Source organism: Diuraphis noxia, unplaced genomic scaffold (assembly GCF_037042655.1).
Source record: "Diuraphis noxia isolate RWA-SAM2 unplaced genomic scaffold, SU_Dnox_SAM2 contig0001, whole genome shotgun sequence".
NCBI lineage: Eukaryota > Metazoa > Arthropoda > Insecta > Hemiptera > Aphididae > Diuraphis > Diuraphis noxia.
The window spans coordinates 67,573,894-67,636,782 of NW_028301711.1; the positions used below are offsets into that span (position 1 = coordinate 67,573,894).

The window sequence follows — 62,889 nt, forward strand, 5'->3', positions numbered from 1 at the left end:
CTTATATTATCATAGATATACATATGTCGGGTTTGAGGATAAATCGTTATCATTACGCGATTTCATAAAAATTTAAAACTCGAACGCTCAAAACATTTTTCCTATAATGACGCTTCAAATTTTCTCTATAGCTATTTGAAGCAAAACTTATGGAAAACTTAGGGCCGTATTTATAATCGATTCTTAAGAATAAGTATTGCTTATGACTTAAATGAGATTCATAAATAGTACTCGAGCTTAAGAAAATGAAAAGTATGACTTATTCAGAAGATTTTAAAAAGACTGGTCTTGACCATGCTTAAGAAATTCTTTTAATAATAATGATATTGTATACGAGGTACGTTCATGATTTTTTTTTGTTTTTGATCATATCACATTGATTAGTTTTATAAAAATTGAAAATATGGATATAATACACTTTGTAGAATTAGTTAATTTTTACAACCGTGCTGAAGAAAATAATGAACGTGTTCCTAAACGATATATTAGAGACATGCAAAATCCAATTGATTTTTATGACGATAAAGAATTTTTTAACAGATTCAGGTAAGTGAAATAATTTTCAATAGAAATCACAATATTATATGGTCATATGGAGGTCATTTATTTTATTTTTATTTATGCCTAAAGCCTAAGTTAAAATAAAAATATTCCAAATGGTAATTTATTATCATGTGAGTAAATTTATTATAAATAAATAAAAATCAAATGATAACCTACCTAGGTATTAATAAAACAATATTTTTTTTTAATATTCACTTTTTACAGTTTAATTTGTTGAACACATTTTATTAATACGAAAATATTCATAGTATGAAAAAAAAATTGTAGAGTAATAAAGTGCTTATCCTAACTACCACATAAGCATGCTTATGAATAGCATATATTATAATATAATATCCAAAAAATAATTAAAATGCATTTATACAGACCGATTATTTTTAGCTATGGACATAATTCTACCTATATAAATTAAAATATTTACAACAGAAATTATAATTCATAATTTCATCTCACTAAAATGCAATTTAAATTTAAATTTAATAGATTTTCTAAAACTACAGTATTGCAAAGTTTAATGCTCCTCGTATTTAATGACATTGAAGCCGAATTCAATGACTATTCAATGAGAGGCCTTCCAATTCCACCATTATTGAAACTACTTGCAGTGTTACGGTATTATGGAACTGGAAATTTCCAAGTGAGTAGGTAAATTGAGTGAGTAATGATAGTGATCTACTCTATTTTTCATTACAGATAGTTACTGGTGATTTGGTTGGTATTAGCCAACCAACTATAAGTAGATGTGTAAAAGATATTTCAAGAATAATAGCAAGTAAGTTACCGACTTTTGTAAAGTTTCCTGCTACCCTAGAAGGAAAAATACATAATCAAGTGTTATTTTCAAATATTGCTGGTAATTTCAAAATAATTTGTTTATTATGCTTTAAATAAGTATATACACAGTTGAAAAATTATTTTTATTCAGGATTTGTTGGTGTTGATGGTGCAATAGACTGTACCCATATACCAATACTAAATCCTGGAGGTGACCAAGGGGAAAATTTCAGGAACAGAAAAGGGATATTTTCAATAAATGTACAGATTGTGAGTGGACCTAGATGTGAAATACTGGATATTGTAGCTAGGTGGCCAGGATCTGTTCATGATAGTCGTATTTTTAGGTACAAACATGTTTTGTTATAATAATTCTGGGTATATTTTTTTAACTCTAGACTTTTTTAGAATAAAGAATGTATTTAAGTTGTAAAAACTGAAATACTCAAAATATATAAAATATATTCCTTAAGTAATCACATATTATATGTTGTTTATTTATAGCAACAGTAATATCAATATAATTTATGAACAAAAACAATTACCAGGACGTCTCTTAGGTGATGGTGGTTATCCACAATTGGGATATTTGTTTACTCCTGTGCGCAATCCACAAAATAGAGCTGAAGAAAGATACAATAAAGCTCATATAGCCACAAGAAATACCGTAGAACGACTAAATGGAATAATCAAAAGAAGATTTAGTTGTTTATCGAGGAAGTTAGCTACTAAACTAAGTACAACATTGTTAATAATATCAGCATGTGCAGTGTTACACAACATTGCAATATTTAGATATGAAAACCTACCACACATAGATGAAGTTTTGAATAACAACCAAATGTTTCATCAAGAATATAATGGACCACCTAATTTGTATGGAAATATAGTTAGATCAGAATTCATAAATATGCATTTTTCTTAGAATATTATTTAATGATATAATTTGTGAAAATCAACAGAAATACAGCTAATAAACAAATTATAAAACTTATTGAACAAGTATTATATTATATATCAGTCTCATAAAAAAGTATATTAAAAAAAAATGGTTACCTTTTAAAAAATTGACTGAAAAGCTTAAAAAATAATTATATAATAATAGTCATAACTAATGCTAAAATACAATTTAATATAGTATCATAACTTTTGATACTAGAGAAAACAAATTTTAACAATTGACTGTAAAGCATAACAAATATGAAATATTTATATAATAATAGTCATACCTAATTAATAAAATATAATTTATACTTTATACTTTATAGTATCATAACTTTTGATAATAGAGAAAACAAATTTTAACAAATTAAATATTTAAAAATTGATTGTAAAGCACAACAAATATTTATGTAATAATAGTCATACCTAATTAATAAAATACAATTTAATACAGTATCATAACTTTTGTTACTAGAGAAAACAAATTTTAACAAATTAAACAATCTTATCAAGTTTAACAATATACAAAATATATTAGGTATATATTATTTTTAATAGTTCTTTTTAATAATTCCATTTCTGTTAAATGTTTCTCTTTACGAAAAATTAAATCATTAGAAGCGACTTCAGTTTCAATTTTTCTTCGTTTCAGAAGTTCTCTCTCATTTTCTATTTTTAAAAGTAATTCTTCCTTTAACAAGTTATGTATCTCTTCATCATTAATTTTTTGAATCTCAACTCGTTCAACACGGCTTGTCGCTTCAGCTGACAAGTTTGATCTTTTGTTTTTTAAATACTGCCTTGGTAATTCCACTTGTTTTTCTATAGATTTACTTGGGACAGCATTTGTAAAATTTGCATCAGTATCATTAATATTTGAATCTATAAAATAATTTTGTTTTTGAATTTTTACATCTAATTTTAACATTAATTTTGTTATTACCAGATAAATTATCATCACTAGGTTGGATATTAAACTCCAAATATCCATCAGATGTAGTTACACATGTAATATTGTGACTAGCGATTGTATCACTGTCAATGGCCCCAGGAATTTCACATGCTATGTTAGCAAATTCATCGATCAATGGATTCTCTACTAATTTTTCAACTGCTGGTCCACCTCCAGTTCTCAAAACCGCTTGTTTATGAGAAGTTATTTCAGATTTTCTTTTTGTTTTGATGTTGTGCCAGCATTTTTTAACTTGACTTACAGTTCTCTATAAAATTAGTAAATAGTAAAAAAATTGAAAATATGCTAATTTTACTATAGTAGACTACTAACATATAAAATGTAACAAAAATGTTGGAAGTTCCTAAAATAATGTATTATTTGTATATGCAGTTTGCAAGATTGATTCCAAAAAAATTATAAATAAATAATAAATTGTTAAAATCAAATAAATTAATAATATAATTGTTTTAAAATAATGATGGGGTGTGAAATTAATTTTAACAAATTGTTCGTATCACTAATAGAAAACTACCATGGTTTACCATATTATATTATATAAATAATTGGTAACAAATTAATCTTAGAAGTAGATACAACAATTATATAATACCATCAATAGGAACTTAGCAAGCTGACTAAATATTATTTTTGATAATCAAAATAGGTATAGTCCCTATCTAATACACGTCTTCTACTTCAGAATACTAAAAACGTTAAACAATGATTAAACATAAAATATAATATTTAAAATTCAACTCACTTTTGGATGATCACCACTCGCATTGAAAGTTTTGGTAATACTTTCCCATGCTTTGTTTTTATCGTGAATGCTAAATGCATCGGTTTTCTTATTTTCCACCACTTTATTTAATTGTATCAATTCAATAATTAAAGATTTTTCGGATGCTGAATAGGCAAGTCCTTTACCCATTTTGACTAGTCGTATTTAAAAAAATGATATTTTTTTGAAAATGTATTTACATAAAAACGAATATCGTATAATAATATACAATTCGTGAGTGATAACAGTGATAATGAGTGATAACAATCTATAACCATGTGTGACCATGACTTTGGTTATCAAAATAAGAATAAGAATTACTTTTGCTTATAACTTTTAAAAGTATGACTTAAGCCTGTTTATGAATACTTATGATTAAGCATTACTTTTAAAAGTAAAAGATAAGAATAGACTTGGGAATTGATTATAAATACGGCCCTTAGTGTTGTATTTTTAATCTTTAGTTATAAACACAAATATTTTTATGATTTTATATTTTAATTATTTTTTTTCGCCGTGCTGGCTTAAAATTTTATCTACATTCTACAACCGGTTATTAGGTACGTTGTTTCCTTAGAAACACAGTTACATTCATATTTACGTATTTACATATATAATATTACCAAAATAAATATTAACACGTTGACTGCCACGAGCCCGCCGGCGTCCTAACACGGATATGTATAAAGAATAAAGATTACACTGTTTATTTTTTATTTATAATAATCAGGGATCGAAACCGGTTTTTCAAAAACCGGTTAAAACTGGTTAGAACCGTGGTTTGTTCATTATTGAACACCGGAACCGAAACCGACACCAAAAGCTTTAAAACACCGGTTAAAAAACCAAAACCATAACATATAATATAACATAAAATAATATAATGTTGGAATTTATTAATAAAAATCCCGATGCTCTTAGGTAATCACTAACCAGTATTACGAAATATTAATATCTATTTGTAATACGAATATTGTTCTATTTATATTTTATGTTATTCCTATACTTATTGTATTGGTTCTAAATTAAAATATAATACAACTACTATTATTTTGTCCGCCTCTATGCGGTTAAACATGTTTGTAATCACTAATCAGTAATCTGTATTGTTGTTATATTATATTAATTGTAATGTTATTATTTATTGCCTATTGAGTATTGGTAATAAAAACGACAAATGTTATTAAAAAATAGAAATATGTAAATTTCTAACAATCTCTTGGATTAAAAATGTGTGTTAAACGTGTATTATACCTTTTTAAATAACAGAATTGTCAATACTCCAATAACCTTTTTTAGCAACTATCCATTTAAATTTAAATTTAATATTTTGTTCAAATATCATAAGCATAACATGAGATGAGATTTAACATGACATATCATGAGATTTATTATACTGTAGTCTGTAATATAATGCAATATTATTGTAAATTACAATTCAATATTAATGTAATGTAATCGAATAATGATCTCTATAATATTATGTTGTATGCAAAAGCAGGTAGGTACCTACTACCTGGGTCCATTTCTACGGCCCCCCCGATTTGGAATTTTTGAATTCTGTTTTGACAGATCGTTTGTGCATCGTTTGTGCACGAAGTCCCGTCGTTTGTGCACAAATACAGGGGGGATTATCCCTAAATCAAATTCGGGGGGCCGTAGAAACGACAGCCCCCCCGATTTGGAATTTCGAAATTCTGTTTGGACAGATCGTTTGTGCATCGTTTGTGCACGAATGTGCACGAAGTCCGGTCGTTTGTGCACAATTATTCCTGGAGATATCACAAAAACAAAATCGGGGGGCCGTAGAAACGAGAGCCCCCCGATTTGGAATTTTGAAATTCTGTTTGGACAGATTGTTTGTGCATCGTTTGTGCACGAATGTGCACCAAGTCCCGTCGTTTGTGCACAAATACAGGGGGGATTATCCCTAAATCAAATTCGGGAGGCCGTAGAAACGGCAGCCCCCCCGATTTAGAATTTTTGAATTCTGTTTGGACAGATCGTTTGTGCATCGTTTGTGCACGAATTTGCATGAAGTCCGGTCGTTTGTGCACAATTATTCCCGGAGATATCGCAAAAACAAAATCCGGGGGGGGGGCATAGAAACGGCAGCCCCCTGATTCAGCAGATTGCTCAGTGGCAGCGCAATTTGTGAATATCCAGGTATAAACCTTCGGAAGTACCCGGTAAGACCTAAGAAGCTCTGTACGGCTTTGGCAGTTCTTGGTAGCGGGAACTTCTGTACTGCGATGGTCTTTGCCTCTGATGGACTCACTTCATTGTGCCGGATACGATAGCCTAAGTAGTCTATTGAGTCCTTTAGAAATTGACATTTGGACCATTTAATGTCCAATCCATTTTCAGCTGCAACCTGCAACACAGCCCTTAATCGCACCATGCCTTCCTCCACATTTGCCGCTACAATAATCAGGTCGTCCATGTAGGCCAACAAGTGACCAAGTCGGATGAAGTCACGAAAAATGAAATTCACATATCTCTGAAACACAGGTGGTGATATACATAATCCAAATGGTGTGCGTAGGAACTCATACTGACCGTTGGGTACCACGAACGACGTATACTTGACGCTAGCTTCATCTACTGGAACATGGAAAAATCCATTTCTCAAATCTAGTGTTGAGAAAATCACTGCGCCTCGTAGCCTTTCAATCTGGTCGTCAATTAATGGCAATGGATAACGGTCCCTCACAATTTTTTTATTTAGCTCGCGGAAATCAATACAGAGTCTGAGTGTGTCATCTTTTTTCTTCACCAACACGACGGGACTGGCATACTCCGAGCAACTGGCCCGAATGATACCTTCGGACAACCATTCCTGAATTTGCTTATCCACTGCTATCCTCTCACGCGGTGCCAGCCTCCTAGGTCGCTGGAATACTGGAGTCTCATCAAATAGAACAATGGCTGTTTTCATTGGCGCTGTAACACCTTGGACTGGACAGTATGTATCGACCAATTCCTGCACCATGACTGACTGGGCTCTCACGCCTATATCCAATTCGTTGACATTGGTATTGATGTTCATTAACTGCTGGGCGGTATTGACATGGGTAATGGTCACAGACTGAGGACTTACTCTAAGCACAGCGTTAGTTTGGAATAATGGCCGACCTAGAATAACGTCATACCCTATGGCGCCATCGGGCACAGAGTGAACCTCAACATGGTAGCTTTCCCCATCTACAGTTAGCTTACATTCGAAACGACAATTGGTTTGAAAGCACGTGTTGGCTGGTCCATTCAACTGCGTACGGCTTGGGATGCTATGCATGCCACTCAACTTTTTCAAAAACGATTCACGGCACAGATGTATATCACATCCGGTGTCAACAAGGGCCAACGCCTCCTGGCCCAGAATATATACAGGTTTTACAATTCTACCATCAGCGTTGTAGGTGTTGACCTGGTAGACATTGGCAGGTCCACCCGAGCGGCCAGTCGCACCAGCATGCTGGTTCTCCGACTTAGTTGGACAAGCAAACGATTTATGCCCATACGCGCGACAAGCAAAGCATTTGGGTCCTTTACCCGCGTCGGGACACTCCCGCGACTGGTGTCCTCGATCACCACAATTGTAGCACCTTATTTCTACCGGCCCATTACGCGCGGGCGCGGGGGGCGCATTCCTGGATTCGGCATTCCGCCTTTCACACATCCTGTCATACAACTCCAACTTTATTTTAAATTCAGGGATGGACGTTGCACCATATAGTATACTTTTGTTGGTAACCGCATCTGGAATTCCACAAATGATGTAGTCCATCAGCGAGTCATCAGGGACACCTCCTTGCATAGCCAATTCACGCATGCGATAGAGGTATTGCAACAACGTTTCATTTTGCTGCTTAAAATCGGTGGAAAGCAATCGGTGAACATCTGCTGTTGTTAGCCGACTACGGAACTCACTGAGCAGCCGAGCGCGTAACACACTCCATGAGTTCAAGCCATCTTCCGACCTAACAAAAGCCTGTGCCGTTCCCAACAGCAAGCGTTTGCAGTAAACAAACTTGTGTAGGTCTGACCAAGCGCACAACAACGCCATTTCTTCGAAGTCATTGAGCCATTTCACTACCGAACAATGACCATCGCCCGTGAAGGGTGACAACGCGTCCTGGACATCATGGAATTTCATCGCACTTGTAGCTTCAGTCTCGACATGAACACTACTGATGCTCGGCGACTGCTTCCTAGTCGCTGATTTCCGTTTACGAGGAGGCATTATGCGCACTCAACTCTCACACAACAATTAACCGTAATCACGGTTCACGCTCTATCAATGATAACAGCCCACAACAACTCACGCAATCACGTCGGCTGATGCAAATACCAAAGTAGGTAAGTTAATAACCACGGTACTGATACCATAAACTTCGTCGCTGATAAGCGGCAATTTGAGGTTATGTAAACGGCGATGTCCAACAACACAATACGTTTTTCCCGCGTGAAACAACAAAGGCGTACGGTGTACAGTGTACACGTATACGTCGTACGACAGTTTAAGACACGGGTAACCACTAAACGGCGAATTTCGAATAACGCACAATTACATAAACGAACAATAACTCGCAAACGGAACAATCGGTACAGGTTTCTCCGCACAGGCTACACAATTCGGAATAACAGTTTCCGATTACGATCCCGGACAGGCCCCCAAAATGTGGGATCGGTAGGAATAATGTTAAACGAATAACTATAATGACTCGATATATTACAACGTAGCAACAAATTACAAAGTACAACAAACAAATAAGGAAAACAACAACGGTACGACACTATGACTCGTCGGGCGTCACAACATCACTGGTCTCTTCAGGCAGGCCCTCACACTGCTTTGGCTCGACTTGGTCGACACCAGTGTTACCATCCCATATATTATATATATATAATTTATATGTTTTAATTATTAAAAAAATAATTAAAAATGTATGCGGCCCGCAAATAATTTTCAAAAATTACATTTGGCCCATTCCACAATCCTAGCGAGGACCACTGGTATAAACTATAAATTTCTATGAATTGTTGGTTATAACTTTTAAAAGATTCATCAAAAAATAAATGTTTATAAGTAGATGCAGCTTTTCTTTGAACACTACTTGAAAATGCAATAATTCTTTCTTCGTCCTCATCGTCAAATAATAAACATTGGCAATTGGTAAAATGTGATCGCGTAGGTTTAATTCTTCTTTTGGATTTTTATCTAATGTACCTATTACCGTGTAGTTTTTTTTTTATCAAATTTAAAGTTGTTTTTGTAAAAGCGTATGTCAGAATATTAGTAACGAAGCCATTGTCTTTATTATGTGAAACCAGTTCATAGGAATAAAAAAATGAGTGACCGCAAGTGCCACCAAAAAATAAAGCGGGTAAGTCGTGTATGTCGCTCTGCAGTACAGTAGGTTACAAGTGGGTTACTGTAATGGATGGAATTAAATTTGAATCCAATGATATTATATCATTGTATACAAAAAACGACTCTGAGCGAAGATGGTTTATCTGCCTAGGATATATTATAGATTATTAAAAATTTTCAAATCTTAGATTTAAAAAGGAAAATTTTTATGAATTTCTACTTTGAAATAATTTGCGAATTTTCGTGATTTTTACATATGTTGTCAAAATTCAAACTTTGAATGCTTGTATAAAAAAAATTGTGACTACGCATTTCTTTTATTTTTCTATTTTTATTGTAAAAATATATTATGAGCCTTGTATTAAATTTTCAAATCTTAGAATTAAAAAGGAAAACTTTTATGAATTTCTATCTAAGATCATTTGAACATTGCCGTAATTTTTATGTATTTAGTCAAAATTTGAACTTTAAATGCTTATAAAAAAAAATTGTGACTATATATTTCTTTTATTTTTCAATTGCTATTGTAAAAATATATAATGAGCCTTGTATTAAATTTTCAAATCTTAGATATAAAAGAAAAAATTTTTATGAATTTCTAGCATAAAATAATTTACGAATTTTCCTGATTTTTACATAATATGTTGTAAAAATTAAAAATTTGAATGCTTATAAAAAAAAATTGTGACTATGTATTTCTTTTATTTTTCAACTTCTATTGTAAAAATATGTTAGGAGCCTTGTATTAAATTTTCAAATCTTAGAATTAAAAAGAAAAACTTTTATGAATTTCTATCTAAGATAATTTGAACATTGCCGTAATTTTTACGTATTTAGTCAAAATTTGAACTTTAAATGCTTATAAAAAATAATCGTGCCTACGAATTTTTAATATTTTTTAACTTCTATTGTTACAATGTGTTAGAAGCCTTGTATTATATTTTCAAGCTTTTCTACCGAACAAATAAATTTTTATCGATATTTATAGAAAAAAAAACTAAAAAAGTTGAAAAATTAAAATTCAGTAAACAGCTCAAAACAAATCTAAATATTTTGAAAATTTTATCAAATATATAAAACGCCTATATAAACATTCAGTCAAAATTTCAAGTATCTGCGGTAATTTGTTTTAGAGTTACACCAAAATAAGGAAATCGCTAAAAGTGAAAATCCAATGTTGTAAAAATTTAAATTTCAAATGCTCATAAAAATTTAATTTGAATTTCCGGTGGAATTTTTATTTGTGATAAAGATTGAAAAACATGTAAGGAATCTTGTATTAAATTTTTAAATCTTAGATTTAAAAAGAAAATTTTTTATGAATTTCTACCTTAAAATAATTTGTGAATTTTCGTGATTTTTACGTATTTTGTCAAAATTCAAACTTTGAATGCTTATAAAAAAAAATTGTGACTATGAATTTCTTTTATTTTTCAACTGCTATTGTAACAATATGTTAAGAGCCTTGTATAAAATTTTCAAGCTTTTCTGCCAAACAAATAAATTTTTATCGATAGTAATTTAAAAAAAACTAATAATGATCGAAAATTTGATATGCCTATGAATAGTTCAACTTAAGTCGAAATTTTTTGAAAATTGCATGGTGGATAGAATATACTTATATAAACATTAGGTGAAAATTTCATGTATTTATGGTCATTTGTTTAGTTACATCAAAAACCAAAATCGATTTTGTCGAAAAATGAGTGTGCGTAAAATTTCCCGTTTATCCCTTAATTTTTAGTTTGTTTTTCTCAATTATTTAGAAAAGTATTAAAGAATTTTTTACTTTTGACCCCCCAAAGTACCAACTAGATTCACTTTCTGATCGAACGAGGTACTGAAGTCAAAAATCGAAGCATTTTTACAGCCCCAAAACGTGATGACAGACACAAAAAAAAAAAAAAAAACACACATCATGGTAAAATCAATACATTCATCGCTCCGCTCAGAATCTAAAAATGACTGTCACTGTGCTGATACCTTTTGGTTATAAATAATAAGCCGTATAAATAAATTATAAATAGGTGAGTAGGTATAGTTTTAAACGTATTTAATACTTATGAACTATTATTTATAACCAAAAGGTATCGGCACAGTGGCAGTCATTTCTTTGGCTGTAACACGATTGCGCTCCATGAAATATTAGTCTACACTATTTAAAATACAGTCGAAATGGTAAACTTAAAATTATAATTTGTAACTTTATTGAGTTTTTTTTAATGTATATTTGGACGAATGATATTAGTATATAAAAAAAAAAATTAAATGGTTTTCGTAATTTTATTGAGTTTCTTTTATATAATACCTAAATGTATTGTGTCTTAATTTTTAATCGTGTAATTGTATTAAAGTATTAATAGTGATACTAATGTGTACGTATGTATTTTATTATATAAATGTAAATTAAACTTTTAACTTCAACAATGAGTTTTTGAACAATGTATACCTATATTTCATGGAGCGCAATCGTGTTGCGTTTTTTTAATATAAAAAAGTAGGACGGGCGCAATCGTGTTTCGCCGATTTATATATTTATATTTTGTTGAAGTATTGTATTTTTTTTTTTTATGAAGTATAAATTAGAATCTATAACATTTCCATTGGTTATAAAATTATTTTTTAAATCTAGTAATGTAGTAGGTATAGCTATTGTTTTATATACCTACCTAAAACTATAGATGCCTACAGCTACGCAAAACTACAATAATATTATGGCATACTATTATAGAATACGCTCTATTGCTATGTATAAAGATTTTAGATTCTCAGCGGGTTTATGAATTTATAGATTTATGTTTTTTTAGTCTATAAATACTTTTAAAAATTATAATTATATGTGTAGGTGTCTAAAATATGCGTGTATTTTATATTTGTAGAACCTTAAAAATGCCGAGAAAAATGAAAGTCCCGTTTGTTGAAATTGTTGAGGCCATAAAAAAGTATGAGGAGACAATTTTCCAGGGACCTAACATAGTCGGTCCTACACATCCAATCTGGAGTGAAGTTCAAAACAATTCGAATGGAGAAATATCCGCTAAATCTCTATACACAATAGTGAAATGTGACAGAAATGATATTTTAAGCAAATTAAATATTAATAACCCACGTGGACCTAGTTCAGAAGAAGTAGACGGTGATAATATTACAGACAATGAATGTTCTCACAGCGAAAACATTGAAAATATAGAATTTAAGATAACTTTGAGTAAAGAAGAGTGGAATTCATTGGAATGTGAAAAAAAAGTATTACGAACAAAACTCTCAATACTTAACGCGATTCTACAAAGTACTAAGTCCTGGTAGTTGGACTGACATAGTTCACAGTCATTTTTGGGAACAGACGAAAATTGCTTGTCCAGTTACCTACAAAAGAGCAAAGATTTATGAATCTGGGATAAATTATTGTGAATTTTACGGAAAATGCAAATCATGCCATAGTAAACTTAAAGGTATACTCCAGGAAAAACCTTCAAATAATAGTAGAGCGATTTTTCATTGTACCTATAGTGGCAATTTTCGACAATGCGTTGATAAAACAAAACGTAAAACAACGTTTGAAAAAAAACAATATTATGTCGAAAAATTAGTAAATGAAAAGATGTCTGCAAGTATGTTAAGGAAGACTGAAGCTAATGATTTGATGGATTTTGATGATCTAGAACCAAGTAATTTGCCAACAGCAAACTCACTAAGAATAATAAAATGTAGAGCTCTAAAAGATCAAAGAGAAGAGGACGACCCAATATTATCAATTTGCAAAATGAAATATTTGCATCCATATATTAACGTAATTAAAGATATTGGATATGACAGATTTTATGTCCACTATTGGAGTGCTTCTGAAATGAATGTTTACAGAAAATATGTACAGCATAATAACATTTCAACATTATGCATAGATGCAACTGGTAGTTTAGTTAAAAAACCAACTTTAATATCCAAGAAGAAAACAAGAAATATTCTGCTCTATGAAATCGCTATATATGACAAAACCATTAAGGCTCAATATTCAATAAGTCACATGTTATCTGAGAAACATGATAATAATTCAATTTACAATTGGTTAATAGAATGGATTAGAGACGGAGCTCCAAATCCAAAACAAGTTATTACAGACATGTCGTTAGCATTATTAGCTGCTGTCGTAAGAGCGTTTACACAGTATAATAATTTAACTAATTACTTAAGTGCTTGTTTTCAATTGTTATCTGGTTCGCAACAAGATCCTCCGACATGTTTTGTTAGATGTGATGTAGCCCATATTATAAAGCTGGTGACTACATGGAAGCCACTCCAGTCAGTTGATAAAAGAGTTAAAGATTTTATTATTCGTTCAATAGCTCAAATGATCTTATCAGACGATATAGACGATATAAAACAATTATTAAGAAGTTTCTTTTGGCTAATTTATAGTAAAACTGACGGTTATTTGGAAAATGGTCATAAAACCTTCAGTGAAAATGGAAGACATTTCTTAAAACAAAGGATTGCCACTGGAGTGATGGAATCAAATTTAAATGAAAATAATGGAGAAATTAATAGTGAAGAGCTGGAGGGTTTTGAAGACATAAATTTAACAAACACGAGAGGACCATTTTATGAAATGTCTAAAAACATCGCTGAACAATGTCAAATTGAAGTAAACGATCAAGTGGGAGATCATGATAATATGTATTTTATTCCAAATATTGCGAATCTGGTATTAAACTTGTGTACATACATGCCTTTGTGGTCTGGAATCATGTGTAAGGCATTCAAATATGGCGACATTCCTGCATCAAGTGCTTCAATTGAGAGCCAGTTCAATGATCTAAAAAATCGGGTCCTTAAACACGTCAATAGTATGCCAATGAGAGTCGACGATTTCTTAAAAATACACATTCAATCTATCAACGGTACAATGAAATTAATGAATGCTAAAATCAATCAAATTCCAATTAAAGTCAGCGAAGTCAACCAATCTCCTCATAATTGTACACCTCCATCAATAAATGACGAAGTAATAAACTATGAAGCAATAAATGAAATAGACACCATTAGAATAAATGACGATTTGAGCAATCTTAACGAAATTTTAGATTTCAATACTCCATTGATAGAAAAAGTACCAAATCAATATATAATGTGTAACAAACCAGTACGTACAATAACATCATCTGATATACATACAATACCACTACTAGAAGCCGAGGATACAGCCGAAGAGAATTGGGGTAATATATTAAATAATCCAAGAAAAAAGAAACCAATATATTTGACACCAAATCGTGAAATTTTACTGAGAAATTTAGATTCAAGAGCAAAGACAAAAATTATCGGACTTATAAAAAATGGCAATGATTCGAGATTTAAGTCCATACAACTCGATGGTGAAAGCATTGTGATTTCAAATACTTGTGCTTTTGATTCGGTTATACAAATTTTAGCAGTAGCATATTGTGATAGTAATGAATATACATCATTTGTAATGAAACGAAAAGATGAAAGTACACTATGGCATCTAATGTATGCGTTACTTCGAGATGGTGTAACTATACAAACATATAAAAAACGAGCCAACATTTTAAAACAGTTTTATCCAGGAGAGCCGATGGCAAATAATATAACGTTCTTATCAGTCGAACAAGCTGTAGACAGTATGCTCATAAAATTATTAAAAGATGATGAAACTGTAAAAATCATAGGAAAATGTGGTTCGTGTATTCATGAAAGAGTGGAAAAAAAACCATTTATCACTGTTTGTGTATCGGAGAAGAATCCAACAAAAAGGCAAATAGAAAAAATTTTAAATTTTGAAATTAAATCGCTCTATCATTCTGACCGTTGTAAATCATGTTTAAAAATGTTCGACTTAATACCTACATTTGGTCATCACATATTTTTTAATATGTTAAACTTGAATAATAGCATGGATGCACCGTTTACAGACACCAACTTACAGCTAAGCCACATTCCGAAATATCTCTCAATATCAGATACCAAATATTATTTCAGAGGATCGGTAACAACACCTGATAATCAGCAGCAAGTAATATCACATGATATGTTAGGCCATTACCATGCCCATGTATATAGACACCCAATCGATGTGTGGCAAATGTATGATGACACCAAAGAAAACGTATTCACAGTAAGTGAAGGTAGAAAAGTAAATGTACAAATTTTAATATTTTCTAAGTAGTGTTTAAAATTGATAATTAGATAGATGCATGCATATAAATTAATTAATAAAAAAATAAAAAATTTTATTTTATGACAAGTTATTGAATTCTCTCTTCACATAAATATTTATTATAAGTTAATTATGATTTAAAATGTATTGTACATAATGCATGTTTTTAGTTTTGTAGTAATTACATGAATTTTGGTTATAATAATTTTTATATAAGTATATTATGATTATTTTAAATTATTTTTATTCACAATATTTGTATACGTTATACGATCGTTTGCTATTATTTATATTTACTATATTTATATTACCTATTGTTATTAATGATTATATATATATATATATATATATTTCAAATATTTTGTTCAAACATTTTACCTTTATAATATTGCATTTTTGTTTTTTTTTTTATTTTTTAAATGTTTTTAAATTTTTAATACATTTACATTAGTTTTGTACTAACGAGGTATATCAATTTTATTTTTGGAGTAGTTATTAAATATTTATAGTTTATTAAACAATATGGTTTATTATTACTTTAATTAAAAAATTTTCATGGCTTAATAGCTACATCATCGAAAAGTTGTTTATGACGAAGCATGAAAGATATATATATAAAATATTTTGTTTTGGGTTCTTGAATAAATTATTCATAAATGAACATATCATTATATCAATAGTATGGAAAATTTGAGGTTTCCTAAAATAAAAATTTATTTTTATTTATCATTAGCTATTGACAACTAAAAACAAAATATATTTTATTCAAATAATGTTATTTGAAATATTGTACACATATCCACAACAAGAAGATTGTTTCTGTTGGCCATATAGTGAGTAAAAGTGGCATGTGCAAATTTAGTCATTATTTTTTATTGGATTCCAATAAATTTTCCACACATCACATTCGAAGTCATAATAATAGATATATGTTATTCAATATTAATGAACAACTGGCCCAAAATTTGTATAATATTATAATTTTATTCTGTTATCTGTTTAAAAGTATGATATTGTCGGTTTAATATTTTTAGATGGCTATTTATTGTAAAATTATTTATTTTAGAGGGGGTTGGTGGGTTAGCACTCTCCGATCTCCGCCTATGTGATTAATCGTTGTTGATTTCACAGTTATGTGAGTTACGAGATAGGTATACTTACTATTCATTTGAAACCAAGAAAGAACTTTTATTTATCAAAATATAATAGTGAAAAAATAAATAATTATAATAAAAAAGTTAAGTGGGTAAATGAATAAAGTTTTGCACAGTAAGTGAATAGGTAGTAAAAAAATATGTTTAATAAAAGTTTTTATTAGGCATCATATACTATTATAGAATAACACAAAAATGTACCTACAACAGATATTTAAATATTTTAAATGTTTTAGTACTAAAAAATAAGTTAACACAAAAAAAAAACAATCAGCCAATAAATAATTTCAAAAATTTTTTTGGGATAAGTTATAGAGTTATACCTACCTCTTATATAGCAAACTTTGTTTTTGAGATGTATCCGGAAATAATTGTGCACAAACGACCGGACTTCGTGCACATTCGTGCACAAACGATGCACAAACGATCTGTCCAAACAGAATTTCAAAATTCCAAATCGGGGGGCTCTCGTTTCTACGGCCCCCCGATTTTGTTTTTGTGATATCTCCGGGAATAATTGTGCACAAACGACCGGACTTCGTGCACATTCGTGCACAAACGATGCACAAACGATCTGCCCAAACAGAATTCAAAAATTCCAAATCGGGGGGGCTGCCGTTTCTACGGCCCCCCGAATTTGATTTAGGGATAATCCCCCCTGTATTTGTGCACAAACGACGGGACTTCGTGCACATTCGTGCACAAACGATCTGTCCAAACAGAATTCAAAAATTCCAAATCGGGGGGGCTGCCGTTTCTACGGCCCCCCGAATTTGATTTAGGGATAATCCCCCCTGTATTTGTGCACAAACGACGGGACTTCGTGCACATTCGTGCACAAACGATGCACAAACGATCTGTCAAAACAGAATTCAAAAATTCCAAATCGGGGGGGCCGTAGAAATGTACCCCTACTACCTACGTTGTTGAGAACACGAAATTAGTTCTGTTGGTCATAACTTAGCATATTGTATGTACATTCTACACAAAGTGTACAAATCGGATACCTATATTTTAATTTTTAGGGCTTTAGGCTCAGCCCTTAATAGTTAATAGATAGATAATAAAAATTGGGTCAACGGTTTTTAGATGTAGGAAAATATAATAACAATTTAAAACACCGTTCCAAAAACCAAAACCAAACATTTTCAAAAACCGTCCTTGAAACCGATAAATTTTTTTAAAAACCTTTTTTGAAACCGAAACCAAAACAACCAAAAAGTTTGAAAAACCGATCTTAAAACCTAAACCAAAACCAGAAAATTTAGAAAACCGTTCTCAAAAACCGAAACCGAAACCGTTAGAATATGAAACGGTTTCGATCCCTGATAATAATTCATTTAACATTTTTAAATTGTATGTAAACATCGTAAATATTTGATTTATAATCAATTTGAAAAATAATTATTAAAATCAAGAAGTTACAAATTTCAGTAAAATAATTACACGACAAATGTACATAGAGGTACACTTAGGGTCCCAACTCACTGCGGTATATTCGCCGTCGGGTCGAAACAACCGTTCGCGGATTTTACGACCCGCACCGCACTGAGTTTTTTTGTGGCTGATACAATTGGTGTTAACACTCGATTTTTGCGCCTAAACTGGTTAAACATTAATTTCTAATTTAAAAAATATTGACAATTGTATAAATTGTTAGTAAAGTTGTTGGTTAACTACAATTACTATGGTCTGTGATCTCATTTGATCTACTGTATTTACTATATTTCACTGTATCTAATACTGTAAATTTAAATTTTCTATAACTACCTAGGTACGCACCACGATTTTTTACACAAACATCTAAATACATGTAAGTAAATTATAAATTAAATTAATAGTTAATTTAATGCATATGCGTACTTATTAAATTACATTTAATTTATTTAGGACGGAGTTAAATGATTATGACAATTTAACTTAAAGTGATTGCTGTCGCCGAAGCATTTGGTGAATTGAATCCACCAAAACCAATAGTAAAATATTGGGTTCATCCAATTAACCACGATAGAGAAGAATTGAACCAATTTGATACTTTTTATACAAATTTGAGATTGTACAGTGATAAGTTTTTTGAGTATTATAGGATGTCTATAACATCTTTTGATGAATTATTAGAGAAGTTATGCCCTTACATAACAAAAGAAAATACCCAGTTTCGTAACTCTATTAGTGCTGAACAAAGACTAACAATTACATTAAGGTAATATATTAACTTGATTAAAAAAAAAACTACTGGTAGGTATTGTAAATTATAGCTATTTTATAATATCAAGTGATTTGAAAACTTAGTAGAGTTTAAATTGGTTAGTCACCAAGTTAAAACTAGATGAATTAAAACCAAAAATCATACCTACTAAGTTTAAACAATTTTGTAATTTTAAAATAAAAATAAAACAATAGGTATGTATTTAACCACCTTTTTGATAGTAAAACTTGTTTATGTAATAAATTTAAATATAAAATAAAATAACTTATAACCATTTGTCAAATTTAATAACTTAATTATAACCAGAAAAATGTATAAGTATAACATTAATTATAAAATAAAACAAAACAAAATAGGTACCTATGAATTAAAAAAAAGAAAAATTATAAAATAAAATCAGCCTTTTGATAGTAACTTGTTAAGGGGATTCGATATCAATATAAATATTAACTCAAAAGCAGAATAACACTTTAGAAGTTAGGAAAGTCTGATTTAAATTCTGAAAAAAATTTTGAAATCGTCAAGTTGTCTACTAGGAATCGATAGAAGTGATTTTTTGTGAATACATTATTTACCAAGTAATTAAACATTACAAACCTGTAATTTTAAACGTTAATAATAAATTGGTTTTGAATAATTTAAAAAAAGTATACGATCATTCCCTTGTAGACAGACCGGAAAATTCGAATCTTTTTACAGGTTTTAAATATGATTTTTCAAAGTCCAACAATTGTATGCTGCTTATGAGCCTTTTGAGACGGAAACAATAATTAATTTATAAAAAACACCGCTTTCTTGGCGTTGCGGCCGACATTGAAACTATATACAATTCATGCGATGCCGTTTCCCGCTGCTCACCACCACTCCCCACGTTATTCGCAATCGCAATACTAAATATTATACTGTAGCGACGCGGCAGCGGTATCGATAAGAGAATATTTTTAGAATCGTAATAATAATAATAATATTAAACAAACGATATTATCGTCTGTCAGTTGTCACTTGTCACCCACAATATTGCACGCTATAATTATTATAGGCATATCGTTGTTATTGTAATAAATAATAATATAATATACATATATTAGATACCTATTATTATTCTGCATTTCTGTCATTACTCCTTACCAATCGAGGTGTGAGACATCGACTGTGTTTCGGATTTTTATTATTATTATATGTATATTATTCTAATGAGTAATGGATAATTCAGCTAATTGGAGAAAAAGTAAAAAACATAAGGTTCTTTTATCTAGGCGTAAAAACACCCTGGAAATATATCTGCGTTGATGAAAACTACAGGAAAAGTAAGAAAGTTGAACAAAATCAAAGTATAAGGCCTTCTTCACACGAGGCAATTCCCTAACGACGCGACGGCTACTCGAGTATTGTCTGTTAGTCTGTTTGTCTTGAGTTGCTTGTTAGTAAGATACCCATAAGCAACGCATTGCCACACACTGAGCTACTCTGAAGTTACTGCAAAGCGACGATATCTTTCAGTCTACCTCTAGCCACCAATCGCTTATAACCTTGTTGCTGAGTTTTTAATTAAAAAAATTTAATTATGTCATCAAATGAAGATTCGTCAAGTGATGATGATGTAATAGTCGCCTATTATTACAACTATTATAGACATAGGAAAATCAAAAGAATGTGGTGTCATGCTTATATTGAAAAGAACATTCACTGTCGTTTATTTGTTGCTGCTAAAGAGCTAGAAAAGTCTGATTATAAGTTTATAGCATTTTACCGCATGTCAAAAGAATCATACCAACTTTTGATCAACATAGTTTCTCCATTTATACGACAGAGGGATACAGTAATGCGGGAATGTGTTAGTGCGGTAGGAAGGATTTTGATAACTTTGAGGTAAGTAATTTTATTTATAAATTTAGTATTATATTTAATAACTATTTAAAAGTTTAAGATCAAAACAAAAAATTAACATTACATAGGTACAAGATAAAACATGTTGATTTCATCTCTATTTCATCATCTATCTTCTTCTGTAGCCATAGATACCAACTGTGGGTAACTAACTATTTGATTCGCTTGTGGAATTACTTCTGTCTTCGATGTTCGTAGGCGTTTCCATTTGATGCAGCGTGATAGGAGACATAGGAGAAAATGATGAGTTTGAAAAATCGTATGACAAAATACTCGTTGTTTGAGGTGTTGGTTGATATATTTCATCTATGAGTTGAAATATTTTACGCCTGAATGTTTTGAGTTGTTGGTCGGTCAATGGCTCCAATTCTGGGACCAAACTGTCAAGAAACGATTTTATCGATGCAGTTTTTGGATTATCTCTTTCTTTTGGTGTACTCAATCTGGTCGTTTTTCCCTGAAGAAAATCCATAAACTTAGTATCAACGTCAGTGTTTGAAATTCCACGTTTAAAACCTTATTTCTTTTTATTCATATCAGAGGCTTTTGGGGGTCTCGTTGGTGATTGAGATAGTGGTGACTGCTGGGCATCGATTGATAGTGGTTGAAATGAATCCTTTCGGGGAGCCGGTTGTGATATTTGAGTTAGAGACAAAAGTGGTACTTCAGCAGAAAAGCCCCGAGATGGCCCTGAATTTTCTTGCATGTCACCGTAATTTTGGTCGATTAGAGACTGAGAATCACATTGTTCGTTAACTGGTGGCATATTTCCAGGAGCAGTAGGCATGTTGGTCTTCACAAACGACAGGGCAAACTGCATCGCTTGCATTAGGTAATATGGTTTCTTTTTTTTTGAGCTTGAGCCACTAGGGGGAGGTTTCAAGTTCCGAACAAAAACTGACCTCAAATTTTTCCAACGTTCTTTACATTCGGATGCTGCGAAAAAAAAAGAAAAACTAACTTAAAAAACAAAAAAAACTATAATTATAATAATATTAATAATAGTTAAAACTCCCATAACTATCATACTTTTATTAAATTTCTAATCTTAATAATAATGATCTTAATAAATAATATAAAAATTATTTTATTTCAGATATTTGGCAACTGGGTGTACATTTGTCTCACTTTCATTCTACTTTGCTAGAGGTGAGAGCACCATTGGGTATGTCGTGTACGAGACTACTAAGATATTCTGTGATGTGCTTAGAGAATCTTACATTCCAATACCAACCAAACAAGAATGGAAGCAAATTGCTGAACGATTTTATTCTTTGTGGAATATCCCGAATTGTATAGGAGCAGTTGATGGCAAACATGTGCGCATTGAAAAGTTTCCGAACAGTGGTTCGAGTAACTTCAACTACAAAGGTTACCATTCTATCGTATTAATGGCTTGTTGTGACGCGGACGGGTTGTTTACAATGATTGAATGTGGATATGCAGGAAGAAACAGCGATGGTGGTATATTTCGTGCTTCAGCAATTAAATATTGGTTGACGCACAGTGGACTTGATATTCCGTCACCTGCTTGGCTTCCGAATGACATAAATGAATCCCTTTGTCCTTTCTACTTAGTTGGAGATGAAGCCTTCCCATTATCCCCTTATTTAATGAGACCATATTCGAAAAGAATTCTTGATAATACAAAAAGAATTTTCAATTATCGCTTAAGTCGTGGTCGAAAAACTATAGAGTGCGCGTTTGGAATGATGTGCGAGAAATTCCAGGTACTAAATAGTCCAATCCGTTGCCGAGATATAGAGAAAATTAATAATATAATAAAAAGTGTTTGTGTTCTTCACAATTTCGTTAGAAAAAGAGAAGGTATACAATACCGCATTTCACAACATGACGAAAATGTCACAGGCGGAGTCGCAGTCTTACCTTTACAAAACGATAATAATATTCCAAATATCGTAATAAATAGTTGTTCTTCCGCAAGCGATATAAGAAATTATTTAGCATCCTACTTTATCACCCCTCAAGCGTCTCTTCCTTGGCAGTGGAAATATTGTATTTGATATTGTATAATAATATATTTTATTGATGATTTATAATATTTTACATTACTTATTATTATTATTATTTTTTTTTTTATAATAAATTGTTTTTGTTATTACACGCTTTTTTTTAAATATAGAATAAGTATGATACAATAAAATAGTTCGTATCGTTCAGATGTACCAAATACGAATAATAATAGAACGATAAGGGCAATTCACAAATGTCATTTTGAAATACGACTATTTTTATAATGGTTCATGATAGTATAATATTGTAGATAATTTATAACTTGAAAAAAATAAACACGCGTTTAAATTAAATTATTAATATGAATCGTATAGAATTAAATAATTGAACTAAAAATAAAAATAATAGATTAGCCCGAATTAAACATTTGAATATAGTCTATAGCAGGTATTATATAATAATTAAAAATAATAATTAATATTAATATAATATACATAATATGTAATTATATAACCATTATCAACTATATTTTCATTCAATTAAACATTTTTTTTTACCTGGCAAGTTCATTTCCTTCCCGACTTCCATCCAGCCCTTCTCCGCAACATTTTTACGGGAATATTGAGGCAAAGTGTAATTATAAAGTTCTGGCCTTTTTTCAACTTCACCCACAAACTTTATGTTGAAAGCGTGTTCAGCCATAGTTGTTTGATTCAAAAACTGGTAAACACTCGAAAACACTTGTATATTAATATAATATTCGGGAGACGCAGGCGGCGCAGACGACGGGCGACCTTCCTTGCAAGTCGCGAGAGACTGGTAGAATACGCGTAGGATACGCGTCGCTTGGGAGTAGCGTCGTTTGTGCCTTTCAAGTACTAAATATAGGAAGTGATTTACAAGATACTCGAGTATCCGTCGCGTCGTCTAGGAATTGCCTCGTGTGAAGAAGACCTTAATGGTATTAAGTAGTTAACATTTTTTTTAATACTTCTATAATTTATAGAATGATTCGTCTTCTGTCGATACAGCGATTAGTGAAAATGAAAAGCAAGTGTAAAAATTATTTATTTATTTTTTTAGATTCCAAACGTAGCAAGGAATTATTGATTTTAGACTTTAGTGTAAAGGCTCAAGTTAAAATTTTGACAAAATTCGTGAAAATCAAGAAAATATGCAAATTATTTTTTGAATTAGAAAATCATAAAAAAATAGTCTGTCTGTATCTAGGATTTGAAAATTTAATACAAGATTCCTCAAAAGTTTTTTTTATCTTTATACGCGTAAGAAAAAATCTATTGGGAAGTCAAACTAATTTTTGATAAGAATTTAAATTTTAAATTTTTTAGATATTCCAAGATTTCTTATGGAACGTTTTTATTATTTTGAATGTAAACCAAAAACTTAACCTTTGATATTTGAAGTTTTAACATATTTTGAGCAATTTATAGACATTTTCAATTGTGATGGATTAATCATATAATTTACATAAAACATTACTAAAACGAAGTCCAGGTATAAAAAATCCATCATCAATTCTTGAAATGCGTCGACTGATGGAACGTATTCGTCAAAATGAATTAAGATCTAATTCTTATAGGAAAAAAATAAAATTTCAAAGCCATAATATCGACCCGGCATATGGTGTCAAATCTCAAAAACCAGACATGAATGATGAACAATATTACGAAGAAAAAGATAGAATATTAAAATCAATTCAGGATATGGCAGTTGATCGAAAACAAATAGAAAAAGAAACTTCCGAACAAAGTGCATCTAGAAAATGGTTTGAATGTAGAAGGAATATTATAACGACGTCAAATTTCGGTCGTATAATTTGTTTACGTGAAGATACTGAATGTGAGGGAGTTTTGAAAAGTATGCTATATTCGCCTGACTTTGACACAAAATCAGTGGCGTATTTAAGGGTTTTCCGCCTATAGGCACTTTCCAATTTGCCGCCTCCCCCCTCCATCATTCCTAAAATTATTTATAAAACATATTTAAATATACAATTTATTATATTATAATATTATATTAAAAAATATACATTGTTAATGAACATTAAATTACAAATATTAGAACTTAAAATTTTTTCTTCTACTTTTTGCCTCGGCAAATGCATCAATTAAATCATCGCAATTTAAAGTCGACAGTAAATCCGCTTCGATATTCAATATAGCCAAACTATTGAGTTTTTCACTGCCCATAGTCGATCTTAAATAATTTTTGATTCGTTTAAGACATGAAAAAGAACGCTCAGTAGTACAGTTAGAAATTGGAGTACAAACATATATTCTAAGTGCTATATCTATATTAGGATACACGTCCGTAAGAGAATCTTCTCGTAATAATTTACACATTTGTAGAGGAGAAATGCAATTAATTTGTTTATTTGAAGATTCCAAATAGGATTTAAAATGTATACATTCTGTTGAAAATGCTTTTTCAATATCACCTTTGTAACATTCTTGTAACTTATTGGCAAATTCTATTATTTCCGAAACACTTAAAGAAATAAGCTTGTGGAGTACGATAAATTTTGTGTAGTAAAAATCATAAGCCTGTCGCCGTTTTTCTAATTCACTTGCTATTCGATCAATAACCACATAAAATGTAAATATTTTAAACTTTTCACGGCCATTCATTGATGTATCAGTATCGCTTTTTTCATCATAAAATACTTTCCTTTTTTTTAGACGGGACTTTACATCTTGATATAATTCAATTCCTGACATAGTTTTTGCTTGTTCTTCAAAATAGTCAAATCTATCCCGAGTTTCTTGAATAAGATTAATAAGCGATGTATATAACTTTGAAGCAGTACCAATATCAATTGCAGTACCTTGTAAAGTTTTGTTAGTTATATTAAACTGTTCTAATACATATGTCCAAAACACGGTCAAAAATGCGGTTTCCAAAGATTGTAAACTTTTAAAAAGACCTTTGGCTTCGTTTCTGGTAATGCATTTTTCGTTTTCATTATTCTTAATAAGTGATAATGAGTTTATTATTTCTGACCATGATGCATTTAAAGCTCTACATGCATCCGCGCGAGCCGACCAACTAGTTATTGATAAGGATTTAAGTGTGTATGAATTTTGCTTCATATTGTCGTGTAAAATATTCCATCTATGAGTAGATGCTGTGAAAAAATTGTAAAGTTGTTGAATAAGTCAAAAAAATGAAGATGCATCACTACAACATTCTGCGGCAGATGTTCCTACTAGATTTAAAGAGTGTGCAGCGCATGGTACAAAATAAGCTAAGGGGTTTAATACTTTTATTCGGACCTGCAAACCTGTATAAATGCCGGACATATTGCTGGCGTTATCGTATGCCTGTCTTCGACAATTAGCAATATCAATGTTATGAACCTTTAAAATATTTAAAATAGCATCTACTAATTGTTCAGCTTTGTGTCCTGTATTAGGAGTGAAACATAAAAAACGTTCAATAGGTTCGCCGTTATGCTGTACATATCTCACCATAAAAGAAAGTTGGTCGACATGAGAGATATCTGGGGTAGAATCTACGCTTATTGAAAAGTATTTAGATTTCATTAACTCTTGTATTATAGTATTTTTCTTTTTTTTCGTAATTAATTGTATAAACTCATCACAAATACCGTGTGATAAATAAGAAGTTGTACCGCTTCCTATATTACTAAAACGTGCAATATTATCTGCTAAAAATGAATCGAATTGAGCTAATAATTCTAAAGACATCATATAGTTTCCATTGTGATTAGAACCAAAAATAGAATTATGACCACGTAACGGTAATCCACGACAAGTTAGTGATTTTATTGTAACAACTACCCTTTTCAAAACATTTCTCCAGTATATAGTCTCTTCCTGTAGTTGTAGTACTAAACTGTTATCAATTTTTCCGAGTTCTCTACCTCGCAATTTTAATGTTATAATTGAATTTTTATGTTCTTGACTATTTTCATGCCAATTGAAACGCTGATTGGCATTTTTCCAGTCATTATAACCCACTCTGTTACAAGTTGAATTTTGTTTAAACTTTTTTCAAATAAACGACAAGACCCACAAAATACTACACCTTTACTTTTAGAATATACAAGCCATGAACGTAATGCAAGTTCACCATTTAACATTTTCCTCTGAAATAACTGTTTTGTTAAATACCGTGTTTTGTCATTATATTTTCGACCGGAATAAGAAAAATCATCGGTTAGATTTTGATTTAAGCCATGTTTTGCTACATAGTTACGAAAAGATTCATTAATTAACCATTTATCGGGATCGGTTTCAAAAAAAATTGGAAGTAAATGTTCGGATTTATTGAAATTTTTTTCTGTGTCTACATTTTTTTCAGAATTATTATCAATAATTGTATTTATTTAAACTTGTTGGGTTTCTACTTCTATGCTTTCACCACTATTTGAATCAGGATTTTTTTTAAAATACGTATGTAATTGAGTTTTATTTAAAATATTTTTATTTTTTTGTTTTTTAATTTCGACAATCTTTTGTACTCATGTCCACTTAATCTTTTCCTACCATCAGCCATTGTTACAACTTATAACCTAGTTTAATTAAAATAAAATCTCTAAGAAAATTTACGTACAAAATAATTTTATAATAATTAAGTTATAAATTCACAAATTACCTGTCGTCAAGATTTAAAAATTATACTGCCCGTGTATCGTCCGTGTGTACCGTGTGTCCACTGTCAAACAATTCAGTAATGACTCAGCGTTGCCAGAAACCTTCGTTGCAATGTCGCCACTAGAAAGCACTTAATATCGCCCAAATCGCTTTTCCCTTTTGAATGTTCAAAATCGCCTTTTTCGCGTTATCATAATATAACATCCATAGATAACAGATAAATTTTATATTATAATTAAATATTAGAAAATGTCGATTCTAAATTAAATTAAAATGTAGTAATTATTATATTCTGTGGTAGTATGTTAGATAATTAATTGTAGTGACATCCTTCAGGCTTGATGCAGGCGAATAGGTGATATATTTTTGATTTATAAATTGTAACACTGAGGTTTTCCATATCCTGATATGACACATTTTACGAATTTGACTTAATCATCATTTTCATAGGCCTAAATAATAAGTGTTCAAGATTTTTATTTTAACATTTTTGTGAGGACTTTGTGCCTATATATTATAAAATAAAAAAACAATAAAATACATTATAAAAACATTTATATTAACAAAACATTAAAAAAAAACAAGTTATCTGTTTAACAACAAATAAAAAATAAAATGTTTAACTAAGACTTTTTAGATCAAACAAAAGGAACATATACTATTACAAAATAATATTAATAGTCACTCATCTTCTTCAACTGAATTTAAAATTGTAATGGTTGTAAACAGATCATCAGAATCATCAAAGTTGGCAATTTTCAGTGATTTGTCAGAATCATACATTTTTGAATCAAATAAATTTAACATTTGCTTTGACGGAATAAACGAAGTACAACATTGTTTTTTTACACTGTTATGTACTTTTATTCTAATCAATGCTACCAACATTGATTGGCTCATCCTATTCCTAACTTTGGTTTTTGTAGCATTCATTACACTAAATATTCTCTCAACCACTGCATTTGAAATTGGTAATGACAATAATCGTAATGCAAACTCACTAAGTTCTTTAAAAGTATGATCTCCTGCAGCATTACCTGTACTTGGGATAACGTAGCCCAACAGTTAATTAGTGTAATATCATGAACCGATTTGCCTGGAAATATATCATTAAAACTGATTGATCCTAACGTCCTCCATTGAATTTCCAACAGATCTTTATCAACATTAACTTCTATTAACAAAAAAAAAAAATAATACATTTTAATATTGCATATACTATGTACTGGTATTTACATATTTATATACCTGCCAAGTTTGGGAAAAAATCCTTAAATGTTACTATTGGTTGTAAACCAAAATCAAAACAAAATGAAGGTGATAAGTACTTAAGTTTTTCTATAACTTTTAAATTTTGTGGAAGTCTTTCTACTATTTCATGACACAAACGTAACAGAAATCTTGCTGCTCTTTCCATGATTAAATTTAACTTTAGTTGATCTATGGACTGTTTTTGTAAACTTATTTTTGACTGTTCTTTAAACTGATGACCAAAATCAACAGAATTACATGGTAAATGTGTTTCAGGTAACCTTAAACTATTCTGTAAAACTTCAATATCAATTACATTAATAATATTTTTATTTGAAATGTCATCAAATATTTTTTTCATATAGTATGGTTTCAGTATACGTTTTAAAAGTGATATAAGCAGTATTTTTAAGTCATTATAAGCCTTGTAAATATCAACGTTGGTTCCTTGAAAAACTATGTTGACTTGAGTAACTTCATATAATACTGGTTTAAGAAATAGTAAGTACAGTAAATGTGTATCATCATTTATCATATCTGATAAAGTACGAGAAGTATAACACCCTTCTTTACTTTTAGAAATCAAATTAAAGTGCGTTTTTAAAAGTAGCCATTGGTCTAGGACAGATTTTATACAACCATACCATGCCAACCAACGAGTGGTTGACAGTTGAACAATACGAGGTGGTTGTTTTCCTTCATATAATGTTTGAAACAAATCCCTATACCTTAACTGTCTTAATGAACTATGCGAAAACCAACTTCTAATTTCTCTGACCAAAAATTCCAAACTACTTGGTAATTCATCACACGCATTTGAAGCACATATGTTTAGTGAATGACAGACGCATTTAATTAACTGAAGATGTGGAATTATTTCTTTTAATAGTGTAAATAATGATTTATTTTTACGGCATAAATTACTGGCACCATCTGTTCCAATACCTATTAGATTTTGTATGTTCAACTTTGATTTTTCTAAAAATTCTAGAAAAATAGTCTTTAAAATTTCAGAAGTTGCCTTTTCAATTTCAACAAACCCTAGGAAGTCTGTAATTATATCTAATTATGAACAGCTATAATACCGCACACAAAAGGCCATATATTTATTTGTGCCGATATCTGAGGATTCATCAAGAATGATAGAATATGAACTGGTACCTATATCTTCTATCAGTTCATTTAAAAATTTGATTGGGGCTTTAAGGTGTGCGAGAAAAAATGTTCATCAAATTTGGGATAATTCTAGAGGTAGTGGAGTTGAAGCATGTTATTTAGCAATGAGTGAAAAACGTTACAGATTTTTAGTTAGATGCATCCGTTTTGATGACATAAATAATAGAAATGAAAGAAGAGAAATCGACAAATTAGCACCTATAAGAGAAGTATTTGAATATTTTATTGCGAATTTTCAAAATAATTTTATAGCAAGTGAATATCTAACAGTTGATGAACAATTATTAGCGTTTCGAGGTCGTTGTTCATTCAAACAATACATTCCTAGCAAACCGGCCAAGTATGGATTAAAAATGTTTGCGTTAGTTAATGCCAAAACAGCTTATACATTTAATCTTGAAGCTTATGTAGGTACTCAACCTGAAGGGCCATATAAATGTAAAAATTCTGGTGAAGATATTGTTTTTAGACTTGTACAACCAGTAGAAGGAAGTAACAGAAATATTACAGCTGATAACTGGTTCACAAGTTTTCCACTAATCCACTTTCTTTAAATACAACCATAACATGTGTAAATAACACAAGTACTTTTAAAGAATCTGTTGTGAGTGAAGTAAGTAAAACGTCATCTCATATTAGATTTTATAATAATGTATGCTAATCATATAGTTTTTTGCTAGGTATCTAAAGCTTATTCGGATAATGTTTCATTAAATAGTACCACAGCATGTGTAAATAATACAGGTACTTTTAAAGAATCTGTTGTGAGTGAAGTAAGTAAAACATCATCTCCTTCTTCCCTTTGGCCTTTTCTCGGCGATAAGATCTTAATAGACTTAATGCTTTTTTTTTAACTTCTTCGGGATTTTTGTTGAGCTTTTTACCTATTTCTTCCCACGCATCTTATTTTTTCGTTTTAGAGAAATATAATGCATGTTTTGGATTCCTCAATACTTCTTCTTGTTGATACTCTTGGATCAACTGAATGCAGTCTACGTTGCACCACTCCATTTCAATTATTTTGTTTAAAAATGTAATTAAATTATCTCTCAGAAGGGGACAAGTAATATTATCATCGTGGCATAAACACAATATCTATTTTTGTCATGAGTCAAATTATTATTATTTTTAAAACATCTTATTTACGTTCAACGTTGTTATTAATTTACTTTGTTTTCCTACGATATTCGTACAAAATATATTATACTATGTCTAAAAGAACATGTTACATGGTTAATTTGGCTAATAGCAGTTAGTAGGTATGATGTAAAAATTAATAGCTTATTATCTATATTAATACAATCACATAAAAAATAAGACAATAATATGAAGTAGGTAAAAAGTATACAATAAAACCATTATTGATTTCCATTTCCATTTTAATTTAGATACAAATACAAAAGAAAGTACCATACCTGCAGTCATGAGAAAACTGCTCTTTACAGTAGATAATAAGAAAAATGTAAATACTGTAAAACAACATGTACAGGGGTCACTCGGGTCGCTGAGGTGATTAAAATCAAAAATGATCTATTTTCGTTATCAGTCGCTGTGGAGGTAAATATTGATGTTGTGGCGTTAGTGGAGGAAAAACCGTCTCTCACTAACGACCAACTTTTATTACTCTGTTCAGAAGGTAAGACAAATAAAAACATTGAACAACGTGCGCGTGGTTCACTTTAAGGCGTTGAATCGCCGGTATATTTATAAAAAAATAAAACACAAAACGGTGATTAAATGTACGGCGTCGCGTAAGGTTAGGTGCGGCGTAGCGATCGGCGATCGTGCGCGTAGACCGTAGGGAAAAAGACTGTGTCGCGAGCGATTGTCGCGAGACGTACCAGAGCGTTGTTAGCCGCCGTCGAAATGCGCGCGAGCGGTGGGGTGCGGTACCCACGCGCGAAATAATTGCACGGGTGAAAACATAATACAATAAAAATGGGTACGGTATAAATGGTACAAGTTTACAATAAATACAAATAAGACACAATAAATACAATAAGCATATTATAATATTACTACAAACAGTACGGTAGAACCGTGACCGCGGTCAACACGCGACGGGCGCGCTATGCTGGTGATAGAACCGTATCACTACATTACTCCCCCTCGGCGAAAAGAAAAAACAACCGAGCGTTGTTTTTTATACGGAATTACGCGAGTAGGAATGGACGGCGATCGGATCCTCGCGTAAGACAAATGCTGGCTTGAGACGTTCGATGGAAATCCAGGTCGTCGATGATTGCCCGCGCTGCACCTTGAATATTTTTTCGCGGCGTTCCAAAACTGCGGACGGTCCCTCGTAACGTGGCTGGAGCGGCGACTTGGCGGCATCTATCCTGATGAAAACGTGGCTCGTACGGTTGAGGTCGTCTGGTACGAAGTGGGTGCGTCGGGTTTCGTGGTTAGCACCGGGCGTGAAACATAGTTGTCCCATCGATTGACGTAAGGCAGCTACCAGCTCAGGCGGTTGTAGCTCGGGTGGCGCGTGGTGAAAGTATTCGCCTGGTAGTCGGAGCGTGGTGCAGTATACCAACTCGGCTGGAGTATGATCGACGTCTGCTTTCACGGTGCTGCGTAGTGCGAGTAAAACGATCGGTAGCTTGACCGACCACTGCGGCGTTTCGTGCGCGGTAAGCGCGGATTTAAAGGCGCGTCCACACGAGAGCACGTACAAGCTGAGCATGTCAAGCTAACGCGATCCGATTGTTGTCGGTAAATTGTGATTGCTCAAAGACATAATTGCCCGACGCACTGCTCCGTTTGGACGCGTACGTAGAAAAAGTTAACTTGCTCATGCGTGCTACTGTGCTAGCTACTTAACTCTTTAGTTTTTTAATTGCATTTTTAAACTAAATAATTGAAATGGAGTGGTGCAACGTAGACTGAATTCAGCTGATCCAAGAGTATCAACAAGAAGAAGTATTGTGGAATCCAAAACATGCATTATATTTCTCTAAAACGAAAAAACAAGATGCGTGGGAAGAAATAGGTAAAAAGCTCAACAAAAATCCCGAAGAACTTAAAAAAAAGCATTAAGTCTATTAGGATCTTATTGCCGAGAAAAGGCCAAAGGGAAGAAGACCATGGGGACTGGTACAGGTACGTTAAATCATATATATTAATATTGTATGGTAATAATTCCATTGATTATAAACACTGCATTAGCATATAAGTAAAGTATATTAGTATGATAATTAATGATATTATAAATTAAAATATACTTAATATATAATGGGCGTCAAAAGAAGAGATAAATAAGTAGTTTTTTTACCTTTTAACAAGGACTTTTTATTTCTTTACTGTATATAAATAAATTTTTAACAGCCCAAGTTATGAAAAACCCTAAAATTAAATTTTTAAAATAACAAATTAATAAAGGAATATAAATAATTTAATTGTCCTGTATTAATAGCTTATAATACAAAAAAAAAAAAATAACAGAAATGACTAATGACTGACAAGTGGTTAACTATTCTATATTTTATATTATTGAAAACAATACAAACTATTTGTTACATATTAGTATTATATTAGTTTAATATTATAATATAAAGAAAATATAAGGGAACTGGATCATCGTATAAACATTGTACTTACCTATATACGTGTAGAATTATTTACAATTTTAAATAGAATTTACAATTTACAAAGTGGTAAAATATAAATTAATTGATTATTATTTAGGACGAAAAGACGTTTATGTTTCCAAGTGGTTTGCCTTTGAGGCTTTTCAGTTTTTGCTAGATCGAGATGATCCTCGACCATAGTTATGGCTATAGCATAGTTATTTTGCCAAGGCAGTGCTCCGTTTTCACTAAAATATGTTGCAAACTCGTTTCTTATTTCATGTGCAGTAGTTTTTGATTAACGGGGAATATTTCGAAGGGGTTGTAATGGTTGATCATTTTGTCTACAATGTCCTTCGTCCTCTCTATCAAAACAACCGGGAGGAGTATAAGTGTTTCGAGAGAAACTACTTCACCTTAAAAAATTATGCAAATAAACAATAGTCATCATAACAATTTCTGCTTTTTCTGGCTCTAACAATAACGGTTTACGTAAAACACGAAAAATTGAGGAACAAATTCCAAAGACATTTTCAACTACTCTCCTACATCTGCTTAAACGGTAGTTAAAAACACGCTCTTTTGAATTCGTAGGGTGGGTGCCAGAAAAAGGTTTCATTATTATTTCGGTTAGTGGGAATGCTTCGTCAGCTACAAAAACAAATGGTATATGTATACTTCTTTGAGGTTGTGGCAGTGCTTTTGGTACATTTAAACTATTAGTTTCTATTTTTTTGTTAAGATCACAATTTTTGAAAACACCCCATCGGAAATTCTACCTTAGCAACCTACATTTGCATAAATAAAATTATAATTCGCGTCGACCAGTGCGAACAGAACGATACTAAAAAATGATTTGTAATTATAATAATCACTACCACTTTTAATCGGGCTTTGCAAAGTTATGTGTTTCCCGTCCATTGACCCTAAACAATGAGGGAAATTCCATTGCTTATCAAATTGATCCGCTACATCAGTCCATTCTTTGGGAGAGGAAGGCATCTAAATAAAAAATAAATATATTGAAATACTTTATATTTTTTAAAAAATATTTATAAAAATGATAAATTATTTAAAATATGCATCTAAAAATATAAAATAGAAGAAATATGTATTAATATGCAAAATAAAATTTCAAAACTAGCTTTGTGAAAGCATGCAACGTATTTGGTTTCGTACTCTGCTATTTTTGTGATAGTGCTAAACAAGTATGCATATGCTACAGGTTCTCTGCTCTACAGTCATAATTCTTAAGTTCTTACTTTTATAAAAAAATAAGTAGCGGAAAGTTTCATTGATTCGTATGTTTGTTTGATGTTATGAATAATCTAAATTTGTCTTATTTATATAACATATTTTATTTTAGGAAGATGTTTTAAACGAGTCGGGAGATGTGCATGACGGTGACGACTTACCAGAATGTGAGTTAACTCAACAAGAACAAGAAATTAACCCTGAATCGTTCTCTATTCCTGAACAACTAACAAGAAAAAAAAAAGACTCAAATATCGGATAAATGCACAGAGGATGCTATTGAGATTTTAAAACGACCTTATCCAACTCTCTCTACACCTGATGATTGGTCAGTTTATGGACAGCATCTTGCGAATAAACTTCGCAAATATACCTCCACGCTAGTTGCATTGTCCAACATTATTTTAATAATATATTATTTGAAGCCGACATGGGAAAATTTGATCTACCTAATAGCCATGTACTTCAACAACCTCAATATCCAAATTTCAACGCCTATTCAACACCATCTGCAACATTTTCTCAAAGCTCTCCATTGTCATCCACGGCCTCTCCTTATCACTATACGCCCGTCACTTCATTGTCTCCAAATGAACCACTTCACGAGTTTCTTTCACCAGTACTTCAAACGGCTCAAACTCATGACTTAGGACTGTACAACCATACTGAAACTCAGCCAAACTCATTTGATAATTTTTTTATTTTATTTTATTTTAAAAGTATTATGAAAAAGATTTTCATAAATTTTGTTAAATTTTTTGTTAAACGCGATATTATAAAGGTTTAATATGTTTTTTATCTTAGTTATTTGTTTCTCTATTTGACAAAAGAATGTCATTTTAATTTTTATGCAATAAAATACTTTTTTTGCTGTACTTATTGTCTGTTTTTATTTAGAATTTCCTCATTATTTTAGTTTTTATATTACCTTAATATATTGCTTCAGAACTTCAACAATAGCTTGACAAACTTCCGGTACTATGAGTGATATAAGTTGTTTTGATATCAAAAACGTATACTGGAGACTAGTGTAAAAGTCTGCTGTAGCAAGGAATCTCAATGTAATTGCTAACCTTTTGTCAACTGGAACTGCGTTTCTCATGTTAATGTCATTTTTCATAATTTTTGGTCCAATTTTGCACAGCGAAAATTCATAGTCTTCTGATTCCATTCGAATAAAGTTTTTAAACTGCCAGTAGTTTTGTCAAATTTTAAATGATCCAATAAATTTGTCCCAGTTTATCGTGGTCCACCATCTTCTATTTCGTCGACTCGTCTTTTTTTTGTTTTTTAAAACAGAATGTAACACTATTAACGCGGCATTTTTAACTTAAAGCTCATGTTCCAGCAAAACTAAATTATTTTCATGAAGAGACATGATTAATTATTATTTTAATAATACAGGGTGGGGCACTGAAACGGCCGATTTTAAAAATAGATTTTCTCAGTAGTAATTAAGATAAGAATTCTCACTAAATATTATTAGTTCAAAGACAACATGCCATTTAGTAAACATGGAACAGTGGAGTGGTAATCAACGTGCTTATGCGATAAAATCGTTTTACAAAAATAATAACAGTTACGAACAGCGTGAATTTCGTCTTCATTTTAATATTAAACGGCATGATTCGGTACCATCGGCTAAGGCTATTAAAATATGGATAACCAACTTTGAAGAAACGGGTTCAGCATTAAAAAAGAAGCCTGTACGACAAAAAACCATTCGCACACCTGAAAACGTCGTTGCTGTCAGAGCCGCTCTCATAAAGAGTCCGAGACGTTCTGCACGAAAACATGCGTTATCGTTTAATTTATCCAGTAGAAGAGATGGCCATCATCTTGAGGACATAATTTTTAAAAAATAAATGGCATGTTATAAACTTCATTATAATAAATAATAATTAATTTTTATTTGGTTTTTTTATTTTATAATTTATCTATAGTTCCGTTGCGGCAGCCGTCCGATACACACGTATGTTATCAACGTCGTCGTGCCTCGCCTGCCAATTAGTGCTTAATTAAACAACGCGTTTAATATTTAAATATTAACGTAATATAGCAATTTCTTTAATGTCTCTCGTACATATAAATAAACAAAAATAACCTATTTTTTATTATTTATTATTTTGTTTTACCACGCATTCGTACAGTCGTACGAATGAATATTATTTTATACAGTTTTAAAATAATTATATTCATAAATAGTCCAACTGCTGTTCTATTACGTAACACACCGATCGGCGTTTCCTTATCTGCGGACCGTCTTCGACGGATCGGTTAATCTAATTAATTAATCACCTCCGCATCGACCACAATGTCAACAACTACGAACAAAAACAACAAAGCTGATACGCCTCCAATCAACAAACTCGCAAAACCAAAATTCAATGTAAATACAAATCTAAATGATTCAAATCACAAGGCTTCTTCGTCTAACATCACACCAACGAGTGACTGGTCAACTCAAAAGAAAAGGAATCACTCCAATTCCTCTTATTCTAATCCGGAATCACCAACCTCTCCACAAATACGCCGTTCTAAAACTAAAAAAAAATTATTCATTACGAATAATCGTTACGAAGTTCTCAGTTCATTGGAACAATCGGTAGAACCTCCTGATGAAGACTCGCAGGATACAAATTTTGAACCAGACGTTCCCTCATCTATCAAACCTCCCCCTCCTATATTCATAAAACACGTTCGCGATTTCCCTGAATTATGCACCGTACTCTGCGAGTTAATTGGTGTTGATAATTTACAGTGTAAGTCAACGCCAGATCAACTAAAAATCCAAACAACAAATCCTGAAGCATACAGAACGCTAGTCAAATTCTTAAGAAATGAAAAAGCACTATTTCACACGTTTCAATTAAAAGAGGATAAACCAACTCGCGTGGTGATCCGTAATTTACATCCTACCACACCAACTAGTTTAGTAAAAAGTGAACTGGAAACACGTCTTTTTGAAGTCCGTCAAGTCTCTCAGGTACTCCACAGACTAAACAAAAAACAGCTCCCACTGTTCTTTGTAGATTTAGAACCAACGACCCACTCAAATGAAATTTTCGAACTCAATTCTCTTCTTCATACAAAAGTAAAGGTTGAAGAACCCCACAAATTCAAAACGATCGCCCAATGTACTAATTGTCAGGACTATGGACACACAAAGGCGTATTGTGGTCACCCACCTCGCTGCGCCCGCTGCGGAAAAGATCACCACTCTTCTTCCTGCCCGAAATCTCGAGATGAACCTCCTTGCTGTGCACTCTGTCACGGAAACCACTCGGCGAGCTACAAGGGTTGTTCTACAAACAAAGAGCTCCAACACCGTAAGAAATCAAACTCCAATAATAACAAATTCTTTTTCGATACTAAAGATACTAATTTTAAGTCTAATTTTGTACAAGATAATCACCCTTTAGGTCCCACTCCTACTAATTCTCCCAAGGGGCAAAACCAATCCTACGCAGAGGCAGTAGCCAATCAGACAGCTCGGCATACATTACCACCTTCAACACCTCCTTCAGAAACCAATATCACACTCTTAATGACAAGTTTCCTGAATGATTTCAAAACCTTAATAATCCTCTAATCTCTCTACTAACAAAAGTAATCTCAAGTTTATTAGATAAAAAAAATGAATAACAATGCCACAAATAACTCACTCCTAATCCTCCTCTTCAATGCCAACGGTCTCAAAAATCATATCAATGAATTACAAACAGTTTTATATAATAAACGGGTAGACATAGCACTAATAACAGAAACCCATTTCACAAAATACTCCTTTATAAATATCCCAGGTTACTTTTCATTAAAATCGAACCACCCAGACAATACCGCACACGGTGGTGTAGCAATTCTAGTTAAAATTTCCTTATTTTATCAACCACTTCATAACTATAGTTTTGATCATATACAATCCTGCTCTATCCAAATCAAATTAAACAACATACCACTTACTATTGGCGCATTTTACTCTCCCCCTCGTCACAACATCACTAAATAAATACTTTCAAATTACTTTAATACAATAAAAAATAATTTTATTGTCGGCGGTGATTACAACGCCAAGCGCCAGAGTTGGGGTTGTCGTGCCAACAACCCTCGCGGCACCGTACTTTACAACTTAGCCAACGAAAGACATTTCCAAATTTTATCACCACCTGGACCTACTTATTGGCCTACCTCTCCTAAAAAAAGCCCAGATATATTAGATATCTTCTCAGCTAAAATTCCGGGCAACTTATATTGCTCTACCTATAATATTTTAGACTTAAACTCAGACCACTCCTCCGTATTACTTTCGATTTCTGCAACACCGTCAGTTCGCATAGTGCCTCCTAAACTATTCTCCCCCTTGACTAATCGTAAACAATTCCACGATCTAATTAATGATAAAATAAACTTAAATATTAAACTTAAGTCCAACACAGATATAGATGTAGCAGTCTATAATCTAACAAATCTCATTCAATCGACAGCATGGTCAACCATCAAGCCCGACAATAATAGAAACTTAAAACCCAAGCCACACCTTTTCCCAGAAGAAATCCGTAATCTGATTGTCGAAAAACGCAGGGCAAGAGCAAGGTACCAGGCCTCCCATCTCCCATCGCATAAAATAAAATATAATAAACTTGCAAATTCATTAAAAAAAGTTCTTGCAAAACATAAATCAAATACTTTCGAACAGAAATTACACAGATTGTCGGCTGCAGATGGCAGTCTCTGGCGAGAAACCAAAAGGTTACTAAATTATAAATCTATCTCAACCCCTCTCAGAAAACAAGATAACTCCTTAGCTATTAGTGACCCAGAAAAAGCTGCAGTGTTTCAATCACACCTTTCAAATATTTTCCAACCCCATGCTGATATTGTTGATAACCTACACATGAGTAACGTTAAAAAATTTTTAGATTCCCCCTTATCAATAGGACCTCCTACAAAATACTACACTCCTAACGAGGTGAAAAACATAATTTTAAAATACTCTAACAAAAAATCTCCTGGCTTCGACCTAATAACCGCAGAAGTCGTTAAGTGTCTACCGAAAAAAGCAATCATACTATTAACGTACATTTACAACGCAATTCTAAGACTCTCTTACTTCCCCTTACTATGGAAATTCTTCCACATCGTTATGTTCTCCAAACCCAATAAACCACCTGACTCTCCTGGTTCCTACAGGCCTATAAGCCTTTTACCGTTCCTTTCAAAAATTTGTGAAAGACTCATACTTCAGCGCATTTCCCCATATATTATCACCAATAACATCCTTCCTCCATCTCAGTTTGGCTTCCGTACTAACCATAGTACAATCCATCATACACATCGACTAGTTGATGCTATTTCAACAACTCTCGAACGCAAACAATACTGTACCTGTGCATTCCTAGACATATCCCAGGCATTCGATCGTGTCTGGCATGATGGCCTTTTATTCAAGCTTCGTAATTTTCTCCCCTCGTCACTTTTTCTTCTTATTAAATCGTACTTAACAGATAGATATTTCCAAATTCGCCTCGGGTCTTGCACTTCTGATTTAGCCCCAATCGATGCAGGAGTACCCCAAGGAGCCATTTTATCGCCTATTCTTTTCAATATATACTCCTCCGATCAACCCATTTCGCAAGACACCCTAGTCGCCGATTATGCCGATGACAAAGCTATAATGTCGATCCATGAAAATCCAGTTACAGCCTCAGCCAATTTGCAATCCCATCTTGATCTTCTCTCACAATGGTATACCAAATGGAGAATTAAACTCAACCACAGTAAATCAGTTCACACTACCTTCTCTCTTAAACATGATTTTTGTCCGCCTGTCACAGTTGACAATATACCAATTTCTATGTCCAACTCGGTAAAATATCTTGGCATCATACTAGATAAAAGAATAACTTGGAACCAATATATCAAATCAAAAAGATTAATTTTAAACTCTCGCTCCCGTTCACTTAAAAATTTAATTACAAATAATATAATATAATAAATGTTCAAGTTTAAAAACTAAATTATTAATATACAAATCACTGTTAAAGCCAATTTGGTCATACGGACTACAATTTTGGGGTACAGCCAAAAAAACGAACCTAAACAAAATTCAAGCATATCAAAATATAACACTAAGAAAAATCACAAACGCCCAACCCTACATATCTAATCTTACCCTTCATAACGACCTACGTATGAAATCTGTAGAAGAAGAATCTGTAATCTTTTACAAACGATTTTTCTCACGTCTAAACAATCACGAAAATCCACTGATTCAAAGCCTAAATTCCTTAACGTTCCCGGAAAACCCTCGTAGGAGGCTAAAAATAAGATGGTGCAGAGACCTCTTAAATTAAAAAAAAAAAATGTGTACCTTACCTACTGCTTAATAAATTTCCTGCCTTCTTACTCCCACCTTCCAATCTTTTCAATTTTATAGGGTTACCATAGGGTGATTTCTTAATCAAGTCTTTTCATGTATAACTACTCTTTTCACATATACTTATTATGCTATATTGTATAGATTGTATATTATCTCTTAAAAAAAAAAAAAATAAAAAAATAAAAAAAAAATAATTTATCTATGAAAATCGGCCGTTCCAGTGCCCCACCCTGTATATAATCAAATACAATAATTAAAATGTATATTTTTATTAGTAACTAAATTGTACTACAACTGCTGTACTTTGTTGTAAACGTCATTCATTCATACTCGCTGAATAATAACTAAAAATCCGGAACGCGTATTTGACGCACAGATATCAAATTGTGCAACGCAGCGTCCAAACAGAGCATACACAAGAATTCGTGTTCGCACACAGCGAGCACACATGCTCATCTTGTACGTGCTCTCGTGTGGACGCGCCTTAAGCGTGTGATGGAAACGCTCGACCATGCCATTGGACTGCGGGTGGTACGGCGACGTCCGTATATGCTGAATGCGGAAGGTGATCAAAAGAGATGTGAACAAGTCCGATTCGAACTGCCTGCCTTGATCAGTGGTGATAACGTCGGGTACGCCAAATCGACGTGTATATGTCCGAAACGTCGCTCGGGCGGCGAGAAAGGCATGACGGTAGACGAAATGTGTTTGTTTACCTTTGCACGTGGACATGGTTCACAACATCGGGTCCACTGCGTGATCTGACGGTTCATGTCCGGCCAGCAGTAACGCGACTTGATGAGTCGTAGTAGTGTTGCGCGACATCCTCCGTGTGCTTGTCCGACAAATCGAAAATCTTTTTTTGAATGAAACTGAGGCATAATTCTACGAGATTCAATCCTCGATCTGATAAATCCGTCCCTTCTAGTTTGTCCACAAACGGCTTCAGATGCTTCTGTCACAAGTTTCACACTTCTTTCGACAGCTTGAGTATAACAAGGAAAATTAAAAAGATCAAAATATTTCTTCTTATTTTGACCTCCAATAATCTATTACAAAAACCGAAGTTAATATAATGAAAATAAATAAAAAACATTTTATTTTACCTGTTTCAATATTTCTTGATCAATTTTCGATGTAATTGGAGGCTCAGTAACTTGATTGTTTTCCCAATTAATTAGTTCGAAGTAATCATTAGCATTAAAATTCAATGGAGGAATTTGAAAACAACGAATCTTGCCTGCCTCATTATTTTTTCGCGCTTCTATAATTTTTGTTACAGCTATTTTTCTAATGTCTTCGCGATCATCAAATAACATACATATAAGTATATTTTCAATTGAACCAAAATATGCATTTCGTTTAATTACAGGGTCAATAATTTGTTTTAAATTATCAGGTAAATACCGTGAAAATTGTATGGTTTTCCAAAGGTGTTTTGATGCAGATGTACAAAAAGGATTCATTTTTATATAGAACCACATGGGACCATATACTTTTAATATAAACTCAATTAAAATTTTTAAATTTTCTGTTGGAGATTGCATACTAATATATAAACGTAAAATGCGATTAGCAGTGGTAAGCCATCTAGAGTGTGCTTGCTTCCCTGGATTCCTTCTCGATAAATCAATACTACAATTACCATTAGAAATACTTAGACACATCTCATATAAATATTTTTGATCAGTACTTAATTCAACTTCAATTTTTAAATAAGGTAAGTTACTTTCAATACGAGCAAATTCAACAATTGGTAGTTTATGACATATTTCAAACTGTTTTCCTAATGAACCGGAAAATCTATTGGGCCCAGAAGTTTTTCCGTCTAGGTGTTGAAACAAATGACGTAATGGAAGCTCGTTAGCATGAAGTTGACAAATAAACCACTGGATTGGTTTTTTTAAATGTTTTTCTATTTGTCGAATAACTCCTGTTTTAAAACCCGTGTTTAAAACTGTACCAACACAGCCAATCGCAACAATTTCTGAAGTAACAATATTATTTGTTTCCAAAAAATTAATAATACTATTTTTAATTTGTAAGGCAGATCCGTTAGTTGGTGTTGCGTGACCTATGTATTTAGATCCTGGTTCTTGAATAAGCGATATATGTTCTTCAGTTGCCTGTAATATTTAGTTCCTTCCTTATGGTTTACCATAGTCTTATCTTTTCGCCCATCGAAGTATAGTCCCAGTATTTTTTTTATTTTTTACTTTCTGTAGATCTAAACGTTTGCTCTCCCTTGCTCTGCGAACTTTCATTCTATCTATTACATTTTTTTTAGTATCAATCGAAATAATACCAACATCTTGAAGTATTGCACTTGCAATAGTGGTAGCAGATCTGTCCGATATTCCCCAGTTCGATCACAGCCCATTGCTAAAGCTGGTAACTTGAGTCTCATCTGTGAGATTTTTATACTAGGTGACGTCGAAGTATTCAAAACAAATCTAAAATCTTCGTCGGAATCATCAATTTCGGTACTGATTTCATCTGAATCGAAATTAATTTCGTCAACTACTGACAGACTTTTTATTTCAATTCGCTTTGCATCGGTTTCTTTTCTCATTATTTTTTTTTGGAGCTTTTTAGTAGTTGAAATATCAATTGAAGTCATAATCATTTTTCTCGTTTTTCTTTGATCTATAATAAATGCCTGCTCGACAATTGGTACTTTTCTAGATTTTTCACAATTGCATAATATATATTAAACTCAACACATTTACATGCCGCAATATCAAAAAGACTGTTTTTTGATTCATTTTGGAAATTTTCAATTTTTTTTTTTAAATTATCATTATTTATTCTACTCTTTGCCGACTTCAGTATATTACAATATTTATCATGGTACGTTTCTATCATTTGCAACACACGTGTATGAGATACTATTGGAATTTATGCTTTTAGCCATACCTTTTCTATATCAACCGCTACAATTTCTGCAATTGAACTTACACTAGGTTCTTTAGAGGTAATTTCTGGTTTTAGTTTATGTTTCACAAACAGATAATATTGCATAACATCTTTAAAAGTTGGAAGTACATTGTTACCAAGTTCTTTAGCATCTCCAAAAATTAAACATTTTAATTTATTTCTGGTCAAAACACAAGTCATTTTGAACGAATATTTAACGAACAAACTCAAACACTATAAACTTTACACGAATGTCGACTAGTGACTACGTACGAATATACAGCGGTACTAAATGTAAAATCGAGTTTGTGTATTCAACTAATGCTGAAAACTAAGATAAGATAAGATAGGACAACTTGTTAATAGAATAACCCAATAAAACCAGCAAAATAATTGTACTATATTTAAAATGTCTTGCGGCACTTCTTAATCTCATCCTATAGGCATATTGAAATTTATATATAGCGTATAGCGACCAAAACACATATTTCCCCAACTATTAGAAAGTTAATATTTAAGATTCATTTTTTTGATCCACCCTAATGAGTACCCTACCACATCAAAAATTCTAGGCGAGTATCAAAAAAGAACTGAGTACAAAGGTTCTGTTACTTCAATGTGTCGTATTTTAAAAAGTCTTAATTTTAAATGTAAAAAATGCAATGACGGACTCGCGCGTCAAAATTACATATAACGTGTATACAATTTACAGTATGACCAACATTTGATACAACAACCAGGCATATTCGGACATGTCTGGTTGTTGCATCAAATAATAAACCAGACATCTCCATTTGTTTAATACCTATCTCAGTATCTAAGGTTTTTCATATATATTATGACACATTTTTCTGGATGTACTAGTTCGATTCACTCTAATTTTTAAACTAACAGAGCTAAACGTGATCTGCTGAGCGTAAATTTGCAATGTTATGCACTTGTTAGACGGAAAAAACAAATGATTGTGTATCGTCCTCTTATAGCTAAATGTGAATTAACAATAAGTTCTAAGGAACAACTAACCCACTTCATACTCAATCAAGATATTTTGTTGTATCAGAATCAAAAAAATATCATAATTCTCTAATTAAGAATCAACTTTGAGCGTAAATAAAATTACGAAAGTAATAACATTTTGAAATTAAACATAAATATAGGCAATATAATTAAATTGAAATATGAAAACAAATGCATAATATTTTTTAATAATTTTTAAGAAGAGAGTTAGGTACTCCATAAGAATAAATGCAACGAAACTGATTTATATGAATATATTAAATTAAACCGTAAATGAAATTTGTTTATCTTACTGAAAATTACTTTAATCATTTTTAACTACACTTCACTTTAATAGTTAAATTACAATAATATTGATTTTTTGTGTCCAATTTTCGATTATTGAAAATTATTTGATCAGATGTGCTCGAAAAATATTTAAAATATATGTGAAAATAAACTAATAATATTATTTACTGCATATTTATTTCAGAAATAATCAATAGAGAAGTAGTCTCAAGTATTTAGATAAAACTAATAACTGATGAGAACATTATCACAATGCTCTCTATTTATTTATTTGTGTCAAGTGTTGTGTGGCGTTCAAATTAAATGTGAACACTGTACGTCATTTCACATTACAACATTAAATTTCAAGCAGTGCCATGCAAACTCATTGTCATGACATTAGTGTCGTCGTGTAAACTAGTATTAGCGGTGGCTGTCGATGTACGCCCCCGTTCTCGACACTATTGAGTCCATCGTGAAATATATATCTAGTGAATCAGCCATCGGGTTGTACGTGCCCAGACCAACAATGTTGCGTAATATTTGCTGGCCATCTGAAAAGTACGTGACGCACAGGATCACCAGCTGCACGTGTACCACCAGCACTAGAAGTAACGTATCGACGGCGCCTCTACTACCAGAATTAAGCCAATTGTGGCACGCACTTGTCACCAGTCCGTATACCAGTGAACACCGTTTCCAAGTGAGCATATCGGTGAACACCAGCCTTTGATACGTATTTGTTGGGGTCATCTGTGTGTGATGATATTATTATTAGATATATATATATATATATATATATATAATATGGTTAAGGTAATGGTATGACAACAAGGAAGATTGAATTAGTAATAACAATAATAAAAACAGTTCTGCTTTACGGATCATATTTTTCTTGTTTCTACGTATGTAGTTAAGCTTGCTGAAAATCATGGAGTAATCAGAATTTTGAGCTAGGATTTAGTTTAAACACGTTGATGAACAGAAGTACTTTGGCAGTAATTTCAAAAATTCATGTTGGGGGACACATAGTATTATTTTCAGGTAGGTACACATTAAGAAATGGGATTTTATTTGTGTTTTTATATTATATGAATTAATTTTACTTTTAAGCTTGGTGTCAAGAGTCACGCGAGACTCACGAGCAGGGGCGTATTTAGAAATGTCTTAAGGGGGGGGGGGCACAAACAAAAAGTTCAAATTTGCGTAGATGGGGCGTAGAGTTGTAAAATTTCTCATTTAATAAAAATAAGAATAAAATACGGTGAATGGGGGAGGCACGGTCCTCATGTGCCCCTCCCTTAAATACGACCCTGCTCACGAGTAGCATGGAGCCTTGTTGTGGCCACTACAGTGCTATACATATAATGTGACTATGTATCAGTGTTTGAGTGTATTATAAAACTAAAAATTATTAATATTTTTAAATATATGATATTTGATTTTTTTTTTTTAAATTATTATGTTATGTAGGTACGTAATAATAATAATCAATACAGTTTAATTTTAATTATTTTCAACGTATCAATAATTAAAAAATATAGTTTTGGCTCATGAAAAAAAAAAATTTTGTTATTACTGCTATAACTGTATTTTAAATATATTGACATACGTAATTCACATATTATGAAGTGTAGAGGATCTCCTGTCTTCTGCTATAGCAGTAAATACTTAAATGGTAATATTATATTATAAAGACAATACACATTATATATTTGTTTGTATAACATTGCAAAAATAAAAATATGATGAAGACGTATATAAAACTATATCTAATTACTATAATCAAACATTTTAAAAGATAAATTACATTTTTCTAATTAGTTTACTATTCAAGTAAAATTAACAATATCTGCCTTGAGATGACGGGAGGGCCTAATGTTATTTTGTTTTCAAAAATACACTCTACGGTAATAGTATTGTACTATAACATTGACCAAATTAGATTTTTTTATCAATATATGTAGATATTTACAGTTTGTACTGTGCTACCTACGTATCTCCAGTGGCGCCTAGACAGGTTAGCAAGGAATGCAACTGCACGTGTTCTCGAGGGGGCTGGGTGTGCACTAATGCAGGTTTCACAGGGAAATTAAAAAATTTATAACATAAACTAAAGTCTATACTAATTGATTTTTTTGAATTACAGTGAATAATAAATGAAAATATTTGTTATAAATAAAAATTGGGTGGGTGGGTGGCTAACTTTGTTTAACTGCATGTGCTCTTAAAATACCTCTGTGCGCAACAGCGTATCTCAACATTTTATTACCATATCTAATAATATATCTTTAAAAAAGAAAATGTAATGTTTTTTTTACAACTTATTCGATATGCAATAAAAATCGGAATTCATTACGAGAATGTGGAAGTCTTCTTGCTTTTAATTCAAAACAAGATTCCATTCTTTTAGAATTGAGAGTTATTCGTTCGAAGTAACTTTTGTCAATACGTTAATATAATTCACAATACGGCTCCATATTAATAGGTATCGGGAAATAGGTGAAGTGGTAAGTATTACGTATACTTATAAGGTATGAAGTATACTCATGAGTAAGGCTCAGATTTTGTAGCAAAATAAATCCTTAAAAAAACATTTTAAGTAGCCAAAAAAGCATTTATCAATTTAATTCTAAAAAAGCAAATTTCAATTACACATAAAATTAAATATTTAAAAAGAAATTTACAATCATTTATTTCATTAAAACTCATTATATTGGGTGCTAATATATTTTTATACATAGAAAAAGACAACTACTAATATTGTAAATAAAACTTTTTCGGCACAATTACGACAGTTATTTTATCAGTCATATATTTATTACTGGTTTTTTCATCGGTTTTATAATTTCTGGTAATAATAATATAGTCCAAGACGTATAGTATGCATAAAAATAAGCTAAGTTTTCAAGAAAAATATGTAAAAATCAAGAAAAAACAACCAAATAGGGGGAAAAGCAATAAAAAGCAGATTTTGTGGAAAAAAGCAAAAAAAGCAAAAAAAAGTTTACTTCATTAAAATCTGAACGATTCAAAACTTATTTATATATAAGAATTATCTATCTATCACACTCCCCTCAAAAGAAGCATTTGCTACAAAATCCGAGCCCTACGTCATGAAAATAAGGTTTATGCGTATATTTAATTATTAAGGCAACAACTAAAATATAAAATATAATTTGCAAATTGTACACAACTGTGGGCGATTTAGAAAATAATTGGTATCAGACTTCATAATCATTATTGACAAGCCATTAAGCTGTAGAGTATGTATGTTTTTAGATTGCATTCGTATAATATAATATTGAACCTATACCTATTATTTAACCATTAAAAGTTATTATGTTCTTTTTTTAAATTATAGTAATATAGTGCCGCAAAGGCGAAAACTTTAAAATAATTATCATTTTTTTACATTTATTTTGTAATTTGATTTTATAATTATTTAATTTATTTGTATTATGTACCTATGATATAAAAACTATTCATAGATAAAACTGATAAAGATTGAAATATTAGTATTATGCGTGCAATGTATGATACTATAACTATTTAGAATAAAAACTTTAGTATGACTGGTTATTATATTACTTATACGAAACTTCTTTGACCAAAACAACGAGTTTGTAACGCCCCACCCTCTCTAAAACGAAACAAATAAATTATCTGTCTAGTATAATTCGCGCCTCACCAATATGAGAGTGGTCAGACAGAGCAACAGTAATATAGCGACTTGTATTGTCGTTTTTTCATATTTTTCATAGCACATGGCTTCTGACGTGGCTATCAGCACCAAGTGGCTGATGAACAACATCTCTTTGTAGAATAAATTGGATCTTGTCCAAAACAGATGGTGCTTGATGACGAACGCGGCAACATTCAAAGTTATTTTTGATGTCAGGTAGTACCTGGATGTTAATTCTACGATGCGGGTGGACAGGATCAGCCTCTCTAAAGCTAACAGCAGATGCCAGCACACCATAAAATTGATTGCGTAGGGCGCCGCGTACATGGCGAATGACCAGACGTTGGCCGTCACCAATTGAATGGCGCATGGATGTCTGGCTAATAAGAAATATAAGAGTACGGTTATTCCAGCTACCATGGACGTGCATACCAAAAGCTCCCCTGCAAACAGTATAGTTCTGGACGTTAGGACTGTGTCGACGGTAACGTTATTCATGTTAAAACAATTTTTTTTTAATTTAAAAATTTTATTGCAAGGTTGTATACTTTTATAAATAAATAAATAAATAAATAATAATGCATAATTTATAATTTATACATACTGGTGTGTAAACAAGTTAAAAAAACCAATGGTGACAGACTTCATCGCATTGTACCAAGCACATGATAATAACGTACCTATAAGTATCAAAGTTATATTCAGTTTTTACGTTTTAGGCATAACCTATTGTATCATTATCATAAATAGTATAGAATAGAAAGGTCCGACACAGCTACCCTAGCTAACCTAACCGGCCCTTGGGGAAATATCCCATACTATTTTTGATCAAATTATTAAATCGAGAATTCCTATAGTTAAAACTAGGTTTAAGATGAAACTAAAACTACTTAAAACATGTTGGTGAACTTTTTTGCCAGTAAACAGCGTCTAAAAATGGAAATTTTGCATTTTGAGTTCCTACTCAGTACTCTCAGGTCTATGTTTTATAGTTATGAATCTGTAACTTTGATGTCTAATCTAGACATGCTTTTTGGTATACTACCGTTGGCTGAACTCAACGGTAGTATTCAGGTATTACTATTACGAATCAGTATCATTTTTCAGATCAAAATTCTTTTAAATTATTGAGTGAAAAGAACTGAGTTTTGACGTTTTCAATGTTGTTGGCTCCTCCTCTAATACCTGAGGCACGCACGCCAATGCGCACGCAGTCTAAAATCAGTCTCCGCGGAACCGCGCCACCGCCGGTCATCTGGCCAATGGGTCATCCGGTCGCTGCGGTTGTCACTTCAGACGTCTGGTGCCAATGAATTTTGTATACAAAAACACGGTATACGGAAATAATGAACCTGTTTTGTAGAGTTAATCAAATTTGATAATTTTTTTTTAAACTCATAGAGGGTAATATTCTACAGGCCGCATTGAACTTTGTTTTTAAATATTTTAATCTCAAACTTGATAATATGTCTTAAAAAATAATAAGATTTAAGCATTTTTTTTATAAATTCTATTATAACATTATTAAAAATAAAATAAAAATCGGTTAATTAATTAAACGTAAAAAAGCAATAGGCTTTTGAATATGAAACAAAATAAATAGGTATAATAGAAATTGTAATAAAAAATTGTATTACCTATAATATAATGGTTGTCAATATTTACTATGGTAAATTTGAACGCTGTAAAAATCTAGATCACAACGATGTATTTTATATAGGTTTAAATTAGGGTATTAAGCTATTGCCGAAACATTGGTATTTAAAATATGTGGATAGCTATTATTTTTTTTTATTAGAAATTGAGCTTTCGTGATATTGACCGGGTTTCGTATTCGCAGCGTTGGAACTCGTGGATCTACAATTTCAAGCAACATACAGTGCATGTAGTACGAAATTAATTTTGGAAGCATCCATTTCATTTTTAATTTATTCAAAGATATTTATCCCTGTTGATTTCTTGAATATATACCCTAATAACATTCAAAGTTTCATTAAGATAAATGTAACCTATCGTAACATTGTATCATTGCAAAACGAAATTCATAACTTAGAACTAGTGTCGATAACGTTGCTGCAACTATCGATTTATTTCTAACATATCGCAAATTACTAACATATGTTATTACTATAACAAGATGTAGTAGTATAACAGTAACGACTCATTTGAAACCATGAATGTTGCGATTGCTACAGCAACATAACAAGACTGCAACCTACTACTGTAATAATAAAATATTATATATATATATATATGTAAGCAGCTATATAGCTATTACGATAATACACATCATATTATATATAATTATTTTAATATTATTTGCGTATAACTATAATATCATACTACCTAAATAGGTATCTATATATATATATATAATAATAGTTTTAAATACCTATATAGTTATTTAATTATTTAATATTAATAATAAATATATAATGCGTAAGTATACTTTATAGTACGATTAATCTTTTTAGTAGTCTATATTTATAATATTATGTTATTAATTTAACATTTTGTTTGGCGGCATCACTGATACATTTTTAATATTTTTTAATAATTTTTAATATTATATTTCATTATTTAAATAAATACAATTTATATTTTACGCTGTGTCTAGATACCCGGGTGGCGAAATTTTAAAACATGTCACGGCGCATTTACCATCCGACTATCTTATCACATACAAGATATATGATAACAAGTTGACATTGATAACAAATTTGAATTTTGTTAATTACAGTGCTAATACTGCTAATTATTGTTAATTAATAATTTTATTTTCCCTTTACAATTATTAGTTATTACAATACAATTAATAATAACAATATATTAATATTATATCAATCACTTAATAATTAATATATATTATATAGGTAAAAATTAAATTTGATGTCTATAAATATGTACCTACACGGAACGTTAACATTTCCACGAATATCTTTGGCGTGGATTTATTTAATTAAATTCTATATAAATACGGGGTGCTATTTATAAACTATTCACTATTATTTAATTATTTAATATCACGATTACACGATTGTGTAATAGGTACAAATGAGTATATTTTAAGTGCTGTTCTGCTATTATTAATTATTATTTATTTGATTTTGTTCTTTAGTCGTTATAGACAATTAGACATTGGTAGTTTAGTCAGTTTAGTGTCAGTCCGTAGTACTCTGTCAGTCATGGCTAAATAATATTATAGCAATTAAAGCATTTAAAAGTAAGTAAAACCTATAATAATTTATAATAATATTCAAAATATAACAGTTATTTAAGGGATTGAATTAACAAAATACTTTTACACATATTATTATAAAAATGTTAAAATAATATAAAGGTAAATATAAATATATTTTTTTTATATAAATAGTAAAATTAAAATTTAAAGCTAGTTATTACATATTAATTACAGTCACAGTAATTTAATGCTATAGATTAAATTAGCACAAACCAAAAAAATTACTTGCAAATTTTCGTGATTTTGACATAGTTCGTAAAAAAGGTTAGGTTTAAAAATTTAAAAATAAAATAATAAAATACAATAATTGTTAGATATAAAAAAATAATGGTATATAAATATTAAATATAAGTTAGTGACCTAGTGTGTCAATACATGTAATTTGGCATATAAGTAAAAAGCTTAGTTTAATATTATAATATTTCAAAAATTCAGTATAATAATATAATATGTAAAAAATTTAGTATAATAATATAAGTAATGTGTCAATACGTTTAGTCAAAAATAAATAATAGGTATAATGGGTACTAATTATTTAGCATTATGTGTCGCTCCTAATCTTTTGTTTTGCTCAACACAATAAGATAAATTGTGTGGCATTTTTGGTTTTGGGGTATGTGGCAGAACACTAGAATTAGGTTGGCTCCCATAGCTGTGTTCTGGAATGCGTTTCCACTTAGGAACCCTTCCTGCAGCTAAATTTTTTCTTCCTTTAATTTCAGTTGTACGTCTGGATCTTGCTGTAGGTTGTGTACCAATGTGCTTTTTTCCAACCAATTTAAGTTTCTTGGAAGTTGGATCAAGACCAGAATATTTACCAAATGTCATCATAGCTGATAGTAGACTAGCATGTGTCTTTACATTTTTCTTAAATGAATTACTCATTGCTTTAATTCCAGGTGTAAAGTAAGTTTCATCTGATTTTATTACGTCTCTCATTTTTTGTACCATCTCATCAAACATTTGTAGACCATTACTAGCAGTTTCACTTTCATTGTTTTCCATGTTGTCATTTTCTTCCATTGTAACATCATTGGCTATTGTATCTTGAACACAATTTATATTAATATTTTGTTTTATTTCGTTTTCAGTATTTACTGATATGGATTGAGGTTGCTTTAGAATTGAACCATACCACCCATTTTCAATGTAATTAACAAAATTCAAATTTGTTATCAATGTCAACTTGTTATCATATATCTTGTATGTGATAAGATAGTCGGATGGTAAATGCGCCGTGACATGTTTTAAAATTTCGCACCCGGGTGCCCGTGTAGATAAAGCGTACACGGACCCATCCGTGTATATATTCGATACCCGAATTGATCGAATTGTTAATGTGCATGCGCCTTAGATACCATAATATTATTTCATGTTTATATGCTATTTATAGGCTAACTAGTTTTATTTTATTTTAACTAGTGTCAGTGATGTACTACCAAATTTTTTTTTAAATTTTGAAGTTTGTATACTCATTTAACTCAAGATGAAGTTAGGTGACGAATTTGACGAATTTGAGAGAGTGCTTAAACTTTATAAAGATTCAAACTTTATAGATTTTTCAGTATATGATTGCAAAACGTTAGAATTTATAAGGGCGAAGCATCCAGCTGGTAAAGGCGCAAATGCCCCAGAACAATTAAAGTACTACTATATAAAGTATTTATGTGTACACGGTGGTGTGTATAAAAAAAGAAAAACATGCCTCGTCAAATGTATAACCTCGTGAGTACTTAATTTATGTTTTTAAGTGTTTAGGGCTCTAGTACCCGAGTCCTAATAATAATTATATTATGTATTATTGTTTAATTTCAGAACATTAAAACAGGGCTGTGAAGCAAATATTTATTTACGAATAAATGAAAAGGGAAATGCACTAGTTATTTCAAAACTCAATGAAATTCATAATCACCCTAATCTCGTACTATGTATAGTTTTCTCCCAAACCAACGTAACACCAGAAACAACGGCAGCAATTGTTGAATTAATGGACTTAAATGCCAATAAAAAATTAATTCAGAATAAGTTGCTCCATGAAACAGGAAAGGTTATAATATTGAAAGACATTACAAACAAATGTAGATCAGGTAGGTATTTAACAATTATAGACTACAGTATACTATACTAGCACATATTGACTTTAAGAACCTAATCCTTATTCCTTGATAAACAGTCATGATTAATTAAGGTTCATTCGTTTATCGGTTTATCATAAAGTAATGAAGTACCTATTAGTAGTCATGATAGTTCTTAGGTAAGTATTAATATTAATTATTAATAATTACTACTTAAAATTGTACTGTGATTGACCAACTCTAATAGGAAGAAACACTAAGTCAATACAATTTTTATTTTACTTAAATAAAATTGGTAAAAAAACATTATATTTGTAGATGAATACTATAATATTATCTTGAACTCAATTGATTTTAATAAATTATTAGTTATTACACATACCTATTATTTTTAATTTATTTCAAACATCTTTTAGCCACTCGGTAACAAAATATTTGAACTATTTACTATTAATCTTTATAGCCTGGCACTGTACCAGGATTTTTTTTTAGGGGAGTATATTATAAGTCATTAATCTTTATATTAGTAATATAAAAAATATGAGATAAAACCATATGACAACTTTTTGATACCACAAATTCTATTATTTATCTTAACATTTGATTTTTATTAAAAGGAAAACAACAATCAAATTGTGATATTGAAGAAATAATTAAAAAATTTAAAAAAACATATTGTTGTTCAGTGGAATTGTCTGTGTCTGATGATAATAGTTTGGTTGGGATATTCATTCAGGCCAAATGCTTCTTTAGAAATATGTTTATTTGATAGTTTAAGAACCTTCAATAGAGAATTGACTTGTGAAAAACGTGGAATAACACCCAAAGTACGAGATCAAGTCAAAAATATTTTTGAAAAATTATGCTATTCAAAAAATGAAGAAGAATATTCATGTTTATATAAACATCTCCAAGAAGTTGCACCTAATTCAGTTTTGGAGTATTTTGATAATAATTGGCATGGTTTAAGCCGTTTAAGGAATGAATGGGTAACAGGTTTAACTAGCAATAATGGAAACTTTATGAATTTAACAAACAATAGATTAGAAAATTTTAACGGTAAATTAAAAAGTGTAATTCCTATTTTTTCAAATTTGGAAACATTTGTGGATAAATTATTTGTTGTCGTTAAATGCTTAAGATTAGAAAGGGATAAAAATGCACTGAAAATGGTTCAAAAATAGCCAACTATTAGTATACAAAATCCAGAATTAGTTAAATAATTTTAATCTTTTAACACTTTATGCATTTGAATTTCTTAAAAAACAATTTTTGAAAGTAAAGTCTCTTTTAATCAAAATACAACAGAAAAAACATTTAACTCTCAATTTTTTATGGCAATGAGATTACCATGCTGTCATATATTTGAATATCGACGAAAATCAAGTTTTCCGTTGTATGATTCAACCCTATGTGATAAACGATGGTGAAGAGAATTCTACTACAGATCACAAAGAGCTTTAAAAACAGCCATAGACAAATCTGAATGTAATCAACAAGATGATGTGGAAATAAATTATGAACCTCGTATAGAGCATATTAAATCAAAAAAACCGAAAAGTAGTCATGAGAAATTTCGAAAAGCATCTATTTGTACTACTAAAATTGCTGAGCTTATTTCATATACATCCAATGTCCATTTTGATAGAAAACTTAAACAACTTAATTTACTGTTAAGTAGTTGGAGTGATGGAAAAGATATTTCAATTACAGTTATTGATGGTATAAACCTATATTAAGTGGTATGTGTTTCTAACTTAATAAAATAAATGTCTAATTTTTCTAATATTATATGTTTTCTTATGTATACTTAAAGGAAATAATGAACGAACAGAAGAGCCAATGAACTTCGACCATATTAATGATGATAATGATGTGTTAACAACTAACAATCAACAACAAAACTTTATTCATATAATCAACTTTATTAATCAACAAAACGAACAACGACTACAGTAAAACACGAGCGTCCGGCAGAGCCCACTAACGGGTCTCCAGTCATACAACAGTTTTGCCAACGTGATAGTTATCATTCGGCCTTTCCTGACGATTCCTGTAGCCCTCGACAGGTGAGCTTTTAAACAAAATGGGCTGACAACAACAAAACAAAAAAAAAAGGTTAGGAAGGTACCCAGGCATCTTGCCTCTTGGTCTCTTGGTTAACAAACATTCAAAACAAACGTTTATGTGCAATTTTACATAACGCCTCATACCAGGAAACCAAAAATCCTGGACAATATTGGCCACAGTGCGATCCAAAGCTGGATGACCACTTAAATCATGCGCCGTGACAACCAAACTCTTTCGCATGCTCTTGGGCATGACAAACAACAACTTGTCCTTGAACCTCCGATAAAATAAACTCTTTTCTACAACAAAATGATCATCTTCCTTAGAAGGGGAGTTAGACTGCAAAACAAGCCGCTTAATGTCTTTAACCTCTTCATCAGCTGCTTGACACATGGCGACTCGTTCCACTTCGGTTAAGGAGACACATACTGTAAACTGGTCGGCCAAGATGTCGTCACGAATGTGACCGCCTACACCACAACCAAAACAAACAGCAGTTTTCCACCTTGTCGGGCAATCCCTTGACAAATATCCGGTTTTACGGCAGCCCCAACACGTCTGCTCCCATTTCGGCAGTACCTCCTCTTCATGTTTAACGTCAGAATGAGGTTGTGCTCTTGGCCATTGGACTTTGTCTTTTTTCACATCGTCGGTCGATCCAGTACTAGCAGACGTCGTGATCACACCCTTCGCGAACGCGCTTCTCGCGTTCGTCGGAAACATTGGTTTAAAACTACTAACAACCTTTTTTTCATTTACCATAACTGTTTTGTGCAGCGCACTCATAAGTTTCCAACGCAACAAATCTTCCAACCAGTCATCTTCATCAATGTGTGAACGTCCAACCGCATACAGGGCCAATTCACGAGAGAGCAACCCCCGCAAAACGTAATCCTTGCATGCGTCAAAATCTAGCTTCAAATCACGACACTTTGGTTGAAAATAGTCCATAATTACTTCCTTAGAATTTTGAACATTTCACGAACAACAACGATTTCATTGCATCTGCCCGATCGGATACACTAGCCATTCGTATAAACGTTCTGCGAAAACGGCGCTCAAAATCTTCCCAGTCGTCGAAATCCCGACACGAAAACCAATCCCTAGCCGCACCGTCAACGTATATACGGATATACTGAAGCGTATAATCGAACGGCCAACCGTTAGCCATAGACATCCCTCGAATTGTCTTCAACCAATCTTCAGCCTGATACGGCGTTTCGTTTCCCTTAATAATACCAATACCTTTATTAATATCCGGCACTACGCGAAATCCAGATACTTCGGAACGTGCGACACTATCCCGCGTCGACGACGTTCTAGACTGGGCTCCGAGTTGTGCGCGTAATGCGACGACTTCGGCCTGTAATCTGGCCATGTCATCTGCAGCCTCCTGTCGCGATTGCATCAACGCACGGAATTTCGTCACCTCGGCAACGAGCTCCGCATACCTCGGTGCACGGATGTCTTCATCGTTAATCGCCATTTTGAATATATGAACAAAACCCGGCGACGCATACACTATACCAAACGATCAAATATCCCGTCTGTTGACACAACAATATTATCAACATTTGACAGTATCAATTCCGGTTATCACTTATCAAGATCCGTTACCAAAACCACAGTAACCGATTCTCTCAACTTTTAGGTTATGTCCAAAAATCGTACGCAACACTCACGACTCATGAGTCACGAGAACACAAACGACGTTTTCGAATAACACACACTTTCACGTACTTACTGCGTTCTTCAGATCGTTATCCCACTTCTGAAAAATATATATATACATTATACACTACTAATATATATGTTAACAACTAACAATCAACAACAAAACTTTATTCATATAATCAACTTTATTAATCAACAAAACGAACGACTACAGTACAACTAGGGTTGCCACCTCTCCGGGTTTCACCCGGATAATCCGGGTTTACATATAAATCTACGGGCTACGGGTTCAGTGAATTATTCTCCGGGTCGTCATAACATTACGACGTATTTTTATATAATTAAAAAAACATTGATTTTCTTACGCCAAAAGATAAGATAAGATACGATTTATAGTCTTATATAGACTTGTTTCCATTATTATGCCTTATACATTCAATTTATACTACTAATAAATACTAATAAAGTAATAACACGATAATAAGAATAATAAGATTATGAACTACGGTTTATAAATCTACGATTACGATTTTACGAATCAGTTTCAACCTTACAGTCGAGTGTGTTTGATCGAATCCGAATAGTGTAATCGTGCATCGATATTTATTTTAGATTTATTTATTATTATCATCATGGAAGAATTTGAAGATAATCCAGGAAAAGTAAAAAAGTATGAAACTAAGTTTAAAGAGTCATGGTTAATTAACGAAAAGTATAAGAAATGGTTAGTTAAAATAGATGAGAAAAAAGCGAAATGTTCATTTTGTAATGTTAATTTTACTGTAAAATGGGATGGCGAAAAGGCTCTAACTACTCATTTAAACAGTGAAAACCATAAAAAAACTACACAGAATTTGCAACGTAATTCATTAATGACCACATTTATGACAAAACGAAATAGCTCGGATGAACTTAAGGTAGCAATCATTGAAATAGCATCAATTTACTACGCAATCAATCATCATCATAGCTATTTAAGTATGGACTGTGGAATAAAATTGAATACTTCTCTATACGGAGATTCTGTAATGGCAAAAAAAGTTCACTGTGGACGTACTAAAGCAGAAGCAATAGTCAAAAACATTCTCAGTCCTAATTCAATAGAACTAGCAATTCAAGACTTGAAAATGGTTACGGCTTTTCAAAATGGTAGTTATTTTTCTATTGCTATTGATGCGTCTAATAAGGGTTCCCAAAAAATGTACCCTATTGTTGTTCAGTATTTTCACATTCAAAAAGGTATCCAAAATAAATTAATGGATTTTTATGAAGATCCAGATGAGACATCATTAAAAATTTTCGAAAATATTGAAAATTTTATACAGAAATCAAATTTAGATGTTGAATTATTATCTGGATTCTCTGCCGACAATGCATCAGTAAATTACGGCGTTCGTAATTCGGTCTATCAAAAACTTCTCGAAAAACATCCAGAAACTAAAATAATAAAAGCAAATTGTAATTGCCACGTTATTCACAATGCTGCTAGAAACTCTATGAAACAATTAACATATGATGTAGAAAACTTAGTGTTGAAAGTGTATGCCGAATTTTCAAATAGTGCTAAGCGCGTAAAAGAACTTCAAATTTTTTTTGAAGAATTCGAAATTGAATACAGAAAAGTTCTTCGACATGGACCAACAAGATGGCTAAGTTTATTTAAAGCAGTCGATAGACTGATAATGTCTTGGCCTGCTATTTCATCTTATTTTAAATACCGAGGAGAAGAAAAATGTCATCAAGTCATATGGATGTTTGTCAAAAATATTGACACGACAGAAATGACTGATTTGTCACGCAAAGTAACATTACCAGAATGCTTTTTGTACTTTATTCACCACTACATGAATATACTAAGTGAGGCAATATTAATACTCGAAACAAATTCTGTAACATCTGTTGACTTACACTTTACACAATGTAATGCAAGGTCTAAAAGATAAAATTGAAAACCGATTGAATGATTCATTTTATGGTGCAAAAGTTACGAGAAGTATTTCATCACTTCAAGAAAATGAGCGAGTAATGTTTAAAAAAGAAGCTAATGAAGTGTATAAAAAAACTATTGATTATTTAAAAAAAAATTACGACTTCAACGATTCTATTTTTAAGATGTTTTCAAACTTTAATTTAAAAAACAAAACAATTGAGTATGATGATGCAATAAAATCTGTGAATCTGTTAGGATTGAACAATATTGAAGAAGACCGACTTTACGACGAAGTAAAAAATGTGCAAGGAGTCTGGGCAGAGCTTTCAAAAATGAACTTATCTTCAGACTTAATTTGGGTAGAGTTGTTCAAAAAAAACAATTTCACTGAACTTATGGAAAAATATTTTCAATTCCCATAAGTAATGCTTTTGTTGAGCGAGTATTTTCATTGATGGGAAATTTATGGTCCGATGAAAGAAATCGTCTGTCAGTGGAAATGGTTAAATCAGAACTCTGCGTCAAATTAAATTACAATATGAACTGTCAAGAATTTTTGTACTTTTAAAAAAATCCTGAACAAGAAAAATTATTGAAATGTGCAACAAATAATGTTAAGTATGATTATAAATTTAAATAAAAACATATTACCTATTGTAATTTTGAATAATAAAATATGTGATTATATTAATATTATTTTGCATTTCATTACTTATTTTTTCAAGCTGTAGATTATAGAGATACTGGCTGATGACCATTTTTTTTTTTTTTGCTTATCGGCCTTTCTCCGGGGCTGCTATCTTTCAAAGGTGGCAACCCTAAGTACAACACGAGCGTCCGGTAGAGCACTCGGAGCGTAACTAACTTAATTACAAAAAAAAAGATGGAACCCACTAACGGCTCTCCAGTCATACAACAGTTTTGCCAACGTGATAGTTATCACATTGTTACGCAATAAATAATAATACATATATGGTACAGCAATACTTATAATAATGTTTAAGTAGATTAATTATAAAAAAATAAAAACCAATTAAATTTTTTTTTTTATTAATATATTGTCATATTAATTAGTCTTTATTTTATTTTTATCTTATATTCAAAATTATAAAAATCATTTCAACTTATTTTTTGGTTATTTTTATGTTTTTCTTTAAAAAAAATATAATTAGCCTATTTAAGGTATAAGTCAAGTTACAACCACATTTATAACTATAATAGTTTTTTATTAATTTCATAGAATGGCAAAAAAAAAATATCCAAACAATTGTCAAAATGTAATTTAAAATTGGTTGAAATATATCAGCAAAATTCAGAAATTAAAACCATGTTTGAAGAGTTCAAAAACAGTTTTGGAAATATCGCTGCTGTTAATAATGTTAGTGGAGTATCTACTGAATTATTAGATTTAAAGCTTCCTTTTTGTGACATTAAGTCATTTGATGCAGAAAAGTCTATGAAAAATTAAAATGTTTATTATTCTCAAATGGTATGTAGATAAATTGTTTTTAATTTTATAATTATAATAATATACTATAATATAATATATAGTAATTAATTACTTTATTCACATATTATAATTATATATACAGTATGACACATTCATTTTTAATTTTAGGTTTCTCTATTAAAATCTATTGGAGGAAGTAATTTGTTGTACATCATTAATAATTTGCTAAAGAAAATAATGAATAATAATTTGGCTGTTCAGTTCTGTTTTTCTGGGAAAAATAACAAAAAATATTGTTTCAAAAATACTTTGTCGTCCTTTTTAAAAGCTATAATGTGTAAGTATAAATGGTGTAAAATTTAAATATGTTTTATTTTATTTTAATATTACCGATATTATCATAGTTATTGTACGTTTTCATTCTCCTCAAACAACAATAAAGGAAATTAATGACCAAATAGGAAAATTGTTGGTTCAAGGAATGTTGAGAAAATCATGTGAAGATAATAAAATGTAAGTATATATATACTAATATATTTATTGTGTATAGATTTAAATGATGTACATAATTTTCCATTGCTAGCATATACCTAAACCTTTCATGATCTAGTAATAAGAAAAAATAATATTATATTGTATGATGTTATTATATTGTGTATAGTCGCGGCAACGAAAAATGAGCGCTGACCGTCATGCGCCAAGGGGCAGTTTATTAGTAGTGGTTATCAATCTTTGAAACAAAATGCCCGCTTTTTTTTAAAAAGATCAAATAACTTATATAGGTATTATTTTATTTTTTAAATTATAAGATTTTTTTTATTGATTATCAATTTTTTCAAATACAATACAGTAGGTACAACGCGTAGCGGCACGACAGCTGCACTATGTTGAGAATCATTGGCCGTAAGAGTGGGTAAAAACAACGGGTCGCGGTACCAACGCTCATTTTTCGTTGCCGCGACTTTAGTAGCATTGATTATAAATACTATAGATTGCTCACTGACAGGTTTTTCGGTGTCGCGATAATTGGCGGATACCACCAGGATGCGCAGCGTATCTATAGAGTTAGTTATGGCGGATTTCACCGGGATCGCTAGTGATTAATTTTATTACAATGGCGAGTACCGCTACGTAGCGCTCCGCGCGATATTTGTAGTTATGGCGATGGCGTGTACCGCAATATTCGTTAGTATATTTCGTAGGAGTAGGGATTAGTCTAAAGTTGTTGACAGTAGAAACGGACGTACGAGTGTACGACAATATACCTTACCTATTGACTGGCCTATCTTGGTTTCAATTCTCGGGGCGTCTATGAATACGTATACGCGTATTATACCACAGATACAATACTGTATGTCTGTATACCACGGACTAAGATATACAGGACTGGACACGAGATGAATATTGTGGTTGCGAAATGTATTACAACAGGCGGAGTTCGGGGGGATATTTTCCTTTTAGCATTACTAGCGCCGTCTTAGTGGATACTTATGGAACTAGATCACATTA

General features: G+C 31.6%; 5 protein-coding genes across 5 annotated transcripts; all 5 read right to left on the reverse strand.

The window, feature by feature from the left end:
* Positions 1-2,712: 2,712 nt before the first annotated feature.
* LOC149061421 (uncharacterized) lies at positions 2,713-4,390 on the reverse strand. Its single transcript, XM_089217742.1, has 3 exons — positions 3,996-4,390; positions 3,224-3,500; positions 2,713-3,162 (listed from the first exon to the last, which is right to left on the reverse strand). The coding sequence occupies exons 1-3, from the start codon at positions 4,164-4,166 to the stop codon at positions 2,795-2,797; spliced, it is 816 nt and encodes a 271-aa protein (XP_089073868.1). The 5' UTR covers positions 4,167-4,390; the 3' UTR covers positions 2,713-2,794.
* A 16,614-nt stretch (positions 4,391-21,004) lies between these two features.
* Positions 21,005-27,563, reverse strand: LOC149061422 (uncharacterized). The gene is made up of 2 exons (XM_089217135.1): positions 27,428-27,563; positions 21,005-21,751 (listed from the first exon to the last, which is right to left on the reverse strand). Exon 2 carries the CDS (start codon positions 21,642-21,644, stop codon positions 21,333-21,335), a length of 312 nt encoding a protein of 103 aa, XP_089073261.1. The 5' UTR covers positions 21,645-21,751; positions 27,428-27,563; the 3' UTR covers positions 21,005-21,332.
* Positions 24,868-28,359, reverse strand: LOC107167335 (zinc finger MYM-type protein 1-like). Its single transcript, XM_089214981.1, has 3 exons — positions 28,112-28,359; positions 26,091-26,791; positions 24,868-25,934 (listed from the first exon to the last, which is right to left on the reverse strand). Exons 1-3 carry the CDS (start codon positions 28,357-28,359, stop codon positions 24,868-24,870), a joined length of 2,016 nt encoding a protein of 671 aa, XP_089071107.1.
* A 3,637-nt stretch (positions 28,360-31,996) lies between these two features.
* LOC107167332 (uncharacterized) lies at positions 31,997-32,539 on the reverse strand. The gene has a single exon (XM_015516334.1). The coding sequence runs from the start codon at positions 32,537-32,539 to the stop codon at positions 31,997-31,999; it is 543 nt and encodes a 180-aa protein (XP_015371820.1).
* A 13,139-nt stretch (positions 32,540-45,678) lies between these two features.
* Positions 45,679-49,438, reverse strand: LOC107167331 (uncharacterized). The gene is made up of 2 exons (XM_015516333.1): positions 48,947-49,438; positions 45,679-46,008 (listed from the first exon to the last, which is right to left on the reverse strand). The coding sequence occupies exons 1-2, from the start codon at positions 49,436-49,438 to the stop codon at positions 45,679-45,681; spliced, it is 822 nt and encodes a 273-aa protein (XP_015371819.1).
* Positions 49,439-62,889: the final 13,451 nt, after the last annotated feature.

Excerpts from the sequence above, each read along its gene's own strand:
- LOC149061421 (XM_089217742.1), bottom strand. The coding sequence starts at position 4,166 with ATGGGTAAAGGACTTGCCTATTCAGCATCCGAAAAATCTTTAATTATT. Across the intron at positions 3,501-3,995 it reads CGAGTGGTGATCATCCAAAA|AGAACTGTAAGTCAAGTTAA; the intron begins GTGAGTTGAATT and ends CTAATTTTATAG. Across the intron at positions 3,163-3,223 it reads TAGTGATGATAATTTATCTG|ATTCAAATATTAATGATACT; the intron begins GTAATAACAAAA and ends ATTATTTTATAG.
- LOC107167335 (XM_089214981.1), bottom strand. The coding sequence starts at position 28,359 with ATGAATGCTACAAAAACCAAAGTTAGGAATAGGATGAGCCAATCAATG. Across the intron at positions 26,792-28,111 it reads AATTCAGTTGAAGAAGATGA|AGTGGGTTATAATGACTGGA; the intron begins GTGACTATTAAT and ends AACTTGTAACAG. Across the intron at positions 25,935-26,090 it reads TATGTCCGGCATTTATACAG|CATCTACTCATAGATGGAAT; the intron begins GTTTGCAGGTCC and ends ATTTTTTCACAG.
- LOC107167332 (XM_015516334.1), bottom strand. The coding sequence starts at position 32,539 with ATGCTCAGCTTGTACGTGCTCTCGTGTGGACGCGCCTTTAAATCCGCG.
- LOC107167331 (XM_015516333.1), bottom strand. The coding sequence starts at position 49,438 with ATGAATAACGTTACCGTCGACACAGTCCTAACGTCCAGAACTATACTG. Across the intron at positions 46,009-48,946 it reads GTCTGACCACTCTCATATTG|ATGACCCCAACAAATACGTA; the intron begins GTGAGGCGCGAA and ends CATCACACACAG.
- LOC149061422 (XM_089217135.1), bottom strand. The coding sequence starts at position 21,644 with ATGCAAGCGATGCAGTTTGCCCTGTCGTTTGTGAAGACCAACATGCCT.